The sequence below is a fragment of the Pseudophryne corroboree genome, chromosome 3, assembly GCF_028390025.1.
Source record: "Pseudophryne corroboree isolate aPseCor3 chromosome 3, aPseCor3.hap2, whole genome shotgun sequence".
In the NCBI taxonomy this organism is placed as follows: Eukaryota; Metazoa; Chordata; class Amphibia; order Anura; family Myobatrachidae; genus Pseudophryne; species Pseudophryne corroboree.
This window is the reverse complement of record NC_086446.1, coordinates 273,283,167-273,355,255: the sequence shown is the minus strand read 5'-3', so window position 1 is coordinate 273,355,255 and position 72,089 is coordinate 273,283,167. Positions and strand designations below refer to the sequence as shown.

Below are 72,089 nucleotides of genomic sequence, written 5' to 3'. Positions count from 1 at the left end.
CTCCATATAGCCTCTGGGGGCTATATGTGAGGTATTTTTAGCCTTTTAATAGGTTTTCATTTGCCTCCCAGGGCGCCCCCCCCCCAGCGCCCTGCACCCTCAGTGACTGCGTGTGAAGTGTGCTGAGAGGAAAATGGCGCACAGCTGCAGTGCTGTGCGCTACCTTTAGAAGACTGCAGGAGTCTTCAGCCGCCGATTCTGGACCTCTTCTTACTTCAGCATCTGCAAGGGGGCCGGCGGCGCGGCTCCGGTGACCATCCAGGCTGTACCTGTGATCGTCCCTCTGGAGCTGATGTCCAGTAGCCAAGAAGCCAATCCATCCTGCACGCAGGTGAGTTCACTTCTTCTCCCCTCTGTCCCTCGTTGCAGTGATCCTGTTGCCAGCAGGAATCACTGTAAAATAAAAAACCTAAGCTAAACTTTCTCTAAGCAGCTCTTTATGAGAGCCACCTAGAATTGCACCCTTCTCGGCCGGGCACAAAAATCTAACTGGAGTCTGGAGGAGGGTCATAGGGGGAGGAGCCAGTGCACACCACCTGATCTGGAAAAGCTTTACTTTTTGTGCCCTGTCTCCTGCGGAGCCGCTATTCCCCATGGTCCTTTCAGGAACCCCAGCATCCACTAGGACGATAGAGAAAAACCCAAAAAGAACTAATGTCGACCTTTTGACCTGTCGACCTAGTAAATGTCGACCTAGAAACCCTGTCGACCTTCCAACTCTGTCGACCTATAGTGGTCGACCTAAACATTGTCGACCTGGACACTGTCGATCTAATGATCCACACCCGTTGGAGGGTATGTTTAATATCCATCAAATAGTGTTAGGTAAAGAATCACATTCAAAGCTATAAAGTGGACATGGTTAAAATTATTTAACTACCATTACTACCACGGTGACATTATGTGGATGTCATTAAACTGTCCACATTGTAACTGTTGACAAATCAACTACTTCCTGTCAGGAACTTGACACCAAGGTGAATTTATATAAATATAATGAAGTATCTGTTTAAAGCGTTAGCAGAATAGATTTATATTATGAAGAAATGGCCCCTTTTAGTGATAACAGAATAGGATTGTATTTTACAGGGTGTCCTAAAATCATGGAACACATTTTAAATGCAAGTATCTTGGACTGGAACAAGCACATTTATTAAGAAATATGGGCCTGATGTAATGAAGTCCGAGTTGACCGGAGGTGTGGGTTCCTGGCTAAACTCAGATGTTAGTTTAAAGCAGCAATCATTTACAAGGCATGGTTTTGCCTTGTACCTCATTGCTGCATTAAAAAAGTGTCAGAGTTCGGCCGGGAATCCGCATGTTCAGCCAGCACGGACTTCATTAGATCTGGCCGTATGTGTAATAAATAACCAAGGTATAGGAGATCATAGCTACGTGGAAGTAATCACAAGAACAAAGAGTGACCAAATAGGCTGTATTGACTGAGCTTGGTGTAACAATTCACTGGCAAGACTCAGTCGAAGCATGCACAATCAGTCTCACGTGGGCATGTGTCTGTCTACTGCCGTACTAGTCGGCATGTGGGTTAGGGCTTCTTCGCTCAGCCGTTACATTAAGGATCAATGTCCTGGAAAGGGAACCAACATTAACTCTCAAAGTCAGACTTTGAAATACAATACCTTTAGGAGATGGGCAAGTGCCCATGCTCTTGTAATTAAAAAATAAAATTTGTCCCATCATTATGGGACACCCTGTATGTAGCATCGTCTCTTCCCACAAGAACACTCCCCTTGCATTACAAATTACATTTTGATTGACCAAATTAAACAACGCCTTCGATTCTGATTTGGCCACAGAGCCCTATTGTGTCAAGTGATAAGCCAAACACTTGACAAAGTCCCTAGTGACGAAACGCATAGGAAATTTCCTAGCATAACACTCATGGTGGTACTAACTTGCTGAACACTGGTATTATATACCTCTGCTTTTATACACTATAGCAGCTCTATCATCTCTATCCTTGGTGGGAAGTTTCAGATATTTATATGCCTGCAAAATCGTATATTATGCAAAACCTGTTTATATGGCTGTATTAGTGCTGAAACACACTACCCGGCTGTTGCCGGCCGGGAAAAAGCCGGACGGCTTTTTCCCGTGCCGGCCATGTAGTTAACAGTGTGAGGGCTAGGGTCCCTTCACACTGCACGGCCCCGGCCCGGCTGCCGGGTTGCAGCCGGGTCTCACCACTGGAAGGTCCGGCGGCCGGGCGGCCGCCGGGCCGTCTTTGGAGCCAGTAAACCATGTGTGTGAAGGGGAGCTTTCACACACAACGGTTTTTTCGGAAGCCGTGTCTGATGCTGCGCATGCGCACAGCATCACACACGGCTCAAAGCCGTCCTGTGTGACAGATACTGCCGGTTTCTCCCGGATGGCAAAAAGCCGGACAAAGTTTGTCCGGCTTTTTGCCATCCGGGAAAAACCGGAGTGTGTGTTACAGCCCTAACAGAGTATAATTCTTTTAATATACTATGGTGCACCGGCTCTGATTTATTTTATCTCAGACATTACAAAGTTACATAGTGCTGGTTGTACCACACACTTTTAAAGCACAAGCTCTGATTGTATAATATGTTTAAAACTAGTGTTAAAAAGTGCATTGTAAAGTATAATTAGATAGATAGATAGATAGATAGATAGATAGATAGATAGATAGATAGATAGATAGATAGATAGATAGATAGATAGAATCTGAGACAGCACTGGCAGCAGTGTAATAAGAATAACGAACAGTCCATAAGCAATAATGCAGCAGCACTCACCTCATCGCTCACAGATAAATTGTATGACCAGCACTCACAGTTTCAGGAGATGATAGAAGCTTTATTCAGCATAGAATCATGTTACAAGCAATGACAGGGGGCAGAGATACCTAAAAGATGTTTCAACTGATCTCTGTCAGTCTTCCTCAGGGGCCTTTGCCATAATCTCTTTAATCCGGGACACCTATGATTTACACAGGTTCTGTGGCTGGCTAAACTCAAGCCAGCATTTCACCTGGTTTTAATCAGCCACTTAACCTGTGTAAATCATAGGTGTCCTAGATAAAGGGGAGACTATGACAAGCCTATAAATAGTCCTTGAGAAATAAACGTTATGGTAAGAACTTACCGTTGATAACGTGATTTCTCTTATGTCCACAGGTATCCACAGGATAACATTGGGATATTGTCGAGCGACAGCGAAAATGGCACCAACACGGTCACGAGCTTTCTGGCCTCCCAGGATGCATTGGGGCCTCCACTATATAGTCCCGCCCACTGACTCAGTCAGATCAGTTCTTTCCACAGCGATTATAGGCAGGAACATTAGGTAGAGACCTGTACAGGCGATAAGAACACACATGCACACCCTTCCATACAAGACGGAAGAGGTTTTTAGTGTTTGTCTAGATCCTCAAATCAGATGCGTCCGGGTGGGATCCCTGTGGATACCTGTGGACATAAGAGAAATCACGTTATCAACGGTAAGTTCTTACCATAACGTTTATTTCTCTGGCTGGGTCCACAGGATTATCCACAGGATAACATTGGGATTCCCAAAGCCATTTTAGTGGTGGGGACGCTCCTGATTGCACAGGAGGACCTTTCGCCCGAAGTCTGCGTCATGAGAGGCAAAAGTATCCAAGGCATAATGTCTGATGAATGTGTTTATGGAAGACCATGTGGCTGCCTTACATATCTGTTCTGCTGATGCACCCTGTTGTGCTGCCCAAGAAGGACCTACCTTACGTGTAGAGTGTGCAGAGACATTAGCCGGAATAGGGAGATCTGCATGAGAATAAGCTTCAGATATTACCACTCGGAGCCATCTCGCCAGCGTCTGTTTACTAGCAGGCCAACCTCTCCTATGGAATCCGTAGAGGATGAAGAGGGAATCTGTTTTCCTGATGGCACTAGTACGATCTATATAGATTTTTAAAGACCGGACCACGTCCAGTGACGCTTCTCCCGCAGATAGTCCCGATACCTGAAAAGCTGGGACTACAATCTCTTCATTCAGGTGAAACTTTGACACCACCTTTGGAAGATAACTAGATCTCGTTCTGAGAACTGCTCTGTCTGGAAAAAAACTTAGGAAAGGAGACTTACATGATAATGCTCCTAAAACTGACACTCTTCTGGCTGACGCCATTGCCAGTAAAAAAAAGAACTTTAATCGTTAACCACTTAAGATCCGCTCTCTCAAGTGGTTCAAACAAAGGACCCTGGAGAAATTTAAGAACTAAATTCATATCCCAGGGAGCTGCAGGAGGAACAAATGGAGGTTGAATATGTACTACTCCTTGGAAAAACGTACGTACATCCTGTAGGTCAGCAATCTTCTGCTGAAACCATACAGTCAACGCTGAGACTTGCACCCTCAAGGAAGCAACCTTCAACCCCTTATCCAATCCTGCCTGCAGAAAATCCAAAATTCTAGCTACTTTAAAGGCTCTTGGATTGTAATTTTTTCCAGAACACCAATGAATATAGGCTTGCCATATTCTATGATATACACGGGCCGAAGAAGGCTTTCTTGCTCTAAGCATGGTTTGGATTACTTGCTTTGAAAATCCTTTAGCCTCTAAGATAGAGGTTTCAACAGCCACGCCGTCAAAGACAGGCGATCCAAATGACTGTGACAACAAGGACCCTGCATTAACAGATCTGGACGTTGAGGGAGCAGTATCGGTGCTTCCACGGACATTCTCCACAGATCTGTGTACCAATGCCTTCTTGGCCAAGCTGGAGCTATTAGAATGATTGCTCCTTTTGCCTGTTTTATCTTTCTCACTACTCTGGGTAACAGAGATATTGGAGGGAACAGATATGCCAGCTGAAACCTCCATTCTACTGACAGTGCGTCTACCAGGACTGCTCCTGGGTCCCTTGTTCTTGATCCGTACCTCGGAACTTTGTTGTTTAGACGAGACGCCATAAGGTCTATCTCCGGTAGACCCCATCTGTTCACCAGTGTCTGAAACACTTCTGGGTGTAGTGCCCATTCGGTTTCCTGAATGGTGTGCCGACTGAGAAAATCCGCTTCCCAATTTAGTACACCCGGGACAAATACTGCTGACAATGCTGGGAGATGGAGTTCTGCCCACTTTAGAATGGGAGTTACTTCCTCCATCAGACTCTTGCTGTGAGTCCCTCCTTGATGATTTAGGTATGCTACTGCCGTCGCATTGTCTGAGCGGATCTGGACTGGTCTTCCTTGTAGATTGTCCTTTGCCTGAACCAAGTAAATGGCTCTTATTTCTAACAGATTTATCGGCAGGCGACTTTCCCTTGCGGTCCATTTTCCCTGGAACCATAGGCCTCCGAGTACCGCCCCCCAACCTTGCAGGCTGGCATCTGTCGTCAGGACTTGCCACTCTTTTATCCAAAAGGGTCTCCCCTTGTTTAAATGGTCTGTCTGTAGCCACCATGCTAGAGACCTTTTTACATTTACTGGAATCTTTATCATCTGCTTCTTTATTGTTTGATGATTTCCGTTCCATTTTGTCAAAATGAGATGCTGCAATGGTCTGGAGTGGAATTGCGCATATTCCACCATGTCGAACGTTGATACCATCAGACCCAACAGTCGCATTGCTGCATGGACTGACATTGTCTGGGCTTGCAACGCTTCCTGAGCCATGACCTGCACCTTGACTATTTTCTTCTCTGGTAAGAGAACTCTCTGTAGGTCTGAATCCAATATGGCTCCCAAATGAACCATCCGCTGTGATGGATTCAGGGACGACTTCTCCCAATTTATGAGCCACCCGTGTCTCTGTAAACAAACTATCGTCTGTTGGAGATGGCTCAACAGTAAATCTTGCGACTGTGCTAAGATTAATAGGTCGTCTAGGTATGGGAATATCCTTATCCCTTGTTTGCGCAGACAAGCTGCCATAACCACCATGATCTTGGTAAATACCCTGGGTGCTGTAGCTAGCCCGAAGGGCAGAGCTTGGAACTGGAAGTGTTCCTTGAGGATGGCAAACCTGAGGTAACACTGATGTGATAGTGCTATAGGCACATGTAGGTAAGCATCCCGCACATCCAGAGATACCATATAGTCTCCCGGTTCCATAGCCAACATTATGGAGCGTAACGTCTCCATGTGGAACTTCGGGATCCATATGTAATTGTTCAACATCTTCAGATTTAGAATTGGTCGATATGACCCATTTGGTTTCTGGATTAGAAACAGATTGGAGTAATACCCCTGTCCCTTTTGTGATGGAGGTACTGGGACAATCACACCTGACTGCAGTAATTTTGGGACTGCTTCTTGCAGGGCATTGGCCTTCGACTCTATACGAGACGGGCTGGTGCAAAAAAATCTTTGAGGAGGCTGCCTCCTGAATGGGAACCCATACCCCTGAGATACTACCTTCTGCACCCAGGCATCTGTTGTTGACTGTTGCCATGTGTGTGCAAATTGCAGGAGTCGGCCCCCAACCCTGGAATCCTCCAGGCAGAGGCCCGTCTCTTCAGGCTGAGGGCTTTTGTTCAGGTTTGGAAGCTGGCTTTTTGCTAGCCCACTGCTTCCTACCCCTGGATTTAAACTGGGGTTGTTTAGGCTCCTCTTTACCTTTCGCTTTGCTTTGCCAGCGAAATGAGCGAAATTTTAAACCCTTGGACTTAGGGTTGTAGGTAGCCGGAAATCTGACCTTCTTCGATTCAGCCTCTGACTCTAGGATATCCGATAAAGGTTTTCCAAATAATATATTACCCACGAAAGGCAATGCTTCCAATTCCTTCTTGGACTCCGCATCTGCCTTCCAGGTCCGTAGCCAGACTGCTCTGCGAGCGACTACTGCCAGGGCTGAAGCTTTAGAAGCAACAGTGCCTACATCAATGACTGCTTCTTCTAAATACTGGGCAGATTGTCTTAAACAGCAAAGACGATCCTCTTGCTCCCTAGTAGGAGAGGGGATGTCATTCTCTAGTTCCTCTATCCATTCGCCCATTGCCTTTGCTACCCAGGCCGAAGCCATAGCAGGTCTTACCACTGCACCCACAAGAGAAAAAATATTTTTCAATAGGCTCTCTACCCTCCTGTCTGTGACATCATTCAAAGAGGTAGATGACAGTGGCAAAGCAGATTTGTGCACTAGTCGCAGAACATGTGCATCTACTTTTGGAGGAACTTCTCTCTTCGAACAATCTCCAGCAGGAAATGGATAATAAGAATCCCATCTCCTAGGAATCTTATACTTTTTACCGGGCGCTGCCCAAGACTCATCCATCATTTCCGTCAACTCCTCTGACGCTGGAAATTCAGCTTTCACTGACTTTGTTCGTTTGAATACAGGTGCTTTTGCTTTTAACGCTGTCTTGGCTGGTTCTTCCAGAGAAAGCACAGCCTTTACTGCATTAATGAGTTCAGCTACATCATCTGAACTAAAGCTCTGCGACTGATCATCATACGGAGTTGAATCTATTGTTTCCGCATCATCATCCGATGTATCCTCTTGTGTAGTCTGCCATACAGACGTATCTGTCTTAGTCTTACCTACCCCTTGGTTGCTTGTAGAGGCTACTGGAACCAAACCATAGGAAGGGAGCTGCATGTATGGGTTCATAGTGTAACCTAACCCTTGAGGTGGTGCTACTGGAGCTAACCTGTCCGCTATTGAAGACAGAGTCTTTGCGAACATATTCCATGGTGGCTCTACTGGAGGTTGAACTAACTCCTGTTTTTTACTTCGCTGAAAAGCGAAACAGTTTGCACACAAACCCTCATAAGTGACCAATTGAATCATATCAATTACCCCTGACTTACAAGATAAGCATGTTAGGGCTGTAGGAGTGCTTGACAAATTCTCCTCATCACTTTTGCCGCTCACAGACATTTTTTCTGATATTGACTACACAATTTTGTGACTGAACCACACCCTATAATCAGTATATAGAGGTGAAATCAATCTGATCACAGTGCACCTGATTTGAGGGTCAGAACAGGACTGACATTACACAGAAAAGTCAGCACACATACTAGCAGTCAGTCACATGTTAAAGCATTAGACATTGTCATATGAGAATACAACCTCCATAATAACTTATACATAAGTAGGAAAATTGTACTTCTGTTTAACTGGTTCTTTTTCAACATAACATGCAGAAAACACAGTAATATACAGGTCTCATATGCAATAGGTACTAAAAATTAACAGTGCACACTAAGAAGTAGAAGGAATTTTTAGTACTGTATACCCTGCCTCCAGGGAGCGGGATACAGGGAGACTCACCACACTTCCATATCCAAGCAAAGACGCTCGAAAGACGCTGAGTGGATTCAGACGCTACTGGTGTACACTGCCGCTCTTGGTAACTGATAACGGACACGGACGCTCACCAACGGACACGGACGCTGAGCGACTCCACGTGCATGCAGACACTAAAGGCCTGCGACTCGGTCTGGGCGGGTTTATATCCAGTGTACACAACCGCAGCGTCTAAGCTGCGACCGAGTACCCTCGTGGTAGTGTCTGAGCCGGAAGTGAGGTCATTCAGTTCATGAAACGAGAGACCCGCGGGAACTGGCCATGAACTCGGAGGAGGGACGGCCAGGAGAGCGTCTGAAACCCCCTGTTGACTTAAACTCCCAGGATCGCGGCCTCACCTAGTCCTGGCGCCTATGATCCCCGGAGCGTAGCGCTGTCACACTCGAGATGTTCGGCGCATCAACACGCTGTTTGTAGTCTCCACCAAATCAGCGTAGCTGTGTCCTGACCCCTCTAGTAAGAGGAAGTCCATATACTCACTGTCTCCCCATGCTCCGGCCACAGCCTGGTAACGTCTGCTGGACCTGCTAGAACATCCGACACAGACGCCCGTCGAGACAGCACTGTACCGCGAAGGTAAGCGTTGTTGCGACCCGGTGGGGAGTTGTTGGAGCGACTCTTTCTAATACACGTTTAAGACGCTGTTAAGAGAAGTCGCTCAAACCAAAACAGTAAGTCTATAAAAATAAAGTAATGAAAACTTGAGGCTGCTCTCACAGCAGCCCTGTGACCATGCGGCTTCCTGCCGCACCAAGCAAAAAACTGATCTGACTGAGTCAGTGGGCGGGACTATATAGTGGAGGCCCCAATGCATCCTGGGAGGCCAGAAAGCTCGTGACCGTGTTGGTGCCATTTTCGCTGTCGCTCGACAATATCCCAATGTTATCCTGTGGATAATCCTGTGGACCCAGCCAGAGAAAGGTTAAATAAACTGAAACGTTGGACGCTACATTGTTGTGACAGTGTTTCTTTAATAGTTGGTAAAGTCCCTTATACCTAGAGTGCCACCTCTATATGACATATGTGTTTGCACTTTCCAGGGAAGGCATCAGAGCTTTACATTGAGTACATTATGAATGAGTGCCAGTCAGTTTGTAAAATAAGAATTTACTTCCCGATAATTCTATTTCTCGGAGTCCGTAGTGGATGCTGGGGTTCCTGAAAGGACCATGGGGAATAGCGGCTCCGCAGGAGACAGGGCACAAAAGTAAAGCTTTCCGATCAGGTGGTGTGCACTGGCTCCTCCCCCTATGACCCTCCTCCAAGCCAGTTAGGTACTGTGCCCGGACGAGCGTACACAATAAGGGAGGAATTTTGAATCCCGGGTAAGACTCATACCAGCCACACCAATCACACCGTACAACTTGTGATCTAAACCCAGTTAACAGCATGATAACAGCAGAGCCTCTGAAAAGATGGCTCACAACAATAATAACCCGATTTTTGTAACTATGTACAAGTATTGCAGATAATCCGCACTTGGGATGGGCGCCCAGCATCCACTACGGACTCCGAGAAATAGAATTATCGGTAAGTAAATTCTTATTTTCTCTATCGTCCTAGTGGATGCTGGGGTTCCTGAAAGGACCATGGGGATTATACCAAAGCTCCCAAACGGGCGGGAGAGTGCGGATGACTCTGCAGCACCGAATGAGAGAACTCCAGGTCCTCCTTAGCCAGGGTATCAAATTTGTAGAATTTAGCAAACGTGTTTGCCCCTGACCAAGTAGCTGCTCGGCAAAGTTGTAAAGCCGAGACCCCTCGGGCAGCCGCCCAAGATGAGCCCACCTTCCTTGTGGAATGGGCATTTACATATTTTGGCTGTGGCAGGCCTGCCACAGAATGTGCAAGCTGAACTGTATTACACATCCAACTAGCAATAGTCTGCTTAGAAGCAAGAGCACCCAGTTTGTTGGGTGCATACAGGATAACAGCAAGTCAGTTTTCCTGACTCCAGCCGTCCTGGAACATATTTTCAGGGCCCTGACAACATCTAGCAACTTGGAGTCCTCCAAGTCCCTAGTAGGTGCAAGGCACCACAATAAGCTGGTTCAGGTGAAACACTGACACCACCTTAGGGAGAGAACTGGGGACGAGTCCGCAGCTCTGCCCTGTCCGAATGGACAAACAGATATGGGCTTTTTTGAGAAAAAACCACCAATTTGACACTCGCCTGGTCCAGGCCAGGGCCAAGAGCATGGTCACTTTTCATGTGAGATGCTTCAAATCCACAGATTTGACTGGTTTTAAACCAATGTGATTTGAGGAATCCCAGAACTACGTTGAGATCCCACAGTGCCACTGGAGGCACAAAAGGGGGTTGTATATGCAATACTCCCTTGACAAACTTCTGGACTTCAGGAACTGAAGCCAATTCTTTCTGGAAGAAAATCGACAGGGCCGAAATTTGAACCTTAATGGACCCCAATTTGAGGCCCATAGACACTCCTGTTTGCAGGAAATGCAGGAAACGACCGAGTTGAAATTTCTTTGTGGGGCCTTCCTGGCCTCACACCACGCAACATATTTTCGCCACATGTGGTGATAATGTTGTGCGGTCACCTCCTTTCTGGCTTTGACCAGGGTAGGAATGACCTCTTCCGGAATGCCTTTTTCCCTTAGGATCCGGCTTTCCACCGCCATGCCGACAAACGCAGCTGCGGTAAGTCTTGGAACAGACATGGTACTTGCTGAAGCAAGTCCCTTCTTAGCGGCAGAGGCCATAAGACCTCTGTAAGCATCTCTTGAAGTTCCGGGTACCAAGTCCTTCTTGGCCAATCCGGAGCCATGAGTATAGTTCTTACTCCTCTACGTCTTATAATTCTCAGCACCTTAGGTATGAGAAGCAGAGGAGGGAACACATACACCGACTGGTACACCCACGGTGTTACCAGAACGTCCACAGCTATTGCCTGAGGGTCTCTTGACCTGGCGCAATACCTGTCCCGTTTTTTGTTCAGACGGGACGCCATCATGTCCACCTTTGGTATTTCCCAACGGTTTACAATCATGTGGAAAAAACTTCCCGATGAAGTTTCCACTCTCCCGGGTGGAGGTCGTGCCTGCTGAGGAAGTCTGCTTCCCAGTTTCCATTCCCGGGATGAAACACTGCTGACAGTGCTATCACATGATTTTCCGCCCAGCGAAAAGTCCTTGCAGTTTTTGCCATTGCCCTCCTGCTTCTTGTGTCGCCCTGTCTGTTTACGTGGGCGACTGCCGTGATGTTTTTCCCACTGGATCAATACCGGCTGACCTTGAAGCAGAGGTCTAGCTAAGCTTAGAGCATTATAAATTTACCCTTAGCTCCAGTATATGTATGTGGAGAAAAGTCTCCAGACTTGATCACACTCCCTGGAAATTTTTTTCCTTGTGTGACTGCTCCCCAGCCTCTCGGGCTGGGCTCCGTGGTCACCAGCATCCAATCCTGAATGCCGAATCTGCGGCCCTCTAGAAGATGAGCACTCTATAACCACCACAGGAGAGACACCCTTGTCCTTGGATATAGGGTTATCCGCTGATGCATCTGAAGATGCGATCCGGACCATTTGTCCAGCAGATCCCACTGAAAAGTTCTTGCGTGAAATCTGCCGAATGGAATTGCTTCGTAGGAAGCCACCATTTTTACCAGGACCCTTGTGCAATGATGCACTGTTTTTAGGAGGTTCCTGACTAGCTCGGATAACTCCCTGGCTTTCTCTTCCGGGAGAAACACCTTTTTCTGGACTGTGTCCAGAATCATCCCTAGGCACAGCAGACGTGTCGTCGGGATCAGCTGCGATTTTGGAATATTTAGAATCCACCCGTGCTGTTGTAGCAGTATCCGAGATAGTGCTACTCCGACCTCCAACTGTTCCCTGGACTATGCCCTTATCAGGAGATCGTCCAAGTAAGGGATAATTAAGACGCCTTTTCTTCGAAGAAGAATCATCATTTCGGCCATTACCTTGGTAAAGACCCGGGGTGCCGTGGACAATCCAAACGGCAGCGTCTGAAACTGATAGTGACAGTTCTGCACCACGAACCTGAGGTACCCTTAGTGAGAAGGGCAAATTTGGGACAAAGAGGTAAGCATCCCTGATGTCCCGGGACACTATATAGTCCCCTTCTTCCTGGTTCGTTATCACTGCTCTGAGTGACTCCATCTTGATTTGAACCTTTGTAAGTGTTCAAAAAAATTTTTAGAATAAGTCTCACTTAGCCTTCTGGCTTCAGTACCACAATATAGTGTGGAATAATACCCCTTTTCTTGTAGTAGGAGGGGTAATTTAATTATCACCTGCTGGGAATACAGCTTGTGAATTTTTACCCATACTGCCTCCTTGTCGGAGGGAGACCTTGGTAAAGCAGACTTCAGGAGCCTGCGAAGGGGAAACGTCTCGACATTCCAATCTGTACCCCTGGGATACTACTTGTAGGATCCAGGGGTCCTGTACGGTCTCAGCGCCATGCTGAGAACTTGTCAGAAGCGGTGGAACGCTTCTGTTCCTGGGAATGGGCTGCCTGCTGCAGTCTTCTTCCCTTTCCTCTATCCCTGGGCAGATATGATCTTATAGGGACGAAAGGACTGAGGCTGAAAAGACGGTGTCTTTTTCTGCAGAGATGTGACTTAGGGTAAAAACGGCGGATTTTCCAGCAGTTGCCGTGGCCACCAGGTCCGATGGACCGACCCCAAATAACTCCTCTTCCTTTATACGGCAATACACCTTTGTGCCGTTTGGAATCTGCATCACCTGACCACTGTCGTGTCCATAACATCTTCTGGCAGATATGGACATCGCATTTACTCTTGATGCCAGAGTGCAAATATCCCTCTGTGCATCTCGCATATATAGAAATGCATCCTTTAAATGCTCTATAGTCAATAAAATACTGTCCCTGTCAAGGGTATCAATATTTTTAGTCAGGGAATCCGACCAAGCCACCTCAGCTCTGCACATCCAGGCTGAGGCGATCGCTGGTCGCAGTATAACACCAGTATGTGTGTATATACTTTTTATGATATTTTCCAGCCTCCTGTCAGTTGGTCCTTGAGGACGGCCCTATCTATAGACGGTACCGCCACTTGTTTTGATAAGCGTGTGAGCGCCTTATCCACCCTAAGGGGTGTTTCCCAACGCGCCCTAACTTCTGGCGGGAAAGGGTATACCGCCCATAATTTTCTATCGGGGGGAACCCACGCATCATCACACACTTTATTTAATTTATCTGATTCAGGAAAAACTACGGTAGTTTTTTCACATCCCACATAATACCCTCTTTTGTGGTACTTGTAGTATCAGAAATATGAAACACCTCCTTCATTGCCTTTAACGTGTGGCCCTAATAAGGAATACGTTTGTTTATTCACCGTCGACACTGGATTCAGTGTCCCTGTCTGTGTCTGTGTCGACCGACTAAAGTAAACGGGCGTTTTAAAACCCCTGACGGTGTTTTTGAGACGTCTGGACCGGTACTAATTGTTTGTCGGCCGTCTCATGTCGTCAACCGACCTTGCAGCGTGTTGACATTATCACGTAATTCCCTAAATAAGCCATCCATTTCGGTGTCGACTCCCTAGAGAGTGACATCACCATTACAGGCAATTGCTCCGCCTCCTCACCAACATCGTCCTCATACATGTCGACACACACGTACCGACACACAGCACACACACAGGGAATGCTCTGATAGAGGACAGGACCCACTAGCCCTTTGGAGAGACAGAGGGAGAGTTTACCAGCACACACCAAAAACGCTATAATTATATAGGGACAACCTTATATAAGTGTTTTCCCTTATAGCATCTTTTTTATATATTTCTAACGCCAAATTAGTGCCCCCCCTCTCTGTTTTAACCCTGTTTCTGTAGTGCAGTGCAGGGGAGAGCCTGGGAGCCTTCCCTCCAGCCTTTCTGTGAGGGAAAATGGCGCTGTGTGCTGAGGAGATAGGCCCCGCCCCTTTTTCGGCGGCCTCGTCTCCCGCTCTTAACGGATTCTGGCAGGGGTTAAATATCTCCATATAGCCTCCGGAGGCTATATGTGAGGTATTTTTAGCCAAAATAGGTATTCATTTTGCCTCCCAGGGCGCCCCCCTCCCAGCGCCCTGCACCCTCAGTGACTGCCGTGTGAAGTGTGCTGAGAGGAAAATGGCGCACAGCTGCAGTGCTGTGCGCTACCTTTAGAAGACTGAGGAGTCTTCTGCCGCCGATTCTGGACCTCTTCTTACTTCAGCATCTGCAAGGGGGCCGGCGGCAAGGCTCCGGTGACCATCCAGGCTGTACCTGTGATCGTCCCTCTGGAGCTGATGTCCAGTAGCCAAGAAGCCAATCCATCCTGCACGCAGGTGAGTTCACTTCTTCTCCCCTAAGTCCCTCGTTGCAGTGATCCTGTTGCCAGCAGGACTCACTGTAAAATAAAAAACCTAAGCTAAACTTTTCTAAGCAGCTCTTTAGGAGAGCCACCTAGATTGCACCCTTCTCGGCCGGGCACAAAAATCTAACTGGCTTGGAGGAGGGTCATAGGGGGAGGAGCCAGTGCACACCACCTGATCGGAAAGCTTTACTTTTGTGCCCTGTCTCCTGCGGAGCCGCTATTCCCCATGGTCCTTTCAGGAACCCCAGCATCCACTAGGACGATAGAGAAATACTGTATGCTAAACATTTTTATGATAAGGCATTATCCCTAGAGTGTGTTTTTCCTTCTTCAATTTATATATACATACATACATCCCCCCCAATGCGACCCTTTACACAAGGTACAAAATGCTCCTGGGCTTCCCGCTTAATGTATGATTGCATTAACCTGAAGTCATAAATCAATTGATGAGAAGAATCATAAACTTAAGTAGGAAGACCAGGAGCAGAAATGTGTTACCTGGTGGGAGGGGTCATGTTTGAGAGTCTACAATAGTCAACGTCTTAAAACTATATTTTGCAGAACTACTGTTGCAAAGACAAAAATTACTGAGAAAGATCTCAGGTAATATACTTTATTATGGTATGCTTGTGGCTGGGCAAATGCCATTGACACATTAAGTAGCTATTACTTTTAATGGCAATAATTTTATATGGCACACATAGGCCTGTCATACGTAAACAAGGCAAATGGAAACCATGGTACTCTCTGTCAAATAAGTGGCATAACTCAACCCTTTACAGTGAGCACCATGAGATCTCCACAATTCGCATCCTGCTCCACAGCGGCCCCTTATACATATAATGTCACTCAATGGGACAGTTCTCTTAGCCTAGTCAGCCTTATGGATAATGCGGCCCTGGATGACGCCTAGGGACCCTACAAAAGTTATTCATAAAATGTTAAAAAGAGCAAATGGCACCCAACATATACAAGCACAAGTCAGAAAAGAAGAGAAAAGGAAGAACTGTGAGAAAAGAGGTCAGCAGACTTAATTTCAACTCCAGTATCGGTGTCCATGTGAATCCTGAAAGTGTAAATTATGGCATAAGCTCTGCTTCCCAGATGTCTGCTGTAGTCGGGTAAAAGATTTTAGGTGCCGGAGGGGGTCCGAAATACCGGAGAGCCTAGGAGCCCGGCCATGGGTTAATACCTCCCTGCTCTTATCACACAGTCACTGTAATGTGTATTCAGGGTTGCTATAAAATCCTTTTACCCAGGGACACATATGAATTACCCAGGTTCTGTGGCTGGTCTTAAGGTCAGCTCTCCAACTGGTTTAAATTATCCGCAGAACCTGTGTAAAGTATATATGTCCCTTACTGGAGGGTTATTACAGGAACCCTGTGTGTATTATTATGCTATAATAATCTATCTGGACTCTGGAGATGGAGAAACCCGGCTGCTGTGACAGAAGACTATGACAATGTGCTGTTACTATAAGACTACAGCTCCCATAAGGCTCTGCGCCACAGCCGGACATAAGACGCCGGCGCACACCCGCCTACAGCATCAATCAAGCGCCATCTTGTGATTGGCAATTCATTTTTTTCTGCTTAGTCAGGTAGTGGTTGTAGGAGCAGCAGAGTTGATCCCGCCACTTACCCGCTAGACGTGTACCCACCGGCACTGTACCCCACTCTGCGCCCTCCTACAACTTTACCATAAGTGCACAGTAAGTCCGCCGAGAGCGAAGGCTGACTTTCCACTAACAAGATGGCGGCCGGAATACCGCCCCGCTAGGCCGCCGCAGCGAGCAGAGCTTATTTCCGCTTCCGCTCTGCCTCGCTGTGATACCTGCGGCTGGCGGCCGTGTGTCTCCGCCATATTGTCTGTGTGATCCCGGCGGGAGCGGCGGCCGCGGGGAGCGGGAACAGCAGGTGCGGAGTCTGAGACGGCCTCATCACCGGGGGGGACCGGGCGCAGCGTCAGCAACTCCACAGGCGCCCGTTGAGGGGCGGAGCCCGGCCTCACCCGCAGCTCCGCCATCTCCGGGTATCAAGAGGAGGAGGAGGAAAGGGGGGGGAGGAGTATCTGTCCCTGAGAGAGTTAGGGCACCGAGAGTGTGTGCCGGGGGTCAGGCCGGCCCGCTCCCTGGGATGGGTGACTGTGGAGGTGCGGGGGTTTTGGCTTTGGGGTAATGCCGGGTGTGGTGAGGGTGCTATGTGGTGAGCTGCGCTATATTGTGGGATAGGTTATTTATCTAGTTGTGTATTTGTGTATCGTGGCTGCTGGTAATGACTGTATGTACCATTCTAATTACAGGTAGAACACTTTATGCAATGTATGACTGCATTATATTTATTACTTACAAATTGTAATTTATTGTGGGATGATATGGCTACCGAGGTAGCTTATCTGGAACATGGCTATGCTATGTCTTAGCAGGGTATTTGTTACTGTAGACAGACCTCAATGCCCAGTCCCAGAGAGTTAATATTTAATGAGATTATTGGTTGTAAAGCTTATTGCAAGTTATGGTAATGCAGCGCAGGAAGACTGATGCCCCAGCTGGGGCGATAGATGGCCCTTGGATGCATTTTCATTCTTTTATAGCTTAGAGCCAGTGCTGAGAGTGGCTTAGTATATGCCGGTATGTCATACTCTTGCAATTGGGGGCCTAACTAGTTTCATACAGTGCTCCCACCTTTTTGATACTGCCTGGTGACTTCTCTTACTGTGTATTAGTATATATCCTATAATCCCCATCTGTGTTGCGTTGCCCCCACTGTAATGTCTGTCTAAAGATCTGTTCCTGAACACTTCATATCCTAGTGTTAAAATCGGTTCATCCTTTATTCATTTTCAAAGGTATTTTGTTCTTTTCTAAGGCAGGTTAGCTAGCCTGAACAAGAATATTTAAGATGGTAGTCATTACACAGCTTAATAAAGTTGTAGAACAGCAAATACTATTGAAAATACTTAGACAGACAGTTGTCATTTCTATCTCGGTGAGGTCATAGTATGTTTTATTAAAAAAATACCTCTTGTATTACTGCTTACATTTAAGTATAAAAAGTTTCTTTAGGGTCTTGATTGATTAGTGAAGATAGTTATCCTTTTGATCCATCTCCATCAATGGGGTTGATTCAATTCGGCAATTTATGAATAGCGCCGGGAATTAGCTCCCGACGCTATTCAATTCAGCTAAAGTTAAGTTGGCGAATGCCCGTTCTCGCCGACTTAACAGGTAGTTTTGTCGGGAGAACGGGCATTCTCCGACTTAACTACCCGCGGCGATGCTGATTCGCGACAGAATCAGCCTTGCGCCGGGCGCGCGGCAGCACTTTTGTCGGTTTTCTTCTCTCACCCCACGGGGATGAGAGAAGAACTCCCGACAATTGCGGGTAACTAGCAGCTGAATTGAATAGCGTCGGGAGTTAATTCCCGCCGCTATTCATAAGTTGCCGAATTGAATCGACCCCAATGTGATATACAGGGTAGTTACAATATCCTGATTTCCGAAAATGCGTTTACTCTATATCCCGATGTATGTTTTCCCAAGGAGCTTTTACTGTGGGCCGGGCACGGTCTACCCTTTAACTTTTTTTTTCTTGTGAGTGGAGTGGCACCAAAGCACAACGTACTTGCCTTCCCTGATTCTGACTATTGCAGTTCATCTGTTGCAGTGAGCAATTTATGTCTGACAGACGCAACTGTTTTGTACGCAGAAGTACCTGAATATTAAACTGGCAAATGTAGTTTGCTTGCGGCATGTTTTGGCAGTCTGTTTACAGCTACTTTGGCTGTAGGTACCTTTCATGGCGTGAATGTGCCACAAGCAGCTGCGCATTTGATGCATAAATATGAACATTACTTTAGCCCACGTAGGGGTCGATTCAATTCACCGACAGTTGAATAGCACTGGGACTTAGCTCCCGGCGCTATTCAATACAGCGCAAAGTGACACTCAATTGTCGGGAATTCTTCTCTCACCCCCGGGGGATGAGAGGAAATCCGACAAAAGTGCGGCCGGCATGAGGCTGATTCTGTCAGGAATCAGGGTTGCGGCAGGGAGTTAAGTCAGAGAATGCCCGTTCTCCCGACAAATCAACCTGTTAAGTCCGGGAGAACGGGCATTCGCCGACTTAACTTGAGCTGAATTAAATAGCGACGGGAGCTAATTCCTGGCGCTATTCAACTGTCTGTGAATTGAATCGACCCCATAGATTATGAATCTAATGGTGCTCTGTAATGGTATAAGCCTGTGTTTATCCATGTATAGCATGATGTCATGGTGCTTGTCTGACAGCTGATTTGATTGTTTTGTGGATGGTTGAATGCAAATGGCACCTGGGTTGGTTGAATGCAAATGGCATGTTAGTTTGTCAGCAGCTGTAGTGTTCACACTTATTTCCATTTGAGCAAAGACTTTAGTGGCCTCGATTAAAGATTCACGAAATCCCAGAGTTGATTTGTGATTCATGAGTTGTCTTATTTTAGTTTTATTTCTACCTCCTCGGCTTTCACACGTCTATACAAATTTAGAGTGCCCATGCATGCTTTTGGCAGTGGCAGTTTAGACCTTAAACTGGGCATACACTATACAATAATCTGCCAGATCTGGCTGGTTGGAATGAAAATCTGGTAATGGATGAAAGGAAATGACAATTGACCATTTTTCTACCAAACACTGGAAAACAGACAAAAACAGTTCATACAAATTGGTTAAATGACGGACAAGTTTTGCCCATTTTCCATTGTTTGATAGTCAATTGTCAGTTGCTCTCATCCATTACCAGGTTTTCATTACAACCACAGATTACCTGCCAGATAATTGTATAGCGTATGCCCAGCTTTAGTGTCCACGACCTGACTTGTAGCTTGTATGTGCTAAAAAAAAAAAACAGCTGATTTTAATCTAAAGGCAATACGGTACCTTTGGATGTTGGGGTGGACAATTGGGGGCTGATTCAATTGTGGCGGGAGCCACTTGCTTGCCGTCTAAAGGAGTGGGTGTCTATCGGAGCTATTCAGTTGTTGCTCCAATAGACGCCCATTAACTGCTGCAGTCACATTTTTTATGCAGCCTCTGGGGATGTGAGAAAAAATGTTAAAGTCTGTAGTTTGGGTGCCTAAAGTGCCCTTCCCCGTACTTTTGCTGCCCATTCAAGCTTTTTAGACTGGTGTAGCTGTCTTTGTGCAGCTAAACCCAGAGCTGACAGGTGCCTTAACTAGCAATGGGGTCAATTCTATTCAGCGACAGTTGAATAGCGCCGGGAGTTAGCTCCCGTCGCTATTCAATTCAGCTCGTGTTAAGTCGGCGAATGGCCGTTCTCACCGAATTAACAGGTTGAATTTTCGGGAGAACGGGCATTTTCCGACTCTACTCCCCGCCGCGATGCAGATTCCCGACCGAATCGGCCTTGCGCCGGCCGTGCGGCAGCACTTTTGTCGGATTTCCCCTCTCATCCCCGGGGTTGAGAGAAGAATTCCCGACAATTGGTGTCACTTGGCGCTGTACTGAATAGTGCCGAGAGATAACTCCCGGCGCTATTCAACTGTCGCTGAATAGAATTGACCCCAATGAGCGTCTGATAGGAGCAACAATTGAATAGCTCAGATAGGCGCCCATTGCTGAAGAGGCCCAGCAGGGGGGCGCAAAAAAAAATTGAATAAGCCCCTTAGGTGTCTATGCACTTATGTTGCCAAATCTGATAGCTCTATCTATGCTGGCTAGGTTCAGAATGGAGGAGAGTAAATAAATATAGGGGTCAGTTCAGTTAGATGTAAGTTGCATTCTGCGAGCTGTTTCCATGACTGTTTCACACTGATCTGCATTTGCACTTTATCCAGACTCTCATTACTAATTCACTTTTTTGTGCACATCCCCCTGAACAGGTGAAATGGCACAGGCACTCTTTACTTTATGGCAGTGGTTCTCAAACTGTGCCGTGGTGCCTTACAACACTTGTAGGGGTGCCCTGGATTGGTGGTCCAGGACCAATTCAAATTGCTTATGGTCAATGTAATAGGCAAAACCATTGCTGGTGGCTGTCGGTCATATAATATGTGGACAAACAGATGTAAATCCTGTCCCTCACCACACAACTGATACCTAAGGATGATATATAAACACAATTTACTTAATTTAATATCTCTAAACAATCTTTTGTCCTAGGGGTGCTGTGAAAAAAAACCTCTAATACTCTAGGGCACCGTGATTCAAAAAAAGTTTGGAAACCACTGATTTATGGTAAAAATGTCGAGACACAGTGCAGAACATCTGGTATACCTACCAATGGGGTCGAATCAATTCACTGGCAGTTGAATTGCTCCGGGAATTAGCACCTGGCGCTATTCAATACAGCAACAAGTGATCCTCAATTGTCGGGAATTCATCTCTCACCCCCGGGGGATGAGAGAAGAAATTCGACGAAAGTGCTGCAGCGCGGGCGGCGCGAGGCTGATTCTGTCGGGAATCTGCATCGCGCCAGGGAGTTAAGTCAGAGAATACCCTTTCTCCCGAAAATTCAACCTGTCAAGTCCGGGAGAACGGGCATTCGCCGACTTAACGGGAGCTGAATTGAATAGAGACTGGAGCTAACTCCCGGCGCTATTCAACTGTCAGTGAATTGAATTGACCCAATGAATAATGCACTTGGAGGGCTTTAAATAGTACAATTTGACAAATAAGACGTAATTCTTTAGATTAATTTTTCTAAAAGGCTCAGTAATTGGATACCTGACATGGGACATGCATGTCAAAAAACCAACACAAAAAAATTGCTGGTTGTCCTTTTTCCACCATTAATTACAAATTCAACAGTCAGCTGTTTGACATCTTTTATGAACCTACAATACTTTAGGTATGGGCACTAACAGTCATTTACTATATGGTCCTGCTATCTCGCCACCTCTGGGGTTCAGAATGAGCGCCCCACTTTTTTATGCACTTCTCCTAAGTATGTAGTCTGATTGGATTGACCCCATAGTGTGACTGTAATTAAATCCTTTGCAATGTGATACATTTTAGAAATGGTATCTCAAGACTTAAGTGCCTTATACCCCTTTCACACTTGCAGCAAAATACCAGGTTATTGCACATGAACGCGCAGTAACCTGGGATTTTGTGGTGTGTGAGAGGAAACTTCCCAGAACTAAAGGTGCATACACATGTAGCGATATAGTAAGCAATATCGCTCATTTTCTCCCTCCTGAGCGACATCGTTTACTATATAGCCCAGTGTGTATGCAGCTGATGCGCGGCTCCGTGGGTTGTTAACAACCCTCTGTGTTGGCCTTACATGCAGTTCAATCTGGACTCGTCTAAAGATGCACGTATAGCCCGGCTGCGGCAATATCGCACAGTGTGTATGGCCGGCGGCCCGGGCCAGGAGGGGACATGCTAGGTGTCCCTCATGGAGCACATTGCCTAGTGTGTACCCACCTTACGTCCCAGGTCCTTCATCCTGCCCTTTATCAGGGTTGGGGCTGAGATCTGTGAATTTGCTGGCTTGCTAGACCTGGTAAATTCACCAGCAGTGTGGGTGAAAAGGGTATACATTTGCAGTGATTTTGCTGCTCAGTCTTAAACACTTCAACTTTTTTAAGAATTTTGGTTGAGTATTGTATCTAAAGGTTATCATACACTTCAATTATTGGTCAGTCAAGCATGAGAAATCTTTCAGCATGCCCAACAGATGTGATTATTTATGCCTGGGAATTGGACAGCCCAATACTCACTACAGGTAGACAGACCAGTTACCTGACTGTGTATGGCAAGTATATTGGATGTTATGTGCATGTCAGATAACTGGTCTGTTGGTGAGTTTTAAACTTATGGCCAGCATTAGTCTAGTTTTGGTACCTGTAGTGGTGAGTCACTTGAGTTTTATTGGGCAAGATGCCTGTGAATGTCTCTGGGAAATAAGTGTCTTTCTATTTATATATTGTTGGCAGGAGACTTTACATTATGTTTTCAGATAACACTGTTTTGATAAGAAACACAATTAGATGGCATGCACTTTGCAGATGATGATGAACAATTTAGGCGGTATTCAATTGTTCTATCGCGCCTGATATCCCATCTATAGTGACAGGAGAGTGCAAATGTACTTAAACCCGTCTGAGTCTTATAATATCCTTAATAGCCAATACATTTATGGGGGTCGATTCAATTGTTTTAACCCGTGCTACCACTATGGGATGCAAAACAGAGCAATGCAATTGTTGCTGCATTTAGATGCCCTGTAGCCACGGGACTGACAATCTTCTTGCAGCCTCCTGAAGTGCGAGAAGAAATGTGATACATCGGCACTTTCGTTGTCCAAAGCACAGCTTTAGACGGGTTTAGCAGTTTTACGTAGCTAAACCCTGTTTGTTTGGAGGCGAGTTGCATGGGCACCCAAACACAATTGAATTGTTTAGGCAGGAAAAATGGACGGCCAAAACAATTGAATTGCCCCTAATTGAACAGACCTTTAAATTATATTATAGAAGTAATTTTCATCAAAGGCTATTCAAGGATTATATGGGTTATAAATTGCCTATGTGTCATTGCCTATGTGTCTTCATTCTAATGGAGTACTTCCCAAACTGTGTCCTTGAAGACCCCAAATAGTCCTGGTTTTAATGCTATCCCTTCTTGAGCACAGGTTTAATAAGTAACTCAATCTTTTTAATTCAGCAGTCTGTGTTCAAACCTGAATATCATTAAAACCTGAACTATAATGGGAGGAGCAAGATAAATTAATGTGTTGGTTACATTGATAATGAAAATTATTGCTATGAAAATACAAAGGGGTCGATTCAATTCGGCAACTTATGAATAGCGCCGGGAATTAGCTCCCGACGCTATTAAATTCAGCTGCTAGTGACCCGCAATTGTCGGGAATTCTTTTCTCATCCCCGGGGGATGAGAGAAGAAACCCGGCAAAAGTGCTGCCTCGCGGCCGGCGCGAGGCTGATTCTGTCGGGAATCAGCCTCGCGCTGGGGAGTTAAGTCGGAGAATGCCTGTTCTCCCGACAATTCAACCTGTTTAGTCGGCGAGAACGGGCCATCGCCGACTTAACTGGAGCTGAATTGAATAGCGTCGGGAGCTAATTCCCGGCGCTATTCATAAGTTGCCGAATGGAATCGACCCCAAAGTCGTTAATGTGTCTCTCCCATATACTGTGCATTGTGTGTTTCTTGCATCACTTTGCTTTGAATCTAGCTCTTGCACCATGTAGTAGTGAACATATTATTGGCATAACTTCTGCATTATTTATTTTTTTAAACATAAACTTAATGAAAAATGACCTGGTCTTGGCTACACCATGGGGGTCATTCCGAGATGATCGTAGCCGTGCTAAATTTAGCACAACTACGATCATTCACACTGACATGCGAGGGGACGCCCAGCACAGGGCTAGTCCGCCCCGCATGTCTGTGCCGCCGCCCCCCCTGCAGAAGTGCAAAGGGATCGCACAGCGGCGATGCCTTTGCACTTCAAGAGTAGCTCCCGGCCAGCGCAGCTTTAGCATGCTGGCCGGGAGCTACTAATCGCTCCCCGGCCGCAGCTGCTGCGGCCCGTCCCCCGTTTGGTTTGGCCACGCCTGCGTTGGCCAGACCACGCCCACGAAACGGCAGCCAAACGCCGCCGTTCCGAGCCCCCGCCACCCAGGGACCACCTCGGCCTGTCAATCAGGCCGTCTGGCATTGCGCAGTTCTGACCCGATCGCACCGCTGCGATAAACTACAGCGAGCGATTGGGTCAGAATGACCCCCTATGTCTGATTTTTGTGGACTGAGGCAGTCTGTTTCAGGGCTACTGTCCAGTGTGCAGGACTTGTATTTGTCCATGCGTATGTGTAGGAAGGCTCATCAGTATATTGATTTGTTTTGCAATGCAGACCCTGTGGCAATGTGAAGTTACTGCTTAATTGGCGGACAGTACTGCAGGGTTCTGTGATCCGCTACATATTAGAGATGTGTGCAGACCCCATGTTTTGATTCTGCTTCTAATTCATTATCGTGTTTTGGCAAAACCACCCTTAAGTGTTTTGGTTTGGTTAAATTGTTATTCATTGATAAATATTGACAAACAGCTAAAATCATCATGTAGTTTTTGCAATTAGAAATCTGAAATCCGTAACGCTAGAAATCCAAACTGGGGCTCTGTTTGGGGTTTGGTTCAGATCCACAAATTTCAGGTGGATATGGATTTCTGAAGGATCGAACTGCACATCTCTACAGCATAGTGGTTTCATTGTTATTTCAGGATGAAGGGTCATGGTACTGCACTTTCAGGGTACTACGGTTTGGACTAAATAACATTTGTTTAATATTTCGTTTCTGTAGCTTGTTCTTATTATTGTACGTGAAAGCGCAGCAAGCCGGGTTGTGGCACAGTATGAAAGGGGTCAGTTGAAATAATCCGAGTTGATCAACCTGGACGTCAACTCTGGTACAAGCAGGGTTGATAATGGGTTAAACCCAGCTCGCGGTGCTGTGTGAACGGGTAAGCCGGGTCAATGCGACCAGAAACCCGTTCACACCATATGAAGAGGCGGTGCCTGGAGATCATCTCCCCTCCAAGCGTCACCTCTGGACGCGGTGACGTTACCAACCCGATAAGTCGGGTCGGGCCAGCTGTCTGAAAGGGGTCTAGCCGAGTTGCACCCAGGAATGACCCGTGTACAAATCCTGGGTGCGACTCTACATTTGCTCTCTGAAAGCGGTATTTATATTCAAATAGTTCTATCCACAGAAATATTTGCTTTTGTAATACTGTTTCATTCCATGAAATTGTTGTAACAAAGGGCACAATTCAATTCGATGACAGTTGAACAGTGCTGGGAATTAGCTCCCAGGACTATTCAATACTACGCCCTGTGACACCCAACAACGGGATTTCTTCTCGCCCTGAGGGGTGCAAGAAGAATTCTGACAAAAATGCTGGTGCGATGCTGATTTCTGCCCTTAGCGTAGCGTAAACAGCGTCGCTTCCGATAAAACACCCTGTTTAGTCCGGAGAATGGGCATTCTCTGACTTACCACTGCGCTGTATTGAATAACCCTGGTAGCTAAATCCTGGCGCTATTTAACGGTCATTGAATTGAATCATGCTCAAAGTATGATTCCACAAATATGAAATTATAAAAAATGTTACAAAAATAATTGTGACCCTGCTGGCCATCTAAAGGAGTGGGCAACTGTCGGCACTATAAAGTTGTTGCTCAGATATATGCCCATTAGCCACGGCAGTCACATTTTCTTTCTCGCAGCCTCAGAGAGAAAAAATGTTAAAGTTTGTAGACAGGTTTAGCTGCTTTGTGCGGCTAAACCCGGAGCTGACAGAAGCCTTAACCAGCAATGGGCAACAATTGAATATCTCTGATAGACGCCCATTGCTAAAGACGCAAAAACAATTGAATTGGCCCCTATAAGTCTTCAGTTTTGTCTTGCTGGGTCACCTTTTAGATGTCCTCGCTTTAGACCTGTGGTGGGCAATTATTTTAAGTTTTAGTATGTTGCTGGCCACGTAAAAATTTTTGTACTTAAACTACAGATGAATAAAATTGTAATGGTTCTTATTGTAAGACCCATTTGTTTATTTTGCATTTGTTAAGATTGGTAGGATATGCCATATTTGCATAGTATCACATTTCCAGACACTCTAAGCATCTGAACGGTGGCAAAACTAGGTACATAAACTCCACCATTTTATTTATTTTTTGTTTGCAAAAATATTTTAAGGACCTCGCAGTATTTACACTGAATTAAGCTTTAAGGAAGTCATAATGTACTCTACTCTGATCACGTTTTCTGCACTTGCCTTACTGACTATGGGAGCCCATATGTGGGGGAAAATGAAGCTGCTCTTTTATGGGGTAGTCTTCAGGTTGCTTGCGGTTGGGGTCCGGCGACCAGCATACCGACATCTTTTCTCCCTCTTGGGGGTCCATGACCCCCCTGGAGGGAGAATAGATAGTGTGGCACGTGTAGCGAGCCCGCAAGGGGCTCATTTGAGCTCGCCCAGCTGTCAGTATGCCGGCGGTCGGGATTCCGGCGCCGGTATGCTGGTTGCCGGGACCCCGACTGCCGGCAAACCATACTACACCCCTTTTATGTTGCTGACTATTTCTCCAGTCTGCATGCACATACACAGCACCAAGAAGTCTGTCAGTCAGCTGGTAGTCTGCTTTGTATGCACATGCGAGTAAGCTGATGCCACACTAGCCTGTCTGTTTCATATAGTCACAGGTATTCAGATTTCATTTGCTAGACCCTCGCATCTGAGCTGCGCTGAGGCAGTGTAGTCTGGAGTGGGCTGCATGCAGTTTGTGAAGGGGCAGGAGGAGGAGGGCTGAACACAATTAGCGGACTGCCTATGGGCAGTATTTTGCTCATCCCTGCTTTTATTCAGTTGTTTCAGGACTGCAGGTTTAATTCATTTACAGCGGACAACACACGAAAATGTCTTTTTTGGTATTAATATTTTAAAGGGAACAAATTAAACTGTTCATGGGACATTACAAATATCTTCCTGAGTATATTTAGTGTTAGTTCCCTTTTTCTTTTTTAGTAGCCCTTATTTTATGAGTGTCTGGGTGCCCTGTAACTGTTATTTCCTTCTTCCAGTGAGACTCCTCAGGTCATCAATCTATTTGTGCTGGGCCTTTAAAGTCACAGTCCATCTAGGGCCGCCAACCGGACCGCCATGTCGGGACCTGTGCCAAGCCGGGCCCGTGTCTACACGGATGTGAATACACACAGACCCCGGGAGTATTGGGATTATGAGTCGCATGTTGTAGAATGGGGGTAAGTATTGCAAAAAGGACAAGTCCACTTAAGTGGCTTATGTGTGCCAGTGAAAGGAATTGCTTAAAATGTGCAAAATAGACACAATGGGGTCAATTCAATTGTTCAAACCCCCTTACTGCCACTAGATGGAGCAATTAAATTGTTGCTCTGTTCGGGTGTGCATGCAGCAGGAGGACACACTTCTTCATCTTGCAGCCTCCTGAGGTGCGAGCTGAAGAGTGTGAAAATACTGATGTGGGCGCTCAAGTGAGAGTATGAGCGCACTAGCCAGGACTTTAGATGGGTGTAGCAGCTTTGCATGGCTAAACCCTGTACTAATGGGCGTGCACATGTGGCATACATGCCCGAGGGCGGTGGAACAGTTGAATTGCCTTGATGGGAGCTTGTTACAAAAACTATTAAATTCCCCCTCAATGTGCCAATTTTATAACTATAACCCATTAGAGATATTAAGGTTTGCTATATGCACACTACAGTAGAATGTACATGGTACTTTGTGCTTCTTAAGCCATTTGACTAAAGTCCCAAACCTATCATAGGATTTTTAATGGTGTAGATTGTATTGCATTCTGTGCTAATCTGTTCAAATCGACAATGGCAGAATGTCAGTAGTCAGGAAGACAAATTATCCGTGTACTGTAATACCCCTTTCACACCGCACAAATAAACCTGTATCGACCGGCATATTGCCGGGTCGGTGTGCGGTGTGAAAGGGCCATGGTCGAATTCCCAGGTCGCCTGACCCGGTAATTCAACCCGGGAATAAAGCCGCGTTATTCCCAGGTTGAATACCGGGTCAGTGGCAGTGTGAACGGGTTCCCGGGTTGATGGGACCCGTTCACTACGTAGGGAATGAGCTCATCTCCCGGCTCCACCCCCCTGGTGCTATGGCAACCGACCCGTCAAATTGCTGGGTCGGAAAGGCAGCCTGTAGGGTCCAATGCTGTATCCCACCCGGGAAGGACCAGTTTCCAATTCCCGGGTGGGATCCGGCATTGGCGACGTGAAAGGGGTATAATACAGTTGGATGTCCTTCATTGCTGTCTAAGCCATGTTAAACCACAGGTCAGATTAGGTGAAACCGTTTTGTGTACATATGTAGTGTCAGTTCATTCTCTCTGCTTTTTTTTATTTGGATCCTGGTTCTTCCAGTGCTGCAGGTAAGTGTTGATGGACAGAAAATGCATCACAGACAGTAACATCTTTCGTCATATTAAGCTGATTTCAGAGTCCCTGAACTGGTAATGTCCAAGACCTTCCCAGGAGCAGATGCAGGATAGTGACTGTGCTTGTATACCAGGACAAAAGTCCTATCCTGAGCATTTACACTTGTATGTCTTGCCAATGCAATGACGACTGCTATTTTAATCCTCCAGGAATCAAGATGACTACCAACTGGTCAGAAAACTTGGTCGGGGCAAGTACAGTGAAGTCTTTGAAGCCATTAACATTACCAATAATGAAAAAGTTGTGGTGAAAATTCTCAAGGTGAGTTGTGTTGAGTGGACCTTTTGGTTAATTGCAATGGGGAGAGCTTCAGTGAGGCGTTTGTTCACGATTAATGTTCGCTAGGCCCAGGTCTCTATGGCTATGCCACTAAATGGCAGCTTACATTTGCGGCTTGCAAAGCAGGTGTCATGTACAATATTGCTTGCGCTCTTTTTAGTTCTTTCAGCACAAGGATCTATCTTACATTGCTAGCACCTAAAGTCATTTCTCTAACGTCCTAGTGGATGCTGGGGACTCCGAAAGGACCATGGGGAATAGCGGCTCCGCAGGAGACTGGGCACAAAAGTAAAAAGCTTTAGGACTACCTGGTGTGCACTGGCTCCTCCCCCTATGACCCTCCTCCAAGCCTCAGTTAGATTTTTGTGCCCGAACGAGACGGGTGCAGGCTAAGGGGCTCTCCTGAGCTGCTTAGTGTAAAAGTTTAAAGTAGGTTTTTTATTTTCAGTGAGACCTGCTGGCAACAGGCTCACTGCACCTAAGGGGAGAAGAAGCGAACTCACCTGCGTGCAGAGTGGATTGGGCTTCTTAGGCTACTGGACATTAGCTCCAGAGGGACGATCACAGGCCCAGCCATGGATGGGTCCTAGAGCCGCGCCGCCGGCCCCCTTACAGAGCCAGAAGACTGAAGAGGTCCGGAAAATCGGCGGCAGAAGACGTCCTGTCTTCAATAAGGTAGCGCACAGCACCGCAGCTGTGCGCCATTGCTCTCAGCACACTTCACACTCCGGTCACTGAGGGTGCAGGGCGCAGGGGGGGGGGGCGCCCTGAGACGCAATAAAAACACCTTTTTTGGCAAAAAATACATCACATATAGCTCCTGGGCTATATGGATGCATTTAACCCCTGCCAATTTTTCCATAAAAAAGCGGGAGAAGGGGGCGGAGCCTATCTCCTCAGCACACTGGCGCCATTTTTTCCTCACAGCTCCATTGGAGGAAGGCTCCCTGACTCTCCCCTGCAGTCCTGCACTACAGAAACAGGGTAAAACAAGAGAGGGGGGGCACTAAATTGGCATATAAATATATACAGCAGCTATATTAGGGAAAAACACTTATATAAGGTTATCCCTATATATATATATGTATATGTATATGTATAGCGCTCTGGTGTGTGCTGGCAAACTCTCCCTCTGTCTCCCCAAAGGGCTAGTGGGGTCCTGTCCTCTATCAGAGCATTCCCTGTGTGTGTGCTGTGTGTCGGTACGTTGTGTCGACATGTATGAGGAGGAAAATGGTGTGGAGGCGGAGCAATTGCCTGTGTTAGTGATGTCACCCCCTAGGGAGTCGACACCTGACTGGATGGTCTTATGGAAAGAATTACGTGATAGTGTCAGCACTTTACAAAAGACTGTTGACGACATGAGACAGCCGGCAAATCAGTTAATACCTGTACAGGCGTCTCAAACACCGTCAGGGGCTCTAAAGCGCCCGTTACCTCAGGTCGATACGGACACTGACTCCAGTGTCGACGGTGAGGAAACAAACGTATTTTCCAGTAGGGCCACACGTTACATGATCACGGCAATGAAGGAGGTTTTGAACATTTCTGATACTACAAGTACCACAAAAAAGGGTATTATGTGGGGTGTGAAAAAACTACCCGTAGTTTCTCTAACGTCCTAGTGGATGCTGGGAACTCCGTAAGGACCATGGGGAATAGCGGGCTCCGAAGGAGGCTGGGCACTCTAGAAAGATCTTAGACTACCTGGTGTGCACTGGCTCCTCCCACTATGACCCTCCTCCAAGCCTCAGTTAGATTTCGTGCCCGGCCGAGGTTGGATGCACACTAGGGGCTCTCCTGAGCTCTTAGAAAGTTATAGTCTTAGAATTTGTTATTTTCTTTATCATCCACTAGGGGTCACTGGAGTACTCTTGGGATATGGACGGGCTTCCGCAGGAAACAGCACTGAATATTCAAATTAGTAACACTCCACCCCTCCATATCCCTGAGCACTTACTCAGTGTTTTTTCTGTGCTGAACGTGGTAGCAGCTTAATACCTGAAGTCACGGTTTTGTTGAAGAAATTTTTATTTTTTCTACTATTTGTACACATCCCTTTCCCCCTTCCAAAAGGCAGGGTCAGGGATCGTGCAGCTGCTGATAGCAGCACGGGCGTGTCGGGCCTCTCTGAAAGAGCTCCCTCACAGCCCTCACATCCTCCTGCACTGGCTAGCCGGCGCTTACTGAAAAGCCCCGTCGGAGCCTCCGCACGTCTGCGGGAGTAAGGTATGTGAAACGGGGCGGTCAGCTCCCGCTGCCGCCCCGACGTGTGGGGACATAGTGCTTGGTGACGGCAGAGGGATTGTTACGCGGCTCTCCCCTCTCAGCCTCCGGCAGGTACCGCGGCTCTCCCCGCTCAGACGTTCGACCGCGGTTCTCCCCGCTCAGGCGCCCGCACGGTCGGCCACAGACCTCCGTGCAGGCACCGCGGCTCTCCCCGTTCAGGCGCCCGCACGGTCGGCCACAGACCTCCGTGCGGGCACCGCGGCTCTCCCCGCTCAGGCGCCCGCACGTTCGGCCACAGACCTCCGTGCAGGCACCGCTGATCGATTCTTACAGGCCGCCGCCCGCCGCAGCGCTACCTTGATTAGCTGACGCCGCTATTATACACGAGGCCACCGCTGGGACACACGAGGCACATAGCGCTCTACGATACCCGCTGGGGGCCCACACGCTGCGCTGCCGCTGTAATAAGCTAAAAGAGCAGGCAGCCATTACAGGGGGGACAATAATAATGTCGCAGAGAAATACTGCAGCAGCAGAGGAGATTGTTACAGTATAATCAGTGAAAGTTGTACCAGCACGGTGATTATATGTATAAGTTAGCAGGGCAGACATTTTTAACATGCTTCCTGTGTTTTCCTGCTGTGATTCCAGAACGTTCCTGCCTTACATCTCTACACCACCGGAAGGCGCAGGGGTGTTAGTGGGAATTTGGGATCAAATTTCTTAGTACTGGCCACGTGTATTGCACTGGGCCAGATATATATACAGAGCCACCTTATTGCTATTTTACTGAGTCGTGCAGGTGTCTGTTTTTTGTGTATTGTATTGTCTGTCGCCATGAGTAAGGCACCAGCAAAAACTAAAAAGCATATTTGCAAAGTATGTGGCAGTGTGTTACCGGATGCATCTACCACATGTAACGTATGTTTTGTGGATTCCGTTCAGAATACCATTTCTGCTCCGGTTTTGCAACCAATTTCCTCACCGGACCCTCCGTGGGGTATGTTAGTAAATGTACTGGAGAAATTTCAGACAGAAATGACCGCTGCTCGTCTGGAGCGAGAAACGTTAAGATCTGAGTCTAGGGTGAGACCGCCAGAACTACCGGAGGCGTCTCAGCCTTGCGTACGGTCCAAATCCATTTTGGGCAAACGGGATAATTTTCATATGTCTTATGATTTTCCAGTGTCTGCTATGTTGCATTCTGACGATTCCATCCCAGACCTCACGGAACACGATAAGGGGGAGGAGGGCGAAGTGGAGTCAGATGGCGAGGATGTTAACAGTTCCGGCATTGATGATCTCATCAGAGCGGTACGGCAGTCGCTAAGGTTTCCTGAAGCTGAGCAGCCTCTCACCAATGATCAGGTCGTATTTACTAAACGACGGAAGACGCCAGTAAGTTTTCCTGTGTCGGATTCTCTAAATCAGATGTTGGTAGAAACAAGACAGAATCCAGATAAACGGTTTTCTATACCTCGCAGATTTAAGTCTAGTTATCCGTTTCCAGACTCGGTAACGTGTACATGGGAGAATCCACCAATAGTTGATTCTTCAGTGTCAAAGCTTACCAAGAAATTAACCATACCAGTGCCATCAGCTACTACGCTTAAAGATCCTTCAGATCGCAAGATAGAAACTATGCTAAAAAGCATGTATGTAGCAGCAGGTGTGATGCTAAGACCTGGATTGGTTGGCATTTGGGTCACTAAGGCGCTCATAATATGGCTTACAGAACTCACATCTGCTTTACATGACGAAAACCTGATAATTCAGGTAAATCAAATGATTGAGGCTGTAGAGTATCTCTGTACAGCGTCTACTGACGTCTGTCAGCTCACTTCTCGTATTTCATCTTCGCTAGTTACGGCACGAAGAGCACTCTACCTGCGTACTTATCAAGCGGAGGCAGAGGTCAAACGAAGTATAGAGGCGTTGCCTTACGATGGCAAGAAGTTGTTTGGTCCAGAATTGGACGCATGGATTAAGGAGGCTACGGGAGGTAAGTCTGTGTTCTTACCAGTGCCTCCACCTGCGCCAAGAAGAAGGTACGCTGGACCTTCGTTCAAATCCTTTAGATCTCAGCCCTTTCGAGGACGTGGCAGAGGATCAGCCACGCCTGCTAGACGTGGTCGAGGACGTGGTTTCCATCAAACCAACACAACTCGCCAAGACGCTAAGGTTACCGACAAGCCAGTGGCATGACGGCCTACCAGCCCATCTCGGTTCTCCAACTGTGGGAGCACGCCTTCAGACGTTCCATGGGGCGTGGTTCCACACATCCGCGGAGGGCTGGATTCGCAATTTAGTGTTAAAAGGTTACAAAATAGAGTTCGACTGTCTGCCGCCTCTGCGGTTTTTCAAGACAGGCTTGCCTCTGTCGGACGACAAGAGGACAGTTTTGCAAATTGCCATTCAGTCCTTACTGGATTCGGCAGTGTTGATTCCGGTCCCTGTACACCAACAGGGTCAGGGTTATTATTCAAGTCTATTTGTGGTCCCGAAGCCGGATGGCTCAGTCAGACCAATATTGAACTTAAAGGGCCTCAATCAGTACGTAACTTACTACAGATTCAAAATGGAGTCTCTACGGTCGGTGATTGCGGGGTTAGAGACCAAGGAATTTATGATTGCGCTAGACCTCAAGGATGCGTACTTACACATTCCAATTTGGCAGCCTCATCAGAAATTCTTACGATTTGCAATACGCCAGAACCATTACCAGTTTCAGGCTCTGCCGTTTGGCCTGTCATCAGCGCCTCGGGTATTCACCAAAGTAATGTCTGTGATGATAGCTCACCTCAGATCCCTGGGAGTGACAATAGTTCCGTATTTAGACGATCTGCTCATCAAAGCTCCGTCTCCACAGATACTTACCCAACATGCGCTGCTAACTTACAATGTACTGGTTCACCACGGTTGGATTGTAAATTTCAAGAAATCACATCTGATTCCGTCTCAACGCCTTCAGTTCCTAGGTATGATTCTCGATACGGTCAATCAAAGGATTTACCTACCACAACAAAAAGTACAAATGCTACGCCATCTAGTACAATTAGTACTCAAACCACGCACAGTGTCGGTACACTTGTGCATTCGCCTGTTAGGCACAATGGTGGCAGCTTTCGAGGCGCTTCAGTTCGGAAGATTTCACTCTCGTCCATTTCAGCTGAACGTGCTTGCCCAGTGGTCGGGCTCGCATCTACAGATTCACCACAGAGTGAGGTTGTCACCAATAGCAAGAGTTTCTCTGCTATGGTGGCTCAAGGAACACAATTTAACCGCAGGAAGACGGTTCGGAGTTTGCAATTGGATAATTCTAACTACGGACGCCAGTCTCAGAGGTTGGGGAGCGGTAATTCAAAATTGTCAGCTCCAGGGTCTCTGGGCGGATCACGAGAAATTGCTGTCTATAAATGTTCTAGAACTCCGCGCAATTTACAATGCGCTACGACAAGCAGTGCACATGATTCGCTCTCAGCCTGTCCAAGTGCAGTCAGACAATGCGACGGCGGTCGCATACATCAACAAACAAGGAGGAACGAGAAGCCGCATGGCAATGCGGGAAGTAGCTCGAATCCTCAATTGGGCGGAATGCCACCAGGTGATATTGTCGGCCGTGTTCATTCCGGGAGTGGACAACTGGGAAGCGGATTATCTCAGTCGTCGGGATTTTCACCCAGGCGAATGGTCATTAAATCCAGAAGTGTTTCACATGTTGGTTCAGCGATGGGGTTATCCTCAGGTGGACCTGATGGCATCTCGACACAATCATCAAACGCCCCAGTATGTGTCCAGAACAAGAGATCCAAAGGCAGTCGCGGTGGATGCTCTCACTGTCGCGTGGCCGTACAGTCTTGTGTATCTGTTTCCACCGTTTCCGCTGCTCCCTCTGGTGCTAAAACGGATCAAAAGAGTCGCTCACAGTCATACTAGTGGCGCCTCATTGGCCTCGGAGAGCTTGGTTCTCGGATCTTCGAGGATTACTCGCAGACGATCCGTGGCCGCTCCCGATACGTCCAGACCTGTTACAACAGGGTCCGTTTCTTTACCCCGATTTAGCGCGGCTGCGTTTGACGGGGTGGCTGTTGAGACCGCCCTCTTAAGAAGAGAGGGCATTCCAGATTCAGTTATAACAACCATGTTACGAGCTAGAAAGCCGGTTACGGCAGCTCATTATTACAGAATATGGCGTGCCTATATAGGTTGGTGTGAAGCTCGGAAATTTCCGACATCCGCTTTCAAGTTATGCCGCCTTTTGTTGTTTCTACAAACCGGCTTAGATGGAGGATTGCGTTTATCTACACTAAAGGTGCAGGTATCTGCTTTGTCAATTTACTTTCAAAGACGATTGGCTCTATTGCCGTCTATACGCACTTTTCTCCAAGGTGTACTCAGGGTACAGCCTCCATTCATACCACCTACAGCGCCATGGGACTTGAATCTGGTTTTGGAGTTCTTACAGTCTTCATATTTTGAACCCTTACAACAAGTGGATATAAAGTTTCTCACTTGGAAAACCATTTTTCTCTTAGCCTTAGCTCCCGCAAGGCGTGTTTCGGATTTGGGTGCCTTGTCATGCAAGCCACCGTATTTGGTGTTTCATGATGACAGAGCGGAACTTCGGACGAATCCCGCCTTCTTACCAAAGGTAGTGTCATCTTTTCACATCAATCAACCAATAGTAGTTCCTGTGTTGACAGCACATTCTGGAACTCTGGATGTGGTTCGCGCATTACGCGTTTATGTATCCCGAACGTCTTCAGTTCGTAAGACGGATACGTTATTTGTTCTCTATGATGCTGCCAAGATGGGTTGGCCAGCATCTAAACAAACTTTATCCAGATGGATAAAACTGACCATACGCCAGGCTTACCTTCATGCTAGGTTACAACCGCCTACGTCAGTAACCGCTCATTCCACACGTTCTGTGGGAACTTCATGGGCAGCTGGTCGTGGGGCTTCTGCGACGCAGCTTTGCCGGGCGGCTACATGGTCTTCCGTGCACACGTTTGTGCGCTTTTACAAGTTTGATACTTTTGCGGCATCAGCATCTAGCTTTGGCCGCCTAGTTTTACAAGTGCCAAACAGCTCTCCCGCCCACGGGGGAAGCTTTGGTACGTCCCAAGAGTACTCCAGTGACCCCTAGTGGATGATAAAGAAAATAGGATTTTGGTACTTACCAGGTAAATCCTTTTCTTTGAATCCATAGGGGGCACTGGACGCCCACCCAGAGCAGTTTTACCTACTTGTGGTTAGTTCTGAGGATCTTATGGTAACACACTTTCACCGGCTGGTTCAAGTTACAAGTGCTGGTTAGGGTGTCAACTGTTAGTTGTCAGTAACGTTATGTGTTAACTTCGTTATTGTCAGTTATGTTATATGTAATACTCCATTATTAACCTCTCTTAATTCCTGTTCGGCTCAGTAAAAAACACTGAGTAAGTGCTCAGGGATATGGAGGGGTGGAGTGTTACTAATTTGAATATTCAGTGCTGTTTCCTGCGGAAGCCCGTCCATATCCCAAGAGTACTCCAGTGCCCCCTATGGATTCAAAGAAAAGGATTTACCTGGTAAGTACCAAAATCCTATTTTCAGTGAGACCTGCTGGCAACAGGCTCACTGCAGCGAGGGACTAAGGGGAGAAGAAGCGAACTCGCCTGCTTGCAGCCGGATTGGGCTTCTTAGGCTACTGGACACCATTAGCTCCAGAGGGATCGACCGCAGGCCCAGCCTTGATGTTCGGTCCCGGAGCCGCGCCGCCGTCCCCCTTACAGAGCCAGAAGTAAGAAGATGGTCCGGAAAATCGGCGGCATGAAGACTCTGTCTTCACCAAGGTAGCGCACAGCACTGCAGCTGTGCGCCATTGCTCCTCTCACACACTTCACACTCCGGTCACTGAGGGTGCAGGGCGCTGGGGGGGGGCGCCCTGAGGCAGCAATAAAAACACCTTGGCTGGCTAAAATACCTCAATATATGGCCCCAGGGGCTATATATGAGGTAAATACCCCTGCCAGAATTCCATAAAAAACGGGAGAATAGGCCGCGAAAAAGGGGCGGAGCCTATCTCCTCAGCACACTGGCGCCATTTTTCCCTCACAGCTCGGCTGGAGGGAAGCTCCCTGGCTCTTCCCTGCAATTCTACAGTACAGTAAGAGGGAAAAGAGAGGGGGGGCATTAAAATTGGCACTGTATACAGTATATAAAAGCTATTAGGGACATAACTCAGTTAGTCCCTGTGTGTGTGTGTGTGTGTGTGTGTATGTATGTGTATGTATATGTATGTATGTATATATATATATATATATATATATATATATATATATATATATATATATATATCGCGCTCTGGTGTGTGCTGGCATACTCTTACTCTGTCCCCCCAAAGGGCTTTTGTGGGTCCTGTCCTCGTTTAGAGCATTCCCTGTGTGTCTGCGGTGTGTCGGTACGGCTGTGTCGACATGTTGAATGAGGAGGCTTATATGGTGACAGAACAGAGGCCGATATATGTGATGTCGCCCCCTGTGGGGCCGACACCAGAGTGGATGGATAGGTGAAAGGTATTAACCGACAGTGTCAACTCCTTACATAAAAGGGTGGATGACGTAACAGCCGGCTTCGCAGCCCGCGCCTGCCCAGGCGTCTCAAAGGCCATCAGGGGCTCAAAAACGCCCGCTCTCTCAGATGGCAGACACAGATGTCGACACGGAGTCTGACTCCAGTGTCGACAAGGTGGAGACATATACACAATCCACTAGGAACATCCGTGACGTGATCCCGGCAATAAAAAATGTGTTATACATTTCTGACTTTAACCCAAGCACCTCTAAAAATGGGTTTTAGGTTTGGGGAGAAAAAACAGGCAGTGTTTTGTTCCCCCATCAGATGAATAAATGAAGTGTGTGAAAGCGTGGGTTCCCCCGTTAAGAAACTGGTAATTTATAAAAAGTTACTGATGGCGTACCCTTTCCCGCCAGGTGGATAAGTTACGCTGGGAGATATCCCCTAGGGTGGATAAGGCGCTCACACGTTTGTCAAAAAAGGTGGCACTGCCGTCTTAGGATACGGCCACTTTAATAGGTACCTGTTGATAAAAAACAGGAGGCTATCCTGAAGTCTGTATTTACACACTCAGGTACTAGACTGAGACCTGCAGATAGTGCTGCTGCAGCGTGGTCGGTGACCCTGTCAAACAGGGATACTAGTTGGAAAACATAAAAACATATTAAAGACGTCGTCTTATATATGGGGGATGCACAGAGGGATATTTTGCCGGCTGGCATACAAAATAAATGTAATGTCCATTCTGTCAGGAGGGTATTAGAGACCTGTCACTGGACAGGTGATGCTGACTTAAAAAGCGCATAGAGAGCCTTATAAGGTTGAGGAATTATTTGGGGATGGTCTCTGGGACCTCGTATCCACAGCAACTGCTGGGAAGAAATAATTTTACCTCAGGTTTCCTCACAGACAAAGGTACAGTCCTTTCGGCTTCAGAAAAGCAAGCGGGTCAAATGGCGCTTCCTTTCTGTACAGAGACAAGGGTAGAGGGAAAAAAGCTGCACCAGTCAGCCTGTTCCCAGAATCAAGATTCTTCCCCCGCCTCCTGTGAGGCCACACCATGACGCGGGTGCTCCACAGGTGTAGCCAGGTACGGTGGGGGGGCCGTCTCAAAAATTTCCGCAATTAGTGGGCTCGCTCACAGGTGGATCCCTGTTTCTTTCAAGTAGTATTTCAGGGGTACAAGCTGGAATTCGAGATGTCTCCCCCCAGCCGTTTCCTAAAATATGCCTTGCTGACAACTCCCTCAGGCAGGGAGGCTGTGCTAGAGGCAATTAATAAGCGGTATTCCCAGCAGGTAATACTCAAGGTGCCCCTACTTCAACAAGGACGGGGTTACTATTCCACACGGGTTGGGGTACCGAAACCGCATGGTTCGGTGTGACCCATTTTATATTTAAAATCCTTGAACACAAAAATTCAAGTTCAAGATGGAATCGCTCAGGGCGGTTATTCCAAGCCTGGACGAGGGGGATTACATGGTATCCTGGGACATCAAGGATGCTTACCTGCATGTCCCCATTTACCATCCTCGCCAGGAGTACTTCAGATTTGTGGTACAGGATTACCATTACCAAGTCCAGACACTGCCGTTTGGACTGTACATGGCACCGAGGGTGTTTTATCAAGGTAATGGCCGATATGTTGATACTCCTTCAAAAAAAAAAGGGAGTTGTAATTATCCCGTACTTGGACAATCTCGTTATAAGGGCGAGGTCCAAGGAGCAGTTGGTAGTCGGGGTAGCACTATTTTGGAAAGTGCTACAACAGCATGGTTGGATTCTAAACAGTCCAAAGTCACAGCTGGTTCCTATGACACGTCTACTGTTCCTGGGGATGGTTCTGGACATAAACCAGAAATAGTGTTTCTCCCGGAGGAGAAAGCCAAGGAGTTGTCATCTCTAGTCAGAGACCTCCTGAAGCCAAAATAGGTAGCGGTGCATCATTGCACGCGAGTCCTGGGAAAAATGGTAGCTTCCTACGAAGCAATCCAATTAGGCAGGTTCCATACAAGAACTTTTCAGAGGGACCTGTTGGACAAGTGGTCCGGATCGCATCTTCCGATGCATAGGCTGATAACCCTGTCTCCAAGGACCAGGGTATCTCTACTGTGGTGGCTGCAGAGTGCCCATCTTCAAGAGGGCCGCAGGTTCGGCATACAGGACTAGGTCCTAGTGACCATGGATTCCAGTCTTTGAGGCTGGGAGGCAGTCACACAGGGAAGAAATTTCCAGGGACTTTGGTCAAGTCAGGTTATTTCCCTACACATAAATATTCTGGACCTGAGGGCCATTTACAATGCCCTGAGGCCGGCAAGGCCTCTGCTTCAAAACCAGCCGGTACTGATCCAATCAGACAACATCACGGCAGTCGCCCATGTAAACCAACAGGGCGGCACAAGAAGCAGGATGGCGATGGCAGAAGCCACAAGGATTCTCCGATAGGCGGAAAATCATGTGTTAGCACTGTCAGCAGTGTTCATTCCCGGAGTGGACAACTGGGAAGCAGATCTTCTCAACAGACACGACCTCCACCCGGGAGAATGGGGACTTCCTCCAGAAGTCTTCCAATAGGATTGTACACCATTGGGAAAGGCCACAGGTGGACATGATGGCGTCCCGCCTCAACAAAAAGCTATAAAAGATATTGCACCGGGTCAAGGGACCCTCAGGCGATAGCTATGGACGCTCTGGTAACACCGTGGGTGTACCAGTCGGTTTATGTGTTCTCCCCTCTGCCTCTCATACCAAAGGTACTGAGAATAATAAGAAGGCGAGGAGTAAGAACGATACTCGTGGATGGCCAAGAAGAGCTTGGTACCCAGAACTTCAAGAATTTATATCAGAGGACCCATGGCCTCTGCCACTCAGACAGGACCTGCGGCAGCAGGGGCCCTGTCTGTTCCAAGACTTACCGCGGCTGCGTTTGTCGGCATGGCGGTTGAACGCCGGATCCTGAAGGAAAAGGGCATTCCGGAGGAAGTCATTCCTACGCTTACTAAAGCCAGGAAAGAGGTTACAGCAACTCATTATCACCGCATATGGCGAAAATATGTTGCATGGTGTGAGGTCGAAAGGGCCCCAACAGAGGAATTTCAACTAGGTCGATTTCTGCATTTCCTGCAAGCAGGAGTGACTATGGGCCTTAAATTGGGTTCCATTAAGGTACAGATCTCGGCTCTGTCGATTTTCTTTCAAAAAGAACTAGCTTCAGTACCTGAAGTTCAGACATTTATAAAAGGAGTGCTGCAGAGTCAGCCCCCGTTTGTGCCTCCTGTGGCACCTTGGGATCTCAACGTGGTGTTGAGTTTCTTAAAATCACATTGGTTTGAACCACTAAAAACCGTGGATCTGAAATATCTCACGTGGAAGGTGGTTATGTTATTGGCCTTGGCTTCTGCCAGGCGAGTATCAAAGTTGGCGGCTTTGTCTTGTAAAAGCCCTTATTTGATTTTCCATATGGATAGGGCAGAATTGAGGACTCGTCCCCAGTTTCTCCCAAAGGTGGTGTCAGCGTTTCACCTGAACCAGCCTATTGTGGTGCCTAGGCTACTAGGGACTTGGAGGACTCCAAGTTGCTAGACGTTGTCAGGGCACTGAAAATATGTTTCCAGAACGGCTAGAGTCAGAAAATCTGACTCGCTGTTTATCCTATATGCACCTAACAAGCTGGGTGCTCCTGCTTCTAAGCAGACTATTGCTCGTTGGATTTGTAGTACAATTCAGCTTGCACATACTGTGGCAGGCCTGCCACAGCCAAAATCTGTCAATGCCCATTCCACAAGGAAGGTGGGCTCATCTTGGGCGGCTGCCCGAGAGGTCTCGGCTTTACAATTTTGCCGAGCAGCTACTTGGTCAGGGGCAAACACGTTTGCAAAAATTCTACAAATTTGATACCGTGGCTGAGGAGGACCTGGAGTTCTCTCATTCAGTGCTACAGAGTCATCCGCACTCTCCCGCCCGTTTGGGAGCTTTGGTATAATCCCCATGGTCCTTACGGAGTTCCCAGCATCCACTAGGACGTTAGAGAAAATAAGAATTTACTCACCGGTAATTCTATTTCTCGTAGTCCGTAGTGGATGCTGGGCGCCCATCCCAAGTGCGGTTTATCTGCAATACTTGTACATAGTTATGGTTAACTAAATCGGGTTATTGTTGAGCCATCTGTTGAGAGGCTCTATTGTTTCATACTGTTAACTGTGTTTCATATCACGAGTTGTACGGTGTGATTGGTGTGGCTGGTATGAGTCTTACCCGGGATTCAAAATCCTTCCTTATTGTGTACGCTCGTCCGGGCACAGTACCTAACTGAGGCTTGGAGGAGGGTCATAGTGGGAGGAGCCAGTGCACACCAGGTAGTCTAAGATCTTTCTAGAGTGCCCAGCCTCCTTCGGAGCCCGCTATTCCCCATGGTCCTTACTGAGTTCCCAGCATCCACTACGGACTACGAGAAATAGAAATACCGGTGAGTAAATTCTTATTTTTTCCCGAATCAGATGAATTAAATGAGGTGTGTGATGAAGCGTGGGTTTCCCCCGATAAAAAACTGCTAATTTCTAAAAAGTTATTGGCATTATACCCTTTCCCGCCAGAGGTTAGGGCACGTTGGGAAACACCCCCAAGGGTAGATAAGGCGCTCACACGCTTATCAAAACAAGTGGCGTTACAGTCTCCTGATACGGCCGCCCTCAAGGAACCAGCTGATAGGAAGCTGGAAAATATCCTAAAAAGTATATACACACATACTGGTATTATACTGCGACCAGCAATCGCCTCAGCCTGGATGTGCAGTGCTGGGGTGGCTTGGTCGGATTCCCTGACTGAAAATATTGATACCCTGGACAGGGACAATATATTATTGACTATAGAGCATTTAAAGGATGCATTTCTATATATGAGAGATGCACAGAGGGATATTTGCTCTCTGGCATCAAGAGTAAGTGCGATGTCCATTTCTGCCAGAAGAGGATTATGGACGCGACAGTGGTCAGGGGATGCGGATTCCAAACGGCATATGGAAGTATTGCCGTATAAAGGGGAGGAGTTATTTGGGGTCGGTCTATCGGACCTGGTGGCAACGGCTGGGAAATCCACCTTTTTACCCCAAGTCACCTCGCAGCAGAAAAAGATACCGTCTTTTCAGGCTCAGTCCTTTCGTCCCCATAAGGGCAAGCGGGCAAAAGGCCACTCATATCTGCCCCGGGGCAGAGGAAGGGGAAAAAGACTGCAGCAGACAGCCTCTTCCCACGAGCAGAAGCCCTCCCCCGCTTCTGCCAAGTCCTCAGCATGACGCTGGGGCCTTACAAGCGGACTCAGGCACGGTGGGGGCCCGTCTCAAGAATTTCAGCGCGCAGTGGGCTCACTCGCAAGTGGACCCCTGGATCCTGCAGGTAGTATCTCAGGGGTACAAATTGGAATTCGAGACGTCTCCCCCTCGCCGGTTCCTGAAGTCTGCTTTACCAACGTCTCCCCCCGACAGGGGGGCGGTATTGGAAGCCATTCACAAGCTGTATTCCCAGCAGGTGATAATCAAGGTACCCCTCCTACAGCAGGGAAAGGGGTATTATTCCACGCTGTTTGTGGTACCGAAGCCGGACGGCTCGGTGAGACCCATTTTAAATCTGAAATCCTTGAACACTTACATACAAAGGTTCAAGTTCAAGATGGAGTCACTCAGAGCAGTGATAGCGAACCTGGAAGAAGGGGACTATATGGTGTCGCTGGACATCAAGGATGCTTACCTCCATGTCCCAATTTGCCCTTCTCACCAAGGGTACCTCAGGTTTGTGGTACAGAACTGTCACTATCAGTTTCAGACGCTGCCGTTTGGATTGTCCACGGCACCCCGGGTCTTTACCAAGGTAATGGCCGAAATGATGATTCTTCTTCAAAGAAAAGGCGTCTTAATTATCCCTTACTTGGACGATCTCCTGATAAGGGCAAGGTCCAGAGAACAGTTAGAGGTCGGAGTAGCACTATCTCAAGTAGTACTACGACAGCACGGATGGATTCTAAATATTCCAAAATCGCAGCTGATTCCGACGACACGTCTGCTGTTCCTAGGGATGATTCTGGACACAGTACAGAAAAAGGTGTTTCTCCCGGAAGAGAAAGCCAGGGAGTTATCCGACCTAGTCAGGAACCTCCTAAGACCAGGCCAAGTGTCAGTACATCAATGCACAAGGGTCCTGGGAAAGATGGTGGCTTCTTACGAAGCGATTCCATTCGGCAGATTCCACGCAAGAACTTTTCAGTGGGATCTGCTGGACAAAGGGTCCGGATCGCATCTTCAAATGCATCAGCGGATAACCCTGTCTCCAAGGACAAGGGTGTCTCTCCTGTGGTGGTTAGAGTGCTCATCTCCTAGAGGGCCGCAGATTCGGCATTCAGGATTGGGTCCTGGTGACCACGGATGCCAGCCTGAGAGGCTGGGGAGCAGTCACACAGGGAAGAAATTTCCAGGGCTTGTGGTCAAGCATGAAATCGTCACTTCACATAAATATCCTGGAACTAAGGGCCATTTACAATGCCCTAAGTCAGGCAAGACCTCTGCTACAGGGTCAGCCGGTGTTGATACAGTCGGACAACATCACGGCAGTCGCCCACGTAAACAGACAGGGCGGCACAAGAAGCAGGAGGGCAATGATGGAAGTGGCAAGGATTCTTCGCTGGGCGGAAAATCATGTGATAGCACTGTCAGCAGTGTTCATTCCGGGAATGGACAACTGGGAAGCAGACTTCCTCAGCAGACACGATCTTCACCCGGGGGAGTGGGGACTTCACCCAGAAGTCTTCCACATGATTGTGAACCGTTGGGAAAAACCAAAGGTGGACATGATGGCGTCCTGCCTCAACAAAAAACTGGACAGATATTGCGCCAGGTCAAGGGACCCTCAGGCAATAGCTGTGGACGCTCTGGTAACACCGTGGGTGTACCAGTCGGTGTATGTGTTCCCTCTTCCTCTCATACCAAAAGTACTGAGAATCATAAGAAGGAGAGGAGTAAAGACTATACTCGTGGCTCCGGATTGGCCAAGAAGGACTTGGTACCCGGAAATTCAAGAGATGCTCACGGAAGACCCGTGGCCTCTACCTCTAAGAAAGGACCTGCTCCAGCAGGGACCATGTCTGTTCCAAGACTTACCGCGGCTGCGTTTGACGGCATGGCGGTTGAACGCCGGATCCTGAAGGAAAAAGGCATTCCGGATGAAGTCATCCCTACCCTGATCAAAGCCAGGAAGGATGTAACCGTACAACATTATCACCGTATTTGGCGTAAATATGCTGCGTGGTGCGAGGCCAGGAAGGCCCCTACAGAGGAATTTCAACTGGGTCGATTCCTGCATTTCCTGCAAACAGGACTATCTATGGGCCTCAAATTAGGGTCCATTAAGGTTCAAATTTCGGCCCTGTCAATATTCTTCCAAAAAGAACTAGCTTCTGTTCCTGAAGTTCAGACGTTTGTCAAGGGAGTACTGCATATACAGCCTCCTTTTGTGCCTCCAGTGGCACCTTGGGATCTCAATGTAGTTTTGGGATTCCTAAAATCACATTGGTTTGAACCACTCACCACTGTGGACTTAAAATATCTCACATGGAAAGTGGTAATGCTGTTAGCCCTGGCTTCAGCCAGGCGTGTATCAGAATTGGCGGCTTTATCCTATAAAAGCCCTTACCTAATTTTTCATACGGACAGGGCAGAATTGAGGACTCGTCCTCAATTTCTCCCTAAGGTGGTTTCAGCATTTCACTTAAACCAGCCTATTGTGGTGCCTGCGGCTACTAGGGACTTGGAGGATTCCAAGTTGCTGGACGTAGTCAGGGCCCTGAAAATATATCTTTCCAGGACGCTGGAGTCAGAAAATCTGACTCGCTGTTTATCCTGTATGCACCCAACAAGCTGGGTGCTCCTGCTTCTAAGACGATTGCTCGTTGGATTTGTAGTACAATTCAGCTTGCACATTCTGTGGCAGGCCTGCCACAGCCAAAATCTGTAAATGCCCATTCCACAAGGAAGGTGGGCTCATCTTGGGCGGCTGCCCGAGGGGTCTCGGCTTTACAACTTTGCCGAGCAGCTACTTGGTCAGGGGCAAACACGTTTGCTAAATTCTACAAATTTGATAACCTGGCTGAGGAGGACCTGGAGTTCTCTCATTCGGTGCTGCAGAGTCATCCGCACTCTCCCGCCCGTTTGGGAGCTTTGGTATAATCCCCATGGTCCTTTCGGAGTCCCCAGCATCCACTAGGACGTTAGAGAAAATAAGAATTTACTTACCGATAATTCTATTTCTCATAGTCCGTAGTGGATGCTGGGCGCCCATCCCAAGTGCGGATTGTCTGCATTACTTGTACATAGTTATTGTTACAAAAATCGGGTTGTTGTTGTGAGCCATCTTTTCAGAGGCTCCTTCTGTTATCATACTGTTAACTGGGTTCAGATCACAAGTTGTACGGTGTGATTGGTGTGGCTGGTATGAGTCTTACCCAGGATTCAAAATCCTTCCTTATTGTGTACGCTCGTCCGGGCACAGTATCCTAACTGAGGCTTGGAGGAGGGTCATAGGGGGAGGAGCCAGTGCACACCAGGTAGTCCTAAAGCTTTTTACTTTTGTGCCCAGTCTCCTGCGGAGCCGCTATTCCCCATGGTCCTTTCGGAGTCCCCAGCATCCACTACGGACTATGAGAAATAGAATTATCGGTAAGTAAATTCTTATTTTCTCTAACGTCCTAGTGGATGCTGGGAACTCCGTAAGGACCATGGGGAATAGCGGGCTCCGAAGGAGGCTGGGCACTCTAGAAAGATTTGACTACCTGGTGTGCACTGGCTCCTCCCACTATGACCCTCCTCCAAGCCTCAGATTTCGTGCCCGGCCGAGGTTGGATGCACACTAGGGGCTCTCCTGAGCCCTTAGAAAGAAAGTATAGATTTAGGTTTTTTATTTTCAGTGAGACCTGCTGGCAACAGGCTCACTGCAGCGAGGGACTAAGGGGAGAAGAAGCGAACTCGCCTGCTTGCAGCCGGATTGGGCTTCTTAGGCTACTGGACACCATTAGCTCCAGAGGGATCGACCGCAGGCCCAGTCCTTGGTGTTCGGTCCCGGAGCCGCGCCGCCGTCCCCCTTACAGAGCCAGAAGCAAGAAGAGGTCCGGAAAAACGGCGGCAGAAGACATCAGTCTTCACCAAGGTAGCGCACAGCACTGCAGCTGTGCGCCATTGCTCCTCATGCACACTTCACACTCCGGTCACGGAGGGTGAAGGGCGCTGGGGTGGGGCGCCCTGAGCAGCAATAAAAACACCTTGGCTGGCAAAAATACCACAATATATAGCCCAGAGGCTATATATGTGGTAAATACCCCTGCCAGAATCCAGGAAAAAGCGGGAGAATAGGCCGCGGAAAAGGGGCGGAGCTATCTCCCTCAGACACACTGGCGCCATTTCTCCTTCACAGATCCGCTGGAAGGAAGCTCCCTGGCTCTCCCCTGCAGTCTACACTTCAGAACAGGGTAAAAACAGAGAGGGGGGGCACTAAATTTAGGCGCTATATATATATATATATATATATATATATATATATATATATATATATATATATATATATATATATATATATATATATATATATATTTCTCTATCGTCCTAAGTGGATGCTGGGGTTCCTGAAAGGACCATGGGGAATAGCGGCTCCGCAGGAGACAGGGCACAAAAAAGTAAAGCTTTACTAGGTCAGGTGGTGTGCACTGGCTCCTCCCCCTATGACCCTCCTCCAGACTCCAGTTAGATTTTGTGCCCGAACGAGAAGGGTGCAATCTAGGTGGCTCTCCTAAAGAGCTGCTTAGAGAAAGTTTAGTTTAGGTTTTTTTCTTTACAGTGAGTCCTGCTGGCAACAGGATCACTGCAACGTGGGACTTAGGGGGAAAGTAGTAAACTCACCTGCATGCAGAGTGGATTTGCTGCTTGGCTACTGGACACCATTAGCTCCAGAGGGATCGAACACAGGCCCAGCCGTGGAGTCCGGTCCCGGAGCCGCGCCGCCGACCCCCTTGCAGATGCTGAAGCGTGAAGAGGTCCGGAAACCGGCGGCTGAAGACTCCTCAGTCTTCATAAGGTAGCGCACAGCACTGCAGCTGTGCGCCATTTTCCTCTCAGCACACTTCACTGGGCAGTCACTGAGGGTGCAGAGCGCTGGGGGGGGGCGCTCTGAGAGGCAAATATAAACCTTATACAAGGCTAAAAATACCTCACATATAGCCCATAGGGGCTATATGGAGATATTTAACCCCTGCCTGACTGGAAAAATAGCGGGAGAAGAACCCGCCGAAAAAGGGGCGGGGCCTATCTCCTCAGCACACGGCGCCATTGTCTGTCACAGCTCCGCTGGTCAGAACGGCTCCCAGGTCTCTCCCCTGCACTGCACTACAGAAACAGGGTAAAACAGAGAGGGGGGGCACATTAATGGCTATATATATATATATTAAAGCAGCTATAAGGGAGCACTTAATATAAGGATATCCCTTGTATATATAGCGCTTTGTGGTGTGTGCTGGCAGACTCTCCCTCTGTCTCCCCAAAAGGGCTAGTGGGTCCTGTCTTCATTAGAGCATTCCCTGTGAGTTTGCGGTGTGTGTCGGTACGTGGTGTCGACATGTATGAGGACGATATTGGTGTGGAGGCGGAGCAATTGCCAAATATGCAGATGTCACCCCCCAGGGGGTCGACACCAGAATGGATGCCTTTATTTGTGGAATTACGTGATGGTTTATCTTCCCTTAAACAGTCAGTTGAGGACATGAGGCGGCCGGACAATCAATTAATGCCTGTCCAGGCGCCTCAAACACCGTCAGGGGCTGTAAAACGCCCTTTGCCTCAGTCGGTCGACACAGACCCAGACACGGGCACTGATTCCAGTGACGACGGTAGAAATTCAAACGTATTTTCCAGTAGGGCCACACGTTATATGATTTTGGCAATGAAGGAGACGTTACATTTAGCTGATACTACAGATACCGTAAAACAGGGTATTATGTATGGTGTGAAAAAACTACAAACAGTTTTTCCTGAATCAGAAGAATTAAATGACGTGTGTGATGAAGCGTGGGTTGCTCCTGATAAAAAGTTGATAATTTCAAAAAAGTTATTGGCATTATACCCTTTCCCGCCAGAGGTTAGGGCGCGCTGGGAAACACCCCCTAAGGTGGACAAGGCGCTCACACGCTTATCCAAACAAGTGGCGTTACCCTCTCCTGAGACGGCCGCACTTAAGGATCCATCAGATAGAAAGATGGAAGTTATTCAAAAGAATATATACACACATGCAGGTGTTATACTACGACCAGCTATAGCAACTGCCTGGATGTGCAGTGCTGGAGTAGTTTGGTCAGAATCCCTGATTGAAAATATTGATACCCTAGATAGGGACAATGTTTTACTGTCGTTAGAACAAATAAAGGATGCATTTATCTATATGCGTGATGCACAGAGGGATATTTGCACACTGGCATCTCGGGTGAGTGCTATGTCCATTTCAGCCAGAAGAGCCTTATGGACACGACAGTGGACAGGCGATGCGGATTCAAAACGTCACATGGAGGTTTTGCCGTATAAAGGGGAGGAGTTATTTGGAGTTGGTCTATCAGACTTGGTGGCCACGGCTACTGCCGGGAAATCCACTTTTTTACCTCAAGTCACTCCCCAACAGAGAAAGGCACCGACCTTTCAACCGCAGCCTTTTCGCTCCTACAAAAATAAGAGAGCAAAGGGCTTGTCGTACCTGCCACGAGGCAGAGGAAGAGGGAAGAGACACCAACAGGCAGCTCCTTCCCAGGAACAGAAGCCCTCCCCGGCTCCTGCAAAAACCTCAGCATGACGCTGGGGCCTCTCAAGCGGACTCGGGGACAGTGGGGGGCCGTCTCAAAAATTACAGCGCGCAGTGGGCTCACTCGCAGGTAGACCCCTGGATCCTGCAGATAATATCTCAGGGGTACAGGTTGGAATTAGAGACGGATCCTCCTCATCGTTTCCTGAAGTCTGCCTTACCAACCGTCTCTTCCGAAAGGGAGAGGGTGTTGGAAGCCATTCACAAGCTGTACGCTCAGCAGGTGATAGTCAAAGTACCCCTATTACAACAAGGAAAGGGGTATTATTCCACTCTATTTGTGGTACCGAAGCCGGATGGCTCGGTAAGGCCTATTCTAAATCTGAAGTCCTTGAACCTCTACATAAAAAAGTTCAAGTTCAAGATGGAGTCACTCAGAGCAGTGATAGCGAACCTGGAAGAAGGGGACTTTATGGTATCCTTGGACATCAAGGATGTGTATCTACACGTTCCGATTTACCCCGCACACCAGGGGTACCTCAGGTTCATTGTTCAAAACTGTCACTATCAGTTTCAGACGCTGCCGTTCGGATTGTCCACGGCGCCTCGGGTCTTTACCAAGGTAATGGCCGAGATGATGATTCTTCTTCGAAGAAAAGGCGTATTAGTTATCCCATACTTGGACGATCTCCTAATAAGGGCAAGGTCCAGAGAACAGCTGGAGACAGCTTTAGCACTATCTCAAGAGGTGCTAAGACAACACGGGTGGATTCTGAATATTCCAAAATCCCATTTAATCCCGACAACTCGTCTGCTGTTCCTAGGAATGATTCTGGACACGGTTCAGAAAAAGGTTTTCCTTCCAGAGGAAAAAGCCAAGGAGTTATCCGATCTGGTCAGGAACCTCCTAAAACCAGGAAAAGTGTCAGTACATCAATGCACAAGAGTCCTGGGAAAAATGGTGGCTTCTTACGAAGCAATTCCATTCGGCAGATTCCATGCAAGAATATTCCAAAGGGATCTGTTGGACAAATGGTCAGGGTCGCATCTGCAGATGCACCTGCGAATAACCCTGTCACCAAAGACAAGGGTGTCACTTCTGTGGTGGTTGCAGAAGGCTCACCTATTAGAAGGCCGCAGATTCGGCATTCAGGATTGGATCCTGGTGACCACGGACGCCAGCCTGAGAGGCTGGGGAGCAGTCACACAAGGAAGAAACTTCCAGGGAGTATGGACGAGTCTGGAAAAGTCTCTTCACATAAACATTCTGGAACTAAGAGCAATCTACAATGCTCTAAGCCAGGCGGAACTTCTCCTGCAAGGAAAGCCGGTGTTGATTCAGTCGGACAACATCACGGCGGTCGCCCATGTAAACAGGCAGGGCGGCACAAGAAGCAGGAGTGCAATGGCAGAAGCTGCCAAGATTCTTCGCTGGGCGGAGAATCACGTGATAGCACTGTCAGCAGTGTTCATCCCGGGCGTGGACAACTGGGAAGCAGACTTCCTCAGCAGACACGATCTTCATCCGGGAGAGTGGGGTCTACATCCAGAAGTCTTCAACATGTTAATAGACCGTTGGGAAAGACCAATTGTAGACATGATGGCGTCTCGCCTCAACAAGAAACTGGACAAATATTGCGCCAGGTCAAGAGATCCACAGGCAATAGCTGTGGACGCACTGGTAACTCCTTGGGTGTACCAGTCAGTGTATGTGTTTCCTCCTCTGCCGCTCATACCAAAGGTATTGAAGATCATACGGCAAAGAAGAGTAAGAACAATACTAGTGGTTCCGGATTGGCCGAGAAGGACTTGGTATCCGGAACTTCAAGAGATGCTCACGGACGAACCGTGGCCTCTACCTCTGAGAAGGGACCTGCTACAGCAGGGTCCCTGTCTTTTTCAAGACTTACCGCGGCTGCGTTTGACGGCATGGCGGTTGAACGCCAGATCCTAAAAGGGAAAGGCATTCCAGAAGAAGTCATTCCTACCTTGATTAAGGCACGGAAGGAAGTCACCGTGAAACATTATCACCGCATTTGGCGAAAATATGTAGCGTGGTGCGAGGATCGGAGGGTTCCGACGGAGGAATTCCAACTGGGTCGTTTCCTACATTTCCTGCAATCAGGATTATCTATGGGTCTCAAATTGGGATCCATTAAGGTTCAAATTTCGGCCCTGTCAATATTCTTCCAAAAAGAATTGGCCTCTGTCCCTGAGGTCCAGACTTTTGTCAAGGGAGTACTGCATATACAGCCTCCTGTGGTGCCTCCGGTGGCACCGTGGGATCTAAATGTAGTTTTAGATTTCCTCAAATCCCATTGGTTTGAACCATTGAAAAAGGTGGATTTGAAATATCTCACATTGAAAGTGACTATGTTACTAGCCCTGGCCTCTGCCAGGAGAGTATCTGAATTGGCGGCTTTATCTTATAAAAGTCCTTATCTAATCTTCCATTCGGATAGGGCAGAACTGCGGACTCGTCCGCATTTTCTCCCTAAAGTGGTATCAGCATTTCATCTGAACCAACCTATTGTGGTGCCTGCGGCCACTAGCGACTTGGAGGACTCCAAGTTGTTGGACGTTGTCAGAGCCTTAAAAATATACATTGCAAGGACGGCTGGAGTCAGAAAATCTGACTCGCTGTTTATATTGTATGCACCCAACAAGTTGGGCGCACCTGCTTCTAAGCAGTCGATTGCTCGTTGGATTTGTAACACAATTCAACTTGCACATTCTGTGGCAGGCCTGCCACAGCCTAAAACTGTAAAAGCCCACTCCACAAGGAAGGTGGGCTCATCTTGGGCGGCTGCCCGAGGGGTCTCGGCATTACAACTCTGCCGAGCAGCTACGTGGTCGGGGGAGAACACGTTTGTAAAATTTTACAAATTTGATACCCTGGCAAAGGAGGACCTGGAGTTCTCTCATTCGGTGCTGCAGAGTCATCCGCACTCTCCCGCCCGTTTGGGAGCTTTGGTATAATCCCCATGGTCCTTTCAGGAACCCCAGCATCCACTTAGGACGATAGAGAAAATAAGAATTTACTTACCGATAATTCTATTTCTCGGAGTCCGTAGTGGATGCTGGGCGCCCATCCCAAGTGCGGATTATCTGCAATACTTGTACATAGTTATTGTTAACTAATTCGGGTTATTGTTAAGGAGCCATCTTTAAGAGGCCCTTTCTGTTGTCATACTGTTAACTGGGTTTAGATCACAAGTTGTACGGTGTGATTGGTGTGGCTGGTATGAGTCTTACCCGGGATTCAAAATGCCTCCCTTATTGTGTATGCTCGTCCGGGCACAGTACCTAACTGGAGTCTGGAGGAGGGTCATAGGGGGAGGAGCCAGTGCACACCACCTGACCTAGTAAAGCTTTACTTTTTTGTGCCCTGTCTCCTGCGGAGCCGCTATTCCCCATGGTCCTTTCAGGAACCCCAGCATCCACTACGGACTCCGAGAAATAGAATTATCGGTAAGTAAATTCTTATTATATATATATATATATATATATATATATATATATATATATATATATATATATATATATATATATTATAAAAAGCAGCTATAGGGGACATAACTCAGTTAGTCCCTGCATTATATAGCGCTCTGGTGTGTGCTGGCATACTCTCACTCTGTCCCCCCAAAGGGCTTTTGTGGGTCCTGTCCTCATTCGGAGCATTCCTTGTGTGTGTGCTGTGTGTCGGTACGGCTGTGTCGACATGTTTGATGAGGATAATGATGTGGAGGCGGAGCAGATGCCTTTAGAAGGGATGTCACCCCCTGCGGGGCAGACACCTGAGTGGATGGGCTTATGGAAAGTAATGAGTGCACGTATAGACTCCTTATATAAGAAAATTGACGACATGCCTAATGTGGGACAGCCGACTTCTCAGCTCGTGCCTGCCCAGGCGTCGCATGGGTCGTCAGGGGCTCTAAAACGCCCGCTACCACAAGCAGACCCAGATGTTGACACTGATACTGACACAAGTGTCGACGACGATGAGTCTAACCTAATGCCTACTAAGGCCATTCACTGCATGATTGAGGCAATGAAAGAGGTGTTACACATTTCTGATATAACTACAGGTACCACTAAAAAGGGTATTATGTTTGGAGAGAAAAAACTACCCGTAGTTTTTCCCCCATCAGATTAATTAAATGAAGTGTGTGAAGAAGCGTGGGCTTTCCCTGATAAAAAATTGGTAATTCCTAAGAAGGTACTAATGGCGTTCCCTTTCCCGCCAGAGGATAGGTCACGTTGGGAAACACCCCCTAGAGTGGATAAAGCGCTCACACGTTTGTCTAAAAAGGTGGCACTACCGTCTCCGGATACGGCCGCCCTCAAGGAACCTGCTGATAGAAAGCAGGAGGCGATCCTGAAGTCTGTGTATACACACACAGGCATTATACTTAGGCCAGCTATTGCGTCAGCTTGGATGTGCAGTGCTGCCGCTGCGTGGTCAGATAAACTGTCAGAAAATATTGACACATTAGACAGACACGATCCTGTTAACCATAGACCATATAAAAGACTCAGTCTTATATATGAGAGATGCACAAAGGGAAATCTGCCGACTGGCATCTAAAGTAAGTGCATTGTCCATTTCTGCTAGGAGAGGCTTATGGACTCGCCAGTGGACAGGAGATGCAGATTCAAAAAAGCACATGGAAGTGTTACCATATAAGGGTGAGGAATTATTTGGGGATGGTCTCTCGGACCTAGTTTCCACAGCAACGTCTGGGAAGTCAGCATTTTTACCCCATGTCCCCTCACAGCCTAAGAAGGCGCCGTTTTATCAGGTTCAGTCCTTTCGGACCCAGAAAAACAGGCGTGGAAAGGGCGGGTCCTTTCTGTCCAGAGGCAGAGGTAGGGGAAAAAGGCTGCAACAAACAGCAGGTTCCCAGGAGCAAAAATCCTCCCCCGCTTCTTCTTCCAAGTCCGCCGCATGACGGTGGGGCTCCCCAGGCGGAGCCAGGTACGGTGGGGGGTCGCCTCAAGAATTTCAGCGATCAGTGGGCTCGCTCACAGGTGGATCCCTGGATCCTTCAAATAGTATCTCAGGGGTACAAACTGGAATTCGAGGCGTCTCCACCCCACCGGTTCCTAAAATCTGCCTTGCCGATTGCTCCCTCAGACAGGGAGGCAGTGCTAGCGGCAATTCACAAGCTGTATTCTCAGCAGGTGATAATCAAAGTACCCCTACTTCAACAAGGCCGGGGTTACTATTCCACACTATTTGTGGTACCGAAACCGGACGGTTCGGTGAGACCCATTTTAAATTTGAAATCCTTGAACACATACATAAAAAAATTCAAGTTCAAGATGGAATCGCTCAGGGCGGTTATTGCGAGCCTGGACGAGGGGGATTACATGGTATCCCTGGACATCAAGGATGCTTACTTGCATGTCCCCATTTACCATCCTCACCAGGAGTACCTCAGATTTGTGGTACAGGATTGCCATTACCAATTCCAGACGCTGCCGTTTGGACTGTCCACGGCACCGAGGGTATTTACCAAGGTTATGGCGGAAATGATGATACTCCTTCGAAAAAAGGGAGTTTTAATTATCCCGTACTTGGACGATCTCCTGATAAAAGCGAGGTCCAAGGAACAGTTGTTGGTGGGAGTAGCACTATCTCAGGAGGTGCTGCACCAGCACGGCTGGATTCTGAATATCCCAAAGTCACAGCTGGTTCCGACAACACGGCTACTGTTCCTGGGTATGATTCTGGATACAGTCCAGAAAAAAGTGTTTCTCCCGGAGGAGAAAGCCAGGGAGTTGTCATCTCTAGTCAGAGACCTCCTGAAACCAAAACAGGTATCAGTGCATCGCTGCACGCGGGTCCTGGGAAAGATGGTGGCTTCTTACAAAGCAATTTCCTTCGGCAGGTTCCATGCCAGAATCTTTCAGTGGGACCTGTTGGACCAGTGGTCCGGATCGCATCTTCAGATGCATCGCTTGATAACCCTGTCTCCAAGAACCAGGGTGTCGTTACTGTGGTGGCTGCAGAGTGCCCATCTTCTAGAGGGCCGCAGGTTCGGCATACAGGACTGGGTCCTGGTGACCACGGATGCCAGCCTTCGAGGCTGGGGGGCAGTCACACAGGGAAGAAACTTCCAAGGACTATGGTCGAGTCAGGAGACTTCCCTTCACATAAATATTCTGGAACTAAGGGCCATCTACAATGCCCTAAGTCAAGCAAAATCCCTGCTCCTACACCAGCCGGTGCTGATCCAGTCAGACAACATCACGGCAGTCGCCCATGTAAATCGACAGGGCGGCACAAGAAGCAGGATGGCGATGGCGGAAGCCACAAGAATTCTCTGATGGGCGGAGAATCATGTACTAGCACTGTCAGCAGTGTTCATTCCGGGGGTGGACAACTGGGAAGCAGACTTCCTCAGCAGACACGACCTCCACCCGGGAGAGTGGGGACTTCATCCAGAAGTCTTCCAGATGCTGGTAAACCGTTGGGAAAAACCACAGGTGGACATGATGGCGTCCCGCCTCAACAAAAAGTTAAAAAGATATTGCGCCAGGTCAAGGGACCCTCAGGCGATAGCTGTGGACGCTCTAGTGACACCGTGGGTGTACCAGTTGGTTTATGTGTTCCCTCCTCTGCCTCTCATACCAAAGGTATTGAGAATAATAAGAAAGCGAGGAGTAAACACCATTCTCGTGGTTCCGGATTGGCCAAGACGAGCGTGGTACCCGGAACTTCAAGAGATGCTCTCAGAGGACCCGTGGCCTCTACCGCTCAGACAGGACCTGCTACAACAGGGGCCCTGTCTGTTCCAAGACTTACCGCGGCTGCGTTTGACGGCATGGCGGTTGAACACCGGATCCTAAAGGAAAAGGGTATTCCGGAAGAAGTCATTCCTACGCTTATTAAGGCCAGGAAAGATGTTACGGCAAAGCATTATCACCGCATATGGCGGAAATATGTTGCATGGTGCGAGGCCAAAAAGGCCCCAACAGAGGAATTTCAACTAGGTCGATTTCTGCATTTCCTGCAAGCAGGAGTGAATATGGGCCTAAAACTAGGCTCCATTAAAGTACAGATCTCGGCTCTGTCGATTTTTCTTTCAAAAAGAACTAGCTTCAGTACCTGAAGTTCAGACATTTGTGAAAGGAGTGCTGCATATTCAGCCCCCATTTGTGCCTCCTGTGGCACCTTGGGATCTCAACGTGATGTTGAGTTTCTTAAAATCACATTGGTTTGAGCCACTAAAAACCGTGGATCTGAAATATCTCACGTGGAAAGTGGTTATGTTATTGGCCCTGGCTTCAGCCAGGCGAGTATCAGAATTGGCGGCTTTATCATGTAAAAGCCCTTATCTGATTTTCCATATGAATAGGGCAGAATTGAGGACTCGTCCCCAGTTTCTCCCTAAGGTGGTGTCAGCGTTTCACCTGAACCAGCCTATTGTGGTGCCTGCGGCTACTAAGGATTTGGAGGACTCCAAGTTGCTAGACGTTGTCAGGGCCCTGAAAATATGTTTCCAGGATGGCTGGAGTCAGAAAATCTGACTCGCTGTTTATCCTGTATGCACCCAACAAGCTGGGTGCTCCTGCTTCTAAGCAGTCTATTGCTCGCTGGATTTGTAGTACAATTCAGCTTGCACATTCTGTGGCAGGCATGCCACAGCCAAAATCTGTAAATGCCCATTCCACAAGGAAGGTGGGCTCATCTTGGGCGGCTGCCCGAGGGGTCTCGGCTTTACAACTTTGCCGAGCAGCTACTTGGTCAGGGGCAAACACATTTGCAAAATTCTACAAATTTGATACCCTGGCTGAGGAGGACCTGGAGTTCTCTCATTCGGTGCTACAGAGTCATCCGCACTCTCCCGCCCGTTTGGGAGCTTTGGTATAATCCCCATGGTCCTTACGGAGTTCCCAGCATCCACTAGGACGTTAGAGAAAATAAGAATTTACTCACCGGTATTTCTATTTCTCGTAGTCCGTAGTGGATGCTGGGCGCCCATCCCAAGTGCGGATTGTCTGCAATACTTGTAAATAGTTATTGTTAACTAAAGGGTTATTGTTGAGCGGCTCAGTTGTTTTCATACTGTCAAACTGGATATAGTATCACAAGTTGTACGGTGTGATTGGTGTGGCTGGTAAGTCTTACCCGGGATTCTAAATCTTCCTTATTATGTCTGCTCGTCCGGGCACGGTGTCCTAACTGAGGCTTGGAGGAGGGTCATAGTGGGAGGAGCCAATGCACACCAGGTAGTCATAAATCTTTCTAGAGTGCCCAGCCTCCTTTGGAGCCCGCTATTCCCCATGGTCCTTACGGAGTTCCCAGCATCCACTACGGACTACGAGAAATAGAATTACCGGTGAGTAAATTCTTATTTTTTCTTCGTTCACTTCTTTAAAACGGCTGTGTAAGTAGTGTGCGAGCAGGAGAACCAATGAGAGACTCTAAATGCGACTACCCAATGATCTTCCTGCTTGCACCACTTGGTAATTCCTCCCCACACTGGTCATATAAGAGAATCTTTAATAAGCCCTGTTCTTTGCTTTATTATCTGCCACAAATAACCTTGGACTTTTTAATTAATGACACAGACCTCGGTACACAAGATTTTTGTCAAAATGGGTAATGCATCATAAGCTGTAATAGCAGTTCATGTAAATGAGGATTTGTGTCAGGTGAACAGTGGCAAAAAGACCAGCTGCATCATGGTACCGAAGCAGTTACAGTGTGTCGGTACATAGGTTCATTACTACCTCCTCACACCTCTTGTCCCCACCTTTTATTTATAGCCTGTGAAGAAGAAGAAAATTAAGCGTGAAATCAAGATTCTGGAGAACTTGCGGGGCGGACCCAACATCATCACACTGGCTGACATAGTGAAAGATCCTGTGGTGAGCTGGCTTTATCGCCTTGTAGCAATTTACATCCAATAATTAGATAATCATTTCCCACACGTTCGCACTGTTCATTTTATTAGCGTTTTATTTTATTTTTTTCCCTGGCTTCTTATAGTCTAGAACGCCGGCACTGGTTTTTGAACATGTCAACAATACAGATTTTAAGGTGAGCACAATGAAAGCGGTTTTACTTGCATCCCAGATTTAAGGGGGCACTCACTAAGTACAGTATTTTTGTTCTTGCTCTCCACAGCAGTTATATCAGACTCTAACAGATTACGACATTAGGTTCTACATGTATGAAATATTAAAGGTATGACCTCTTTGGCTGTTGCCATTTCTTCCTGTCTATTAGATACAGTCAGAACATCTTTCCACAAAATGTACACTCTGACTCTGTACTGTCGCCTGCAGGCCCTGGATTATTGTCACAGTATGGGTATCATGCACAGGGACGTGAAGCCACATAACGTTATGATTGACCATGAGCACAGAAAGGTAAGTCTGATCCCAGCAGGCTAAAGGTTGGATCTTCCCCTGTTACGTCTTGCTGCTGGGTTCACGGCAAAGCCGATTAATTGTTAATATCTTTTCCCAGCTCCGACTAATAGATTGGGGCCTCGCAGAGTTTTATCACCCAGGCCAGGAATATAATGTTAGAGTTGCCTCCAGATACTTTAAGGGGCCAGAGCTGCTTGTTGATTACCAGGTATGACTCTTGATCTGATTTCATGTGTGAGGTTAAAGGGACCTTTTTAAACCTATATAAAGGAGACCAATACAGCAGGCATGCACTCTTGCCTAGATATGTATGTATATATGTGTGCATGTACATGTGTATGTATGTATGTGTGTGTGTGTATGTATGTATGTGTGTGTATGTATATGTGTGTGTGTGTATGTATATGTATATGTATATATATATATATATATATATATATATATATATATATATATATTCTTTTTTTTATTTTTTTTATTATAAAATGTTTGACTTGCATCTTGCAGATGTATGATTACAGTCTAGATATGTGGAGCTTGGGCTGTATGCTGGCCAGCATGATCTTCAGAAAGGAGCCATTTTTCCATGGACATGATAATTATGATCAGGTGAGACACTGCACTTGTCACTGGTGACTGGGTTTTCATATTCTCGATATGTTTATACTAAAAGGCCTGGATTTTTGGATTGGCAAATATTCTTTTCCTACAGAATGACTAAAGGGAACTGTAGACACGGAAAAAAAATTGTGACAATTCATAAGGCCAGATACACTCGGCTGATTTCTGCCCGCACCTCCATAGGTTGTAAGCAGGGGAAGGGGTGAAAATCCCGCCGCATGGGATCCCGGCTATTACAATGCCGACGCTGGGATCCCACATTGCGCTACAATGCAAATGCCAGAATTCCGGCGCCACAGGCTTTTCTCCCTCTATGGGTGTTCATGACACCCACAGAGGGTATCTATAACCTGTGGTAAGCGCAGCAAGCCACCGTGCCCACAGTGTGACGAGCGCAGCGAGCCCGCAATGGGCTTACTAGCGTTCGCCCTGCTGCCAGCATCCTGGTGGCTGGATGCCACTGTCGATATACTGATGGCCGGCATCCCGGCCATCGGTATTACAAACTGAATCCGTAAGCAGAGATCGGCTAAAGACGTATACTGTGAAGCCACTGGAATCTGCACACTGGTAATTCAGTCTGGCCCAACTATGGGCCTAATTCTGAGTTGATCGCAGCAGCAAATTTGTTAGCAGTTGGGCAAAACCATGTGCACTGCAGGAGGGGCAGATATAACATGTGCAGAGAGAGTTAGATTTGGGTGGGGTGTGTTCAAACTGAAATCTAAATTGCAGTGTAAAAATAAAGCAGCCAGTATTTACCCTGCACAGAAACAAAATAACCCACCCAAATCTAACGCTCTCTGCAAATGTGTTATCTGCCTCACCTGCAGTGCACATGGTTTTGCCTAACTGCTAACAAACTTGCTGCTGCGATCAACTCCGAATTACCCCCTATGTTTTGAAGAAGCAATTTATGTAATTGCTTAAGGTAGTGGATGCATTGGGCTTTCCCAATATGCAAAGGGCAAGTGATCCTTGGTATAACGGCCCTTGCTCACAGTTATATCAAGGAGGGGGGGTTTACCAAGTGAGTTGAAGCAGCGTGCATACAGTGTGAATACATTGTCAATTCACCGGGAGCTATTGCTTCAGTAGTATCCATAGTGATTGCTGTATTCTAAGGACTGTTTCTTCTCACAAAGGTCTGCTTCATTTGTGACTAGTGTACTTCAATAAAATGGAACATTTTGCTCTGCCTTTGCCTGTTAGGTGCATACCTGTCATGTGACCCTCATGTGGTGTTCCTGCCTCTTACCCAGCTGCTGACAGTCTGGAGAGATTACAGCTGCTCATAGCTCTACCAAGGAAATCCCTATCATGTACTGTATATAGTGCCAGTATGCTCTATAGTGCTTTTACATTTATGCACAGTGTCAATAACCCAGACTGGGTATTAACAAACTGGGTTAACGTCCTGCTAGCAAACCTAGGAAGCGATTCGATTATTGGGTACCAGACAGAGCAATTCAATTGTTTTGGGTGGCCAATAGCAGAGTTTACTCTTGCAAAGCTGCTAAATCCATCTAAACAAATGGGCATGATGCAGAAAGTGACCTTTGGGCACCTGCAACATTAGTACCTGATCGGAGCCACAATTAAATTGTTTCGGCAGGTGCCCATAACTGCATTAAAAAAAAAATTGAATTTCCCCTTTTACAATCTACAGTCTATGTATTACACAACTCCGTTTTTAATGGAGAATGAAGTGCTTCATATGACAATATTTCTAGCCAAATAGCAGTGTTAACAAGATAAGAAATTAGGTTAAGATGATTTGGGAATTCAGTAAGCTTGCCTTCAGAGGTGGAACCTTCATGGAATGCTTCAAGGTTTGAAGTCTTGCCCATATCGGGTTGCCCTATTGCCAGTGTTGATAGATGCAGCTGTGATGTGCACAGTAGACTTGCATCCAGATTACACTATACTCTCTGGGTTGCTGGGAAAATGAGACAGACTTCCTTTGCAGCACCTCTGGAACGCAGCATCTTTGGGGAAGTAGTTATTAAGAATTTGCAGGATTTCCTCATTGGACACTGGCCTTGAATGCTCTGGACAGGATTTGCTCCTTGTGATGGCAGTGGAACCTGTGAATACTTTTCACAACTTTATTCCTTTTTTTTTTTTTTTGGGGGGGGGGGTTGTTTTTTTAAGCCAAATTTAAAATGTCAATGCTCACTAAATCTTCCGTAGATGTACATACATGACTGACCGGCAGTGAGCAAAACACTGTCATGGTTTCATACTTTTATTTACAAATTTTCAATGTAATGCACAGAGCAGCTGGTGTGGCTGCACATGATCTGAAGGATCATGTGCCTGACAGTCATTGCTGGAATAAACATGATATAACTGAAGTGTTCAAGGATGTCTTAACTGGTTTCTCTCATGCAGTTGGTGAGAATAGCCAAGGTTCTGGGAACAGAAGATCTGTATGATTACATTGACAAATACAATATTGAACTGGATCCTCGCTTCAATGATATTCTGGGCAGGTGAGGAAGCCCTGTAGTGAAGCGTATCGGTATCCCCCTCTTTAGATAGAACCCAACTAGAACTCTACTGGTTTTTGATATTTTAAGATGGACTCTTAATTAGTCTCACTCTTTCCTGTCACAGACATTCCCGCAAGCGATGGGAGCGATTTGTACACAGTGAGAATCAGCACTTGGTCAGTCCAGAAGCTTTGGATTTCCTTGATAAGCTGCTGCGATACGACCACCAGACAAGACTGACTGCTCGTGAAGCCATGGACCACCCTTACTTCTGTGAGTATGGAGTCTCCTCCATTTATACTGTTAATGTTGTATATGCAGTGGTCTCTTTTCTCATATCTTTTATTCTGCAGACCCAATTGTGAAGGACCAGTCTCGGATGGGCTCTTCTAACATGCCCAGCGGAAGCACCCCAGTCAGTAGCGCCAGTATGATGTCAGGTCAGTCCCTGCCCAAGTCCAGTGTCCGTGACAAGTCAGGTCAGTCTTTGGCAAGTGTAGCAGGGCTCCCTCTGGTGGTGGTTCTGTGTAAGCTGTGTTTGTAAAGATGTGCTGTAACAGCATCTCTCTATTTACTATATGTGGCTGATGTAATGCCAAATTCTTAATTGATGGCACATTGTATATTGTTTCAAAATGTATCTTATAAATGGCCACATGTAAATTGCAACTCATATATATTATATGTATTAATACCATACAAATGTTTTAGATGTTTGTCCACATGCAAGATACTTAAGCACAAGGTGGCTGGAACAAGTTTAACTCACTACGGCATAACTCTTGATTCCTTTTCTCCAAGCTATATTTTTAATTGGCCTCTTAAATGACAGAATGCTTAATTGTTCAAAATGTTTCCAGTGCACTATGAAGTCAGAACCACTACTCCTAATGACTAAAGCAGTTTGGGTCTCAGGTGTTTGTTGCATTGCCATAACTTCATGATAAATGGCCCTGGCTGTATTTCTGCAGGGCAGCATGTCCGCATTCTACAAATCTTTGAGTACATAAGCTGGTCTTTAAATCATAGTTTTGCAGTCTTCACTTATTTTTGCAAATTTTGTTTAAATTCTGTTTTTATTTTGCATTAGAGGATTATTGCAAGTGTTCTAATGGAAATTTTATAAAGGGACTTGTGTCAATGTCACATTTCTTATCTGTTCACAAATATTTGGCCAAAATAAAAAATGACTTCAGTCTTTTTTTGACCCATTCACAGCTAAGTATTGACCTCAATTAAAAGCTAGTTTTTGTAGCAGTCGCACTGAGACTTTCCCCAGTAAAGGGTTGCCTCATATTGTAGTACAAATATTACACTACTTCTGTATTTTATTGTAATTTTTTGGTGAAATACAGATCATGATGATGCACCATGCCACAGCTGTCCTGCAGCCTGCCGGTTCCATAGGAACTGTTCTCAGAGTCACCAAGGATGACTTACACACGGGGCGATTTTTGCCTATTTTCTAAGCTATCTGCCTAGATCGCTAGAAATTAAGCACGGATCGCTCAGTGTGTACACCCCATGGCGATCTGTGGTCCCGCGTGTATTGGCCACTCAGATATTTAGTACATGCAGGCAAGATCTAGTTAGATCGCCTAGCATGTGCATAAAGAACACTAGTTGGCACACATCGCTGTGTGTATAGCGATGTGTGCTGAGTGATCTGTTCTAACCTACAGCAGGTCGCTCAGCACAAGTCACCCTGTGTGTATACCACATTGCTAGTGTGTAATTTCGCTGCTTCCGCTGTGTTAATGTTCTCTGGCTAGCTGGAAAGTTATATGAACCAGCAAATTATCAGCTACCGTTCAGTAAGCTTGGTGTTCACATACATTTCTTATCAATGAGTTTACAGTTACAATGTCTGTCATATGCAACCTTATTTCAGCACCTTTTAGTGATTGAGGTGAGAAAGTTACAAATACACTGTTAGAAAGTAGAGCTCCCTTCCATACTTCTATTTTCATTTAGTGGTTTTATAGCCCCCTCCCTTCAGAGGGAATTTGCCATAGCTGTCAGCTCACTTTGTTAAACTACATACTACTGTACCTGAAGAACCGTTCTTTCCAAGCACATCTGTATTCGGTGTTGGAAACCGGTCTATAGAGGGGTTTTTGTTTTGTTTTTTGAGCCAACATCAGGTGGACTATTCCCTGACTGATCCACCGTTCATCGGCAATCCAATGGGGAATCTGGATATGTCATGTTAATAATACCCAACTTGACTATCCCGGACATTTTTGGGGGGTCTGAATTCAAGGATTTCCACCATGTTTAATTTCCCCGATTCCCCTACCCAGGCATTGATTCTCCCCTAATGTATGATCTCCTTTACATAAAAGCATAGATGGCTAAACTTGGCAATGTAAGACCATTTCTCACAAGATGTTCCTGGCATTTAGGTTTCAGCACTTCTTACACACACACTTTTAAAGAAAAATTGGCTTCCCAGTAGTTACCAGATTTCTATTTCAGCTGATATCTACTACATGAATGTTAGCTATTTTATAATACACCTGGATAGGGACTGTAGTTTCCATGGAGGATCATTAGTGACCAGTATATTCCTACTGCCTGTTGTACCTGAGACTATGCAAATAGTGTATGATCAGATGCTTGCAGCAGATGTCATTTGCAACGGTATTTACATGACGCTTGTAGAAAAGATCCTACTACACCTCTTTCCTAATAATCCTTCATACATCCTGCTCGGACTGTCTGATTTTGTCCATTACATATATAAATCAGTTGGGCTGTGTAAACATACAGGGTTTGTTTTGTGTTCAGCCGTCCACTTAGTAAGTCATGACAAATTACCTCTTATGAAGTACATGGAAAGGGAGGTGCTTTGGGGGCTGTTTTTTTTTATTTATTTTTTTTTAATTTTATTATTTTTGTTTCAGTATGTGGCTTCTTATAGAGATCAATTTATTTAATATATGTCTGTGTTCATCAAGCCTGCTGCAATGCTTAGCCTGAACTCATGACCTGATGAGTACTATTGGGAGTGTCATTGTAACAGTCACATAGGCAGGCACCTGTGCACCTTTTATGTATGTTTGGAGCAGCTAGTATCACCGTTGGTAAATGTTACTTCTCATTTGTGCTGGATACTGTCACCCAATAAACTAAGCACTATAGTATAATCTTATTGAGCCAATAGTAATCTGTTGCTTCCTTTTCAGGGATTTCCACGGTGCCAACTCCTTCAGCATTGGGTTCTCTAGCTGGATCACCAGTCATCTCTGCAACCAATACCCTTGGGACGCCTGTAGCAGCCACTGCTGGAGCCCCCCAGTAGGGATTCATTGTCCTGGCGCCTCATCAGGAGAGGGCAGCAGGTCCAAGAGAAGATCCTGACCTTCAGCCCCTCGTCCTGTCTCTACGCCTACCAAACGTGGAGGGAGGGGGCTGCCGAAAGAGCAAGAGAGAGCCCCCTGGACGCGCCCTGTCTGAGCAGTTGCTTGTGGATTTATAGTAGTTCTGTCATTATATATAAAAAACAAAAATATTATAGGCTGAATTTTTTTTTTTTTTTTTTTACTTTTGTTATGGCTCCTGGTCACAGGGTGCCCTCATGTCTCTGAAATGTTGCTCCTGGACTGGGGTCGCCCTGTTGTGCCCTCAGATGTTTCCCAGCTAGTGTTTTTTTTTTTTTATAATATTTGCACCCCCACTGACTTTGATTTTTATTTTTTTTATTTGTCCCTACTGCTGTGGGAGGGTTGAGGGGCTTTTGCCATGTGTCCATCTCCTGGCCTTTGCTGTGGAGTAGCACTAAGAATGAAAATGCCTGTAATTTGGTTGGGTGTACAAGACAAATATACTGGCCCTGCATGGTGTCCTTTAAAAGATAATTTCCCTAAGCAAAGCAGCAACTTCACATTTTGATGTTGCCATGACTTTAGGTTACCATTCATCTCATCTAGTTGGCTTCAAGGTCCCTATTAAAGAGAGAGACCCAAAAAATTATAACTTTTTACTATCTAATGCCTTTCCAGATAGCGTTCCCTATTATGCAGCTGCAAAAAGAGTCTGGAAAAGAGCCAGGTGCATCACAAAGCAGTCACTTGGTGCATACACAGTGGTTTTTAATTTTGTTAGTTGTACCTTGTGATGCATGCTGGGAAAGGAGACCTGACATTCTGGCTCATCCTGTACTCTTTCCAAAGAAATTGTTTCACAGAATAGGGAATGTTGGCTGAAGAGAAATGGTTTTGTGGTCATTTAGAAATTTGACATTCCATTGAGCCCTAGAGAGGGAGCAGAGCTGTCCCATAGACGGTCAAGAACGTTCTCCCTCACACCATTAAAACACCATGAATTGTCCTACTGACATTACACCTCACTTGTTTACCTAGAAAGGACCCGACAGCCTGTTTAAACCCCCCAATATTCCTAAAATAGGGCTGTCCAACTTGGCTCCTCCCTCCTGTAATAAGTTACCTCATGCTCTTCTTATCCACTGAGGTGACTTGTCTCTTGGGCCACCCTCACATTTCCACTTTTTTTTTTTTTTTTTTTTTCTGTTCCCAAGCAGCAATGACAATTTTTTTTTCCCCCCTCCCCCAGTGTCCAGCAAGGAGCTGTCCCAGTGACAGACAATACTTTCTCCTTCACCTGTGACAGATCTAATGTTGGAACTATTTGGTGTAAATAAACATGGTTTTATTTATCAAGGTTAGATTCTGTCCACTGTCAGCCGATTTCTTTGGTTGTTTGAAGTACATGTGCAATTGTTCTCCATTTCTCTATCGTCCTAGTGGATGCTGGGGTTCCTGAAAGGACCATGGGGAATAGCGGCTCCGCAGGAGACAGGGCACAAAAAGTAAAGCTTTACGATCAGGTGGTGTGTACTGGCTCCTCCCCCTATGACCCTCCTCCAAGCCTCAGTTAGATTTTTGTGCCCGGCCGAGAAGGGTGCAATCTAGGTGGCTCTCCTAAAGAGCTGCTTAGAAAAGTTTAGCTTAGGTTTTTTATTTTACAGTGAGTCCTGCTGGCAACAGGATCACTGCAACGAGGGACTTAGGGGAGAAGAAGTGAACTCACCTGCGTGCAGGATGGATTGGCTTCTTGGCTACTGGACATCAGCTCCAGAGGGACGATCACAGGTACAGCCTGGATGGTCACCGGAGCCTTGCCGCCGGCCCCCTTGCAGATGCTGAAGTAAGAAGAGGTCCAGAATCGGCGGCAGAAGACTCCTCAGTCTTCTAAAGGTAGCGCACAGCACTGCAGCTGTGCGCCATTTTCCCCTCAGCACACTTCACATGGCAGTCACTGAGGGTGCAGGGCGCTGGGAGGGGGGCGCCCTGGGAGGCAAATGAAAACCTATTTTGGCTAAAAATACCTCACATATAGCCTCCGGAGGCTATATGGAGATATTTAACCCCTGCCAGAATCCGTTAAGAGCGGGAGACGAGGCCGCCGAAAAAGGGGCGGGGCCTATCTCCTCAGCACACAGCGCCATTTTCCCTCACAGAAAGGCTGGAGGGAAGGCTCCCAGGCTCTCCCCTGCACTGCACTACAGAAACAGGGTTAAAACAGAGAGGGGGGGCACTAATTTGGCGTTAGAAATATATAATAAAGATGCTATAAGGGAAAACACTTATATAAGGTTGTCCCTATATAATTATAGCGTTTTTGGTGTGTGCTGGCAAACTCTCCCTCTGTCTCTCCCTCTGTCTCTCCAAAGGGCTAGTGGGTCCTGTCCTCTATCAGAGCATTCCCTGTGTGTGTGCTGTGTGTCGGTACGTGTGTGTCGACATGTATGAGGACGATGTTGGTGAGGAGGCGGAGCAATTGCCTGTAATGGTGATGTCACTCTCTAGGGAGTCGACACCGGAATGGATGGCTTATTTAGGGAATTACGTGATAATGTCAACACGCTGCAAGGTCGGTTGACGACATGAGACGGCCGACAAACAATTAGTACCGGTCCAGACGTCTCAAAAACACCGTCAGGGGTTTTAAAACGCCCGTTTACTTTAGTCGGTCGACACAGACAGGGACACTGAATCCAGTGTCGACGGTGAATAAACAAACGTATTCCTTATTAGGGCCACACGTTAAAGGCAATGAAGGAGGTGTTACATATTTCTGATACTACAAGTACCACAAAAGAGGGTATTATGTGGGATGTGAAAAAACTACCGTAGTTTTTCCTGAATCAGATAAATTAAATAAAGTGTGTGATGATGCGTGGGTTCCCCCCGATAGAAAATTAGGGGCGGTATACCCTTTCCCGCCAGAAGTTAGGGCGCGTTGGGAAACACCCCTTAGGGTGGCTAAGGCGCTCACACGCTTATCAAAACAAGTGGCGGTACCGTCTATAGATAGGGCCGTCCTCAAGGACCAGCTGACAGGAGGCTGGAAAATATCATAAAAAGTATATACACACATACTGGTGTTATACTGCGACCAGCGATCGCCTCAGCCTGGATGTGCAGAGCTGGGGTGGCTTGGTCGGATTCCCTGACTAAAAATATTGATACCCTTGACAGGGACAGTATTTTATTGACTATAGAGCATTTAAAGGATGCATTTCTATATATGCGAGATGCACAGAGGGATATTTGCACTCTGGCATCAAGAGTAAATGCGATGTCCATATCTGCCAGAAGATGTTATGGACACGACAGTGGTCAGGTGATGCAGATTCCAAACGGCACAAACGGTGTATTGCCGTATAAAGGAAGAGGAGTTATTTGGGGTCGGTCCATCGGACCTGGTGGCCACGGCAACTGCTGGAAAATCCACCGTTTTTACCCTAAGTCACATCTCTGCAGAAAAAGACACCGTCTTTTCAGCCTCAGTCCTTTCGTCCCTATAAGATCATATCTGCCCAGGGATAGAGGAAAGGGAAGAAGACTGCAGCAGGCAGCCCATTCCCAGGAACAGAAGCGTTCCACCGCTTCTGACAAGTTCTCAGCATGGCGCTGAGACCGTACAGGACCCCTGGATCCTACAAGTAGTATCCCAGGGGTACAGATTGGAATGTCGAGACGTTTCCCCTTCGCAGGCTCCTGAAGTCTGCTTTACCAAGGTCTCCCTCCGACAAGGAGGCAGTATGGGAAAAAATTCACAAGCTGTATTCCCAGCAGGTGATAATTAAATTACCTCTCCTACTACAAGAAAAGGGGTATTATTCCACACTATATTGTGGTACTGAAGCCAGAAGGCTAGGTGAGACTTATTCTAAAAATTTTTTGAACACTTACAAAGGTTCAAATCAAGATGGAGTCACTCAGAGCAGTGATAACGAACCAGGAAGAAGGGGACTATATAGTGTCCCGGGACATCAGGGATGCTTACCTCTATGTCCCAAATTTGCCCTTCTACTAAGGGTACCTCAGGTTCGTGGTGCAGAACTGTCACTATCAGTTTCAGACGCTGCCGTTTGGATTGTCCACGGCACCCCGGGTCTTTACCAAGGTAATGGCCGAAATGATGATTCTTCTTAGAAGAAAAGGCGTCTTAATTATCCCTTACTTGGACGATCTCCTGATAAGGGCATAGTCCAGGGAACAGTTGGAGGTCGGAGTAGCACTATCTCGGATACTGCTACAACAGCACGGGTGGATTCTAAATATTCCAAAATCGCAGCTGATCCCGACGACACGTCTGCTGTGCCTAGGGATGATTCTGGACACAGTCCAGAAAAAGGTGTTTCTCCCGGAAGAGAAAGCCAGGGAGTTATCCGAGCTAGTCAGGAACCTCCTAAAAACAGTGCATCATTGCACAAGGGTCCTGGTAAAAATGGTGGCTTCCTACGAAGCAATTCCATTCGGCAGATTTCACGCAAGAACTTTTCAGTGGGATCTGCTGGACAAATGGTCCGGATCGCATCTTCAGATGCATCAGCGGATAACCCTATATCCAAGGACAAGGGTGTCTCTCCTGTGGTGGTTATAGAGTGCTCATCTTCTAGAGGGCCGCAGATTCGGCATTCAGGATTGGATGCTGGTGACCACGGAGCCCAGCCCGAGAGGCTGGGGAGCAGTCACACAAGGAAAAAATTTCCAGGGAGTGTGATCAAGTCTGGAGACTTTTCTCCACATAAATATACTGGAGCTAAGGGTAAATTTATAATGCTCTAAGCTTAGCAAGACCTCTGCTTCAAGGTCAGCCGGTATTGATCCAGTGGGAAAAACATCACGGCAGTCGCCCACGTAAACAGACAGGGCGACACAAGAAGCAGGAGGGCAATGGCAAAAACTGCAAGGACTTTTCGCTGGGCGGAAAATCATGTGATAGCACTGTCAGCAGTGTTTCATCCCGGGAATGGAAACTGGGAAGCAGACTTCCTCAGCAGGCACGACCTCCACCCGGGAGAGTGGAAACTTCATCGGGAAGTTTTTTCCACATGATTGTAAACCGTTGGGAAATACCAAAGGTGGACATGATGGCGTCCTGTCTGAACAAAAAACGGGACAGGTATTGCGCCAGGTCAAGAGACCCTCAGGCAATAGCTGTGGACGTTCTGGTAACACCGTGGGTGTACCAGTCGGTGTATGTGTTCCCTCCTCTGCTTCTCATACCTAAGGTGCTGAGAATTATAAGACGTAGAGGAGTAAGAACTATACTCATGGCTCCGGATTGGCCAAGAAGGACTTGGTACCCGGAACTTCAAGAGATGCTTACAGAGGTCTTATGGCCTCTGCTGCTAAGAAGGGATTTGCTTCAGCAAGTACCATGTCTGTTCCAAGACTTACCGCAGCTGCGTTTGTCGGCATGGCGGTGGAACGCCGGATCCTAAGGGAAAAAGGCATTCCGGAAGAGGTCATTCCTACCCTGGTCAAAGCCAGAAAGGAGGTGACCGCACAACATTATCACCACATGTGGCGAAAATATGTTGCGTGGTGTGAGGCAAGGATGGCCCCACAAAGAAATTTCAACTCGGTCGTTTCCTGCATTTCCTGCAAACAGGAGTGTCTATGGGCCGCAAATTGGGGTCCATTAAGGTTCAAATTTCGTCCCCGTCGATTTTCTTCCAGAAAGAATTGGCTTCAGTTCCTGAAGTCCAGAAGTTTGTCAAGGGAGTATTGCATATACAACCCCCTTTTGTGCCTCCAGTGGCACTGTGGGATCTCAACGTAGTTCTGGGATTCCTCAAATCACATTGGTTTAAAACCAGTCAAATCTGTGGATTTGAAGCATCTCACATGAACAGTGACCATGCTCTTGGCCCTGGCCTGGACCAGGCGAGTGTCAAATTGGTGGTTTTTTCTCAAAAAAGCCCATTTCTGTTTGTCCATTCGGACAGGGCAGAGCTGCGGACTCGTCCCCAGTTCTCTCCCTAAGGTGGTGTCAGTGTTTCACCTGAACCAGCTTAGTGTGGTGCCTTGCACCTACTAGGGACTTGGAGGACTCCAAGTTGCTAGATGTTGTCAGGGCCCTGAAAATATGTTCCAGGACGGCTGGAGTCAGGAAAACTGACTTGCTGTTATCCTGTATGCACCCAACAAACTGGGTGCTCTTGCTTCTAAGCAGACTATTGCTAGTTGGATGTGTAATACAATTCAGCTTGCACATTCTGTGGCAGGCCTGCCACAGCCAAAATATGTAAATGCCCATTCCACAAGGAAGGTGGGCTCATCTTGGGCGGCTGCCCGAGGGGTCTCGGCTTTACAACTTTGCCGAGCGGTTATTTAGTCAGGGGCAAACACGTTTGTAAAATCCTACAAATTTGATACCCTGGCTAAGGAGGACCTGGAGTTCTCTCATTCGGTGCTGCAGAGTCATCCGCACTCTCCCGCCCGTTTGGGAGCTTTGGTATTATCCCCATGGTCCTTTCAGGAACCCCAGCATCCACTAGGACGATAGAGAAAATAAGAATTTACTTACCGATAATTCTATTTCTCGGAGTCCGTAGTGGATGCTGGGCGCCCATCCCAAGTGCGGATTGTCTGCAATACTTGTACATAGTTACAAAAATCGGGTTATTATTGTTGTGAGCCATCTTTTCAGAGGCTCCGCTGTTATCATACTGTTAACTGGGTTCAGATCACAGGTTGTACAGTGTGATTGGTGTGGCTGGTATGAGTCTTACCCG

General features: G+C 47.1%; 1 protein-coding gene across 4 annotated transcripts; it reads left to right on the top strand.

Moving 5' to 3' along the window:
• Window positions 1-16,441: 16,441 nt before the first annotated feature.
• On the top strand, window positions 16,442-66,722 carry CSNK2A1 (casein kinase 2 alpha 1). Of its 4 annotated transcripts, none has more exons than XM_063959115.1 (13): window positions 16,442-16,553; window positions 27,242-27,421; window positions 28,801-28,912; window positions 58,311-58,412; window positions 58,534-58,584; window positions 58,672-58,731; window positions 58,833-58,916; window positions 59,017-59,127; window positions 59,427-59,528; window positions 61,935-62,035; window positions 62,160-62,308; window positions 62,389-62,514; window positions 65,224-66,722. In XM_063959115.1, the coding sequence occupies exons 2-13, from the start codon at window positions 27,321-27,323 to the stop codon at window positions 65,337-65,339; spliced, it is 1,215 nt and encodes a 404-aa protein (XP_063815185.1). In that variant the 5' UTR covers window positions 16,442-16,553; window positions 27,242-27,320; the 3' UTR covers window positions 65,340-66,722. The 4 variants fall into 4 exon arrangements, with proteins under 4 accessions (XP_063815185.1, XP_063815188.1, XP_063815187.1 ...); XM_063959118.1 differs by having other exon boundaries at window positions 16,443-16,553; window positions 62,389-62,475; XM_063959117.1 differs by lacking the exon at window positions 16,442-16,553 and adding an exon at window positions 16,585-16,668.
• The last annotated feature ends 5,367 nt before the right edge of the window (window positions 66,723-72,089 follow it).

Bases quoted from the DNA above. Each gene is read 5' to 3' on its own strand.
- CSNK2A1 (XM_063959115.1), top strand. From the start codon at position 27,321: ATGTCGGGACCTGTGCCAAGCCGGGCCCGTGTCTACACGGATGTGAAT. The intron at 58,413-58,533 runs GTGAGCTGGCTT...GGCTTCTTATAG, and splicing joins ACATAGTGAAAGATCCTGTG to TCTAGAACGCCGGCACTGGT. The intron at 62,515-65,223 runs GTCAGTCTTTGG...CTTCCTTTTCAG, and splicing joins CAGTGTCCGTGACAAGTCAG to GGATTTCCACGGTGCCAACT.